This window comes from Gossypium arboreum, chromosome 12 (assembly GCF_025698485.1).
Source record: "Gossypium arboreum isolate Shixiya-1 chromosome 12, ASM2569848v2, whole genome shotgun sequence".
Taxonomy (NCBI): domain Eukaryota; kingdom Viridiplantae; phylum Streptophyta; class Magnoliopsida; order Malvales; family Malvaceae; genus Gossypium; species Gossypium arboreum.
In genome coordinates this window covers 52,665,935-52,738,023 of record NC_069081.1, presented here as the reverse complement: position 1 = coordinate 52,738,023, position 72,089 = coordinate 52,665,935, and the positions used below count along the sequence as shown (strand labels likewise).

General features: G+C 37.4%; 1 non-coding gene across 1 annotated transcript; it reads right to left on the bottom strand.

Annotated features, from left to right (window-relative positions):
- Positions 1-36,416: 36,416 nt before the first annotated feature.
- LOC128286189 (small nucleolar RNA R71) lies at positions 36,417-36,522 on the bottom strand. Its single transcript, XR_008276734.1, has one exon. It is a non-coding gene; the product is annotated as a small nucleolar RNA R71 (small nucleolar RNA).
- Positions 36,523-72,089: the final 35,567 nt, after the last annotated feature.

The following is a 72,089-nucleotide window of genomic DNA, read 5'->3' as shown; positions in this document are numbered from 1 at the left end:
ATGTTTCGATGCTTCGACGCTATAGATCCGATCCATCGCACGTGATTAGTCCATCGAAATTGAAATTCAAGCCAATATGAGTTATGAGGAAGAACCGATTCGTATCCTATCACGGAAGTGAAAGAGTTATAAACAAGCGGGTTCCGCTAGTGAAAGTGTTATGGCTCAAGCACGGATAGAAGAAGCTACTTGGGAGACCGAGAACTCTATGAAAGAGCGATATCCAAACCTATTTACCGGTAAGATTTTCGGGACGAAAATTTCTTAAGTGGGGAGAGTTGTGACAGCCCAAAATTGACCCTAGTCGGAATGTGGTTTCGGGACCATTGAAAACCGAGGCATAAAAATAATTAAAATTTATTTTGATGCCTATAATATGTGTGTGCTCATGTATGACATTTTATGATGATTGATTTAGTGTTATAAAGGTGAATTCCACTAGAAAGGACTTAGTAGTGAACTTTGAAAGTACGATAGGAAATGTGTGATGACTAATTAAAGCATGCATGCAAAATAATGGACTTGCATGTCAAATTCCCTTTTAGAAGTGATGGCCGGCCATGACAAAGAGATATGGGCTAAACATGTCATGAAACATGTTTTGTTGGGCATTAGGAGAAATAATAAACAAATAAGCATGGGTAAGAAAAGAATGAAAAAAATGTGTGTGAGAGAGTAGCATTCCCCCCATTGCCGTGCAACCAAGAAGAGAAAAAAAAATTTTGTTCATCCTTGTTCTCTCCTTTTGGCCGAAAATACTAAGAGGGAGAAGAGATTTTGCTTCATTTCCTTTGTTTAGAAGAGATCTAGAAGGATATTTGGCTAAACTTGCATCAAGATTGAGGTATGTATGAGGTTGTGTCATGAGATTCATGCATGTTTTAGTTGCCAACTTGATGTTCATGTTAGCCATGGTTCAAATCCTTGTTATGCCATGGAAGTGGTATTTGGTCAAGGTTGGTATTGTGATAAAGCCATTGCATGTTAAGTGTGAAGCTTGATGATGATGCATGCAATGATGGATTGTCTACTCTTGAAATTTCTTTGTAGCCATCTTGAGTAAGACTTTGAGTTTTCTTTTGTTTAACCATGATTGAAGATGAAAGGGCATGATTGTGATGTATTCGCCATGATGCATTCATGAGCATGGTTCATGCTTCTTGCATGTTAGATAAAATTTGTGTTTTGGATGGCTATATGGACACCTTGAAATTCGCCATGCTCATATATGTATATATATGTTTGCACATGATGTTTTGGTTATGAAGTAAGTGATGAATATGTTTGTTTAAAGAAGAAGATGTTGAAGAATGTTTGTGAAATTGCAAGCACATTCGCCTAGCACACATATGAGTGCTTGATGCTATATTATAAGTTTTGAGCTACAATATGCAAAGCATTAACTAGTAAAATGCATGCTGTTTTGTGTGGTATTATGCATAATTGGCCTCAACATGGACATGTATATTCGGCCTTAGGGAGCCTATTGATGGCCTTAGCTTTTCCTTGATGCTCGAATGAATTGTATTGAATTGCTTGATGTAGTATAAAATGTGCATGACCATTGTGTATTCAAGCTAAAGGGTGGCTATATGACCATTTAAACTCCTTGTCATATTCGCCATAAGCTAGCACAATGAGGTTTTAATAAATTGAATTTGTTTGAATTAGCTCAAGAGCTTAGAGGGCCACAATTGGACAAGGGAAGGAAAAGTGATCGAATAGCCGTAAAAGCCGCTCGACAATATCCGAGGTAAGTCCTCAAGAAGTGACCCTACTTGAATTATGTGAAATGAAATATGGATGTATATTGATTATTGATTTATGTGTATGAGTATTTGAATGATACCCGGCTAAGTCCCAAGGCGATTATGCTTGTGATTATATTTATGCTTGAGCCTTAGTAACGAAAATGAAATATGAATGTCTAATGATTATTGATGCATGTGTGCATGAGCAATTGAATGATATCCGGCTAAGTCCCAAGACATTTATGTTGAAATTATATCCGGTTAAGACCAAGGCAATTGTGCTAGTGGCTACATCCGGCTAAGACCAAGGCATTCGTATGAAGTCATTCTATCCGGCTAAGACCAAGGCATTCGTGCACGTGGTTATATCCGGTTGTATTCAAGAAGCTTGGGCTGGAGGTGAGTGTTGGTTGCTGTAATAAATTCAATTAGTACGCCCAAAGGCCCAAAGAATAAGGTATGTTTATATGTGCATTGGAAAGTCGACATGTTTGAGCAACATTCGCTCAATCGACTAACTAATTTCAGCTATTGAATAGGTTGATACCTTGTGAAAGTATATAATGATGAAGTGGGAAGTAAGAATGATTTTGTGAATGTGTATTAATGAAATGATGCATTTGGCTATGTGAATGTATTGCTTTAATTAAAGCTGATTTTATTCCTTGAGACTTACTAAGCATAAAAATGCTTACCCCGCTGCTTTTGGCTCTCTGTTTTATAGATTTTGCTCGATAGCAATCGGATTTGGGATCATTAAAGTCAAGTCATCCACACTATCAACGCCTCCATTTTGGTATAAATTTTTGTTGAACTTTGAAATGGCATGTATAGGACTACCCTTTGTTGGTTTAAATATGCTGTGATGTATATGTGTTCGCCATGCGAAAATGGCTCGTAAAAGTGAAGTACTAACTTAGACTATTTGCGGTTTGTGTATATATATATGGTGTCATGATGTGATTATGGATTGAAGTGGAATGTTGGTCACATGATGAGCCATTGGTATGGTTAAAATGATCATATGTGAACCTATGTATGGCAAGACTAGTTGGTTCATGGAGACTACAAAATAGGTAAGACCTACCTTCAAAACAGATGCTGCCAGCTGCAGTGACGTGAATGTGAAAAATCACCAAAATTTGTAGGGATGGTATTAAATAGTGAATAAGCTATGTAAATGAACCTTGATGAGTCTATTTTCATATGGAAGAAACGAAATGGTCATAGGAGTTACATGTTAAGAGATATTAAAGCTATTGTGAGACAGGGCCAGAATGGTTTCTGGGTCCCCTGTCACAACTTTAAAAATTTACTATAAATTATCCAGAAAGAATTAGGAGTCATACCTTATATGTACAGATTCCATTTTGAGTCTAGTTTCATTAGAAACAAACGGCACCAGTATTAAAGCCATGTACAGAGAGATATTCAAGTTGTAACGCGCGAAGGTCAAAGCAGTCAATCCCTGTAACATGGGTAACTTTAACTAATAAACTGTACCAATTGGCCCGACCAAAATTCTAGAAATAAATCCATGGATGGATATATGAGTCTAAATTCAGGAAAATTTACAAAACCAGTTTCCGAGTTTTGGAACTCGAGATATATTTTTAAGACGACGGTGACGCAGTTTTCCAGCCTGACTGGAAATGTCAAATTGGTGGGCAAAATATGTGGACTTGGCTTGTTAACCCTCGTGTCCGACAATCGCGATGGTCTCGGGTTCGGGTGTTACAATTTTATTGGTATCGAGCCACGGTTTAGTCGATTCTAGGACTACCGTGATGTGTTTGGGGTCTAGCTATACATGCCATTAAATGATGAATCGATAGTGTGGTGATTTCTGACAATTTGACTTTGTGTTTGTTTGTAGCAATGGATCCCGATCCCAACCGAGCGATAGCTGATGATGTGGAGAGTGTGGCGCTGCTCCGTGCAAGGGACAGCACCGGCGGACTCTCAACCTATGGCCAGCAATCCGAATGATGAGGCTAGGCAAGCCTTTTATAGTGTGATGAACGAATGGTTTAACCAATACATTCGAACTAACACTACTGTTCCACAACCTCCATTCCCGACAAATGCAACCCCGCACCTACAATACCTCCAAAGGATCGACCAAATAAGTTCAAGTAAGCCCCGAATGATAGGATTCAAAACATGGGGCCACTGAATTTAAAGCTACGGATGATGATGATGTTGAGCGAGCCGAATTTTGGTTGGATAACACGATCCGGGTGCTCGATGAGCTATCTTGTACACCCGATGAGTGCTTAAAGTGTACCATCTCCTTGCTACGTGAGTCCGCCTACTATTGGTGGAGTACTCGACTTGTGGTACCTAGAGAGCAAGTGACTTGGGAATTCTTTCAAACCGAGTTCAAAAAAGTATATCACCGAGATTCATCGACCAAAAGCGAAGGGAATTTCTTGATCTTAAGCAAGGTTCTATGTCGCCATCGACTATGAACGAAAATTTGTGAGGCTTAGCCGATACGCGAGAATGCATTTCGTCCGAGGCTATTATGTGTAAACGCTCGAGGATGGGCTGAATGATGATATAAGGATGTTCGCTTGGCATTCTTGAAATGCGAGAGTTCAGAGTACTTGTTGAGCGAGCTTGTAAAGCCGAAGAGCTTAGAAAGGAGAAACAAAAAGTTGATGTGGGAACCGGAGAATTCCGAAAGAGGTCCTTGGGAAAGTCTCTTCAACAGGCATCAAAGAGATTTCGAGAGGATGTGAGCCGGTCTAGAGGCGTTTCGGGCTTTTCTAAACGAGGACGCGATCGACCCCCTGTGACCACACGAGTCACTTCGATCGCCAGTGGTGGAAATGATCGCCGAAAGAGGGCGGAGTGTCTACATTGTGGCAAATGGCATTCGGGGAGCTGTTGGTTTCGTGATCGCTCCTGCTATAAGTGTGGATCGGCCGACCACTTTATGAAGGATTGCCCGAGGATGCTTGAATGAATGTAAGTCGAGTGGAAACCCGGTGCTACCATCGCCGAGGTAGGCCACCTAGAAATATGGGCAATGTTAGTGGCGGTCAGAGAGGATCTAGAGATGCTACCATCAGATTCGAGGCTCGGGCTCCTTCTAGGACTTATGCCATACGCACACGCGAGGATGCTACCTCTCCAGATGTCATTACCGGTACTTTCACTCTTTTCAATACTAATGTGATTGCTTTGATTGACCCTGGTTCTACTCATTCTTATATATGTGAAACCTTAGCATCCAAAGAAGACTTTGCCTATTGAGTCTCATCGAGTTTGTAATTCGGTGTCAAACCCCTTGGGTCATTACGTGCTTGTCAACAAAGTGTGCAAGAAAAGTCCCCTAGTGTTCCGAGGTTCTTGTTTTCCGGCGGACTTGATGCTTTTGCCGTTCGATGAATTCGACGTTATTCTTGGTTTGGATTGGTTGACCATGCACGATGCGGTTGTAAATTGCAAAAGCAAGACTATCAATTTGAGGTGCGAATAATGAGATAATTCAGTTGAGTCTACGGACTTAAAGGGGTGCCGGTTGTAATATCGCAATGTTGGCCCGAAAATATGTAAGAAAAGGGTGCGGCGCACCTTTGCGTGACGTGTTCGATGACAAAGAATCGTAAAAGAAACCTGAATCTGCGCCCGTGGTTTGTGAATACCGGATGTTTTCCTCAAGAATTGCTCGGGTTTACCACATGTTCGGAAATAGAATTTGGCATCGAATTGGTACCGTACCACTCCAATTTCGATAGCTCCGTATCGTATGGCACCAACGAATTAAAGGAGTTGAAAGCTCGGTTGCAAGAATTGGTGGATAGAGGTTTTGCTCGCCGAAGTTTTTCGCCTTTGGGTGCGCCGGTGTTGTTCGTGAAAAGAAGGATGGAACCATGCGGTTGTGATCGACTATCGCCGCCTTAATAAAGCGACGATAAAGAACAAATATCCGCTACCACGTATCGATGACTTGTTCGATCAACTCAAGGAGCCTCGTGTTCTCGAAACTAGATTTGAGATCGGGCTATTATCAATTGCGAATCCGAGATTCGGACGCACCCAAGACCGCCTTGAACGAGATATGGTCACTATGAGTTCCTAGTGATGCCGCTTGGGCTCACTAATGCCCTCGCGGTATTTATGGATTTAATGAATCGGATCTTCGCACCATATTTGGATCGATTCGTAGTCGTGTTCATTGATGACATATTGGTCTATTCAAGAAATGAGACCGAACATGCTGAACACCGCGGTTAGTGCCGCAAATTTTACGGATAAGCAATTATATGCTAAGTTCAAGAAGTGTGAGTTCGGTTAAGAGAGGTTAGCTTCTTGGGTCATGTGGTATTCAGATCGGGTATTCGAGTCGACTCGAATAAAATTTCAGCCATACTTAATTGGAAGCCTCGAGAAATATTACCGAGGTTCGAGCTTTTGGGGCTTGCCGTTATTACCGACGATTTGTAAAGGTTTTCAACGATAGCCACGCCGATGACGGTTACTCCAAAAGGATGTTAAGTTCGAATGGACGGAGAAATGTCGAAAAAGTTTCGATCAACTAAAAACTTATTTGATCGAAGCCCCAATTCTAGTGCAACCCGAATCGGCAAAGAGTTTGTCATCTATAGTGACGCCTCCTCCTTGGGTTAGGTTGCGATTGATGCAAGAAGGTCGAGTTGTGGCCTGCGCGTCGAGGCAATTAAAGCCACACGAGAAAAATTATCCCACCCATGATCTCGAATTAGCCGCCATCGATTCGCCTTAAAGATTTGGCGACATTACTTATTTGGTGAGAAGTGCCATGTGTACTTCGGATCAAAAAGTCTCAGATATTTGATGACCCAAAGAGACTTAAATCTGCGACAAAGACGTTGGCTCGAATCGTTAAAGGATTATGAGTTGGTCATTGACTATCACCCGGAAGGCGAATGTGGTTGCGGATGCCTTGAGTCGTAAATCATTATTCACTTTACGAGCGATGAATGTGCACTTGTCTGCTCGATCCGACAAGGTGTTAGTGGCTGAATTGAAAGCCAAACCATTATTGACACATCAAATTCAAGAAGCTCGAAAAGTCGACGACGAGTTGGTCGCAAAACGGGCCGAGTGTGTTCCGAACAAGGACTCGGAGTTTCAAATCGATGATGACGATTGTTTGAGGTTCAAAGTCGTCATGTGTTCCAAAGAATTGAACTCATTTCGATAATTCGAATGAAGCCCATTGTAGCCGAATGGCAATCCACCCGGGAGTATGAAGATGTACAACGATTTGAAACGCCGATTTTGGTGGCATGGTATGAAACGAGACATCTCCGACTTTGTTTCGAGATGTTTAATATGTCAACAAGTGAAAGCGAACATCAAGTGCCTTCGTGGATTACTTCACCAATCACGATACCCGAGTGGAAATGGGATCGAGTCACAATGGACTTTGTATCCGACCGCCATTGTCGACAAGTAAGAAGGATGCGGTTTGGGTCGTGGTAGATAGATTGACTAAGTCGGCTCACTTTGTCCCTCAGACGCACGGATTTTTCAATGGAAAAATTAGCCAAATTGTACGCTTTCTCATTGTGAGATTACACGGGTGCCTATTTCCATCGTGTTTGATAGAGATCCGAGATTTACCTCGCGATTTTGGAAAAAGTTGCAAGAAGCTTTGGGTACCAAGTTGCATTTCAGACCGCTTTTCACCTCCAAACCGATGGTCAATCCGAGCGGATAATTCAGATACTTGAGGATATGTTGAGATGTTGCGCCCTTGAGTTTAATGGTTCATGGGAAAAGATTTGCCGTTGATTGAATTCGCCACAACAACAAATTTTCAATCAAGTATTAAGATGGCACCCTACGAGGCTTTGTACGGTCGTAAATGCCGTACACCATTGTTTTGGACCGAGCTTGGTGAAAGCAAGATTTTCGGGTGGATTTGATTAGAGATGCTGAACGTAAAGTGAAAGTAATCCGTGAAAGTCTCAAGATAGCCTCCGATCGTCGTAAGTCGCACGCGGATCTGAAGCGTAAGGATATCGAGTATCGTGGGAGATAAAGTGTTTCTCAAGGTATCGCTTGGAAAAAGATACTCGATTTGGCCGTAAGGGCAAGTTGAGCCCGAGGTTCATTGGGCCATATGAGATATTCGAGCGAGTCGGTCCAAGGGCATATCGCTTGATTTTGCCCCCGAACTCGAAAAGGTTCACGATGTCTTTCATGTTTCGATGCTTCGACGCTATAGATCCGATCCATCGCACGTGATTAGTCCATCGAAATTGAAATTCAAGCCAATATGAGTTATGAGGAAGAACCGATTCGTATCCTATCACGGAAGTGAAAGAGTTATAAACAAGCGGGTTCCGCTAGTGAAAGTGTTATGGCTCAAGCACGGGATAGAAGAAGCTACTTGGGAGACCGAGAACTCTATGAAAGAGCGATATCCAAACCTATTTACGGTAAGATTTTGGGACGAAAATTTCTTAAGTGGGGAGAGTTGTGACAGCCCAAAATTGACCCTAGTCGGAATGTGGTTTCGGGACTGAAAACCGAGGCATAAAAATAATTAAAATTTATTTTGATGCCTATAATATGTGTGCTCATGTATGACATTTTATGATGATTGATTTAGTGTTATAAAGGTGAATTCCACTAGAAAGGACTTAGTAGTGAACTTTGAAAGTACGATAGGAAATGTGTGATGACTAATTAAAGCATGCATGCAAAATAATGGACTTGCATGTCAAATTCCCTTTTAGAAGTGATGGCCGGCCATGACAAAGAGATATGGGCTAAACATGTCATGAAACATGTTTTGTTGGGCATTAGGGAGAAATAATAAACAAATAAGCATGGGTAAGAAAAGAATGAAAAAAAATGTGTGAGAGAGTAGCATTCCCCCCATTGCCGTGCAACCAAGAAGAGAAAAAAAATTTGTTCATCCTTGTTCTCTCCTTTTGGCCGAAAATACTAAGAGGGAGAAGAGATTTTGCTTCATTTCCTTTGTTTAGAAGAGATCTAGAAGGATATTTGGCTAAACTTGCATCAAGATTGAGGTATGTATGAGGTTGTGTCATGAGATTCATGCATGTTTTAGTTGCCAACTTGATGTTCATGTTAGCCATGGTTCAAATCCTTGTTATGCCATGGAAGTGGTATTTGGTCAAGGTTGGTATTGTGATAAAGCCATTGCATGTTAAGTGTGAAGCTTGATGATGATGCATGCAATGATGGATTGTCTACTCTTGAAATTTCTTTGTAGCCATCTTGAGTAAGACTTTGAGTTTTCTTTTGTTTAACCATGATTGAAGATGAAAGGGGCATGATTGTGATGTATTCGCCATGATGCATTCATAAGCTTGGTTCATGCTTCTTGCATGTTAGATAAAATTTGTGTTTTGGATGGCTATATGGACACCTTGAAATTCGGCCATGCTCATATATGTATATATATGTTTGCACATGATGTTTTGGTTATGAAGTAAGTGATGAATATGTTTGTTTAAAGAAGAAGATGTTGAAGAATGTTTGTGAAATTGCAAGCACATTCGGCCTAGCACACATATGAGTGCTTGATGCTATATTATAAGTTTTGAGCTACAATATGCAAAGCATTAACTAGTAAAATGCATGCTGTTTTTGTGTGGTATTAAGTGCACAATTGGCCTCAACATGGACATGTATATTCGGCCTTAGGGAGCCTATTGATGGCCTTAGCTTTTCCTTGATGCTTGAATGAATTGTATTGAATTGCTTGATGTAGTATAAAATGTGCATGACCATTGTGTATTCAAGCTAAAGGGTGGCCATATGACCATTTAAACTCCTTGTCATATTCGGCCATAAGCTAGCACAATGAGGTTTTAATAAATTGAATTTGTTTGAATTAGCTCAAGAGCTTAGAGGGCCACAATTGGACAAGGGAAGGAAAAAGTGATCGAATAGCCGTAAAGCCGTTCGACAATATCCGAGGTAAGTCCTCAAGAAGTGACCCTACTTGAATTATGTGAAATGAAATATGGATGTATATTGATTATTGATTTATGTGTGTATGAGTATTTGAATGATACTCGGGCTAAGTCCCAAGGCGATTATGCTTGTGATTATATTTGCGTTTGAGCCTTAGTAACGAAAATGAAATATGAATGTCTAATGATTATTGATGCATGTGTGCATGAGAAATTGAATGATATCCGGCTAAGTCCCAAGACATTTATGCTGGAAATTATATCCGGTTAAGACCAAGGCAATTGTGCTAGTGGCTACATCCGGGCTAAGACCCGAAGGCATTCGTGCGAGTCATTCTATCCGGGCTAAGACCCGAAGGCATTCGTGCACGTGGTTATATCCGGTTGTATTCTGAAGAAGCTTGGGCTGGAGGTGAGTGTTGGTTGCTGTAATAAATTCAATTAGTACGCTCGAAAGGCCCAAAGAATAAGGTATGTTTATATGTGCATTGGAAAGTCGACATGTTTGAGCAACATTCGCTCAATCGACTAACGAATTTCAGCTATTGAATAGGTTGATACCTTGTGAAAGTATATAATGATGAAGTGGGAAGTAAGAATGATTTTGTGAATGTGTATTAATGAAATGATGCATTTGGCTATGTGAATGTATTGCTTTAATTAAAGCTGATTTTATTCCTTGAGACTTACTAAGCATAAAATGCTTACCCGCTGTTTTGGCTCTCTGTTTTATAGATTTTGCTCGATAGCAATCGGATTTGGGATCATTAAAGTCAAGTCATCCACACTATCAACGCCCATTTTGGTATAAATTTTTGGTTGAACTTTGAAATGGCATGTATAGGACTACCCCTTTGTTGGTTTAAATATGCTGTGATGTATATGTGTTCGCCATCCAAAATGGCTCGTAAAAGTGAAGTACTAACTTAGACTATTTGCGGTTTGTGTATATATATATGGTGTCATGATGTGATTATGGATTGGAAATGGGAATGTTGGTCACATGATCAGCCATTGGTATGGTTAAAATGATCATATGTGAACCTATGTATGGCAAGACTAGTTGGTTCATGGAGACTACAAAATAGGTAAGACCTACCTTCAAAATGATGCTGCCACCGCGGTGACGTGAATGTGAAAAATCACCAAAATTTGTATGGATGGTATTAAATAGTGAATAAGCTATGTAAATGAACCTTGATGAGTCTATAAGAAACGAAATGGTCATAGGAGTTACATGTTAAGAAATATTAAAGCTATTGTGAGACAGGGCCAGAATGGTTTCTGGGTCCCCTTTTGCAACTTTAAAAATTTACTATAAATTATCCAAAAAGAATTAGGAGTCATACCTTATATGTACAGATTCCATTTTGAGTCTAGTTTCATTAGAAACAAACGGCACCAGTATTAAAGCCCTGTACAGAGAGATATTCAAGTTGTAACGCGCGAAGGTCAAAGCAGTCGATCCCTGTAACATGGGTAACTTTAACTAATAAACTGTACCAATTGCCCCGACAAAAAATTCTAGAAATAAATACATGGATGGATATATGAGTCTAAATTCAGGGAAAATTTACGAAACCAGTTTCCGAGTTTTGGAACTCGAGATATGATTTTTAAGGCGACGGTGACGCAGTTTTCCAGCCTGACTGGAAATGTCAAATTGGTGGGCAAAATATGTGGACTTGGCTTGTTAACCCCTCGTGTCCGAAACCGGCGATGGTCTCGGGTTCGGGGTGTTACAGAATCTGACAAACTGGATGGACTACCTGATGTGATTTCAACTATATCAGCACAAAAATATGTCCAAAAGGGTTATGATGCTGACCTTGCATATGTATTGGATACAATGTATCCAAGTCAAAGATCCAGTCAATGCCGGTTGTATGTGAATTTCCTAATGTATACCTAGAAGAATTACCTGGATTACCACTAGATAGAGAAGTGGAATTCCCTATAAATCTTTTTTAGGGTACAACACCTATACCTATAGCACCTTACACAATGGCTCCTACTGAGTTGAAAGAGTTGAAATTACAGTTACAAGAGTTTATTGACAGAGGTTTTGCTCGACCTAGTTTCTCACCTTGGGGTGCGCAAGTTCTATTTTTGAAAAAGAAAGATGGATCGCTGAGGCTGTGCATTGATTTCAGATAGCTCAACAAAGTTACAATAAAGAACAAGTACCTATTGCCTCATATTGATGACTTGTTTGACCAGTTAAAATGTGCCACTGTATTTTCAAAGATTGATCTCTGTTCTGGTTACTATCAATTACGGGTAAAAGAATCGGATGTACCAAAGACAGCTTTTAGAACCAGGTATGGACACTATGAATTTCATGTGATGCCATTTAACTTGACCAATGCACCTACAGTGTTTATGGATTTGATGAACATAATTTTTAGCTCGTATTTGGATAGGTTTATAGTGGTATTTATAGATGACATTTTGGTTTACTCTTGGAATGAAAATGAGCATGCTGAGCATTTGAGAATATTGTTGCAAACCTTACGAGAGAAACAACTGTACGCCAAATTCAGTAAATGTGAATTTTGGCTATTGGAAGTTCGTTTCCTTGGGCATATAGTATCTGCTGAAGGGCTTAGAGTAAACCCAAATAAAATTACAGCCATTGTTAATTGGCAGCCACCGAAGAACATGTCTAAGGTCTGAAGTTTTCTGGAACTAGCTGGTTATTATCGGAGGTTTGTAAAAATTATTTCAATGATAGCTTCTCTGATGACTTGTTTACTATAGAAAGATGTAAAGATTGAGTGGACTGATAAATGCCAGCAAAGTTTTGATAGATTAAAGGCTTTATTGACAGAAGCACCTATGTTAGTCCAGCTAGAATCGGGTAAGGAATTTACAGTTTACAGTGATGTGTCATTGAATGGTTTAGGCTGTGTTTTGATGCAAGATGGTAAGGTAGCAGCCTATGCTTCACTACAGCTAAAGCCACATGAAAAGAACTGTAACACCCCGAACCCGAGACCATCGCCGGTGTCGGACACGAGGGGTTAACAAGCCAAGTTCACTTGTTTTGCCCATCCATTTGACATTTCCAATCAGGCTGGAAAACTGCGTCACTGTCGCCTTAAAAATCATATCTCGAGTTTCAAAACTCGGAAACTGGTTTCGTAAATTTTCCCTGAATTTAGACTCATATATCCATCCATGGATTTATTTCTAGAATTTTTGGTCGGGCCAATTGGTACAGTTTATTAGTTAAAGTCACCCATGTTACAGGGATCGACTGCTCTGCCTTTGCGCGGTATAACTTGAATATCTCTCTGTACAGGGCTTTAATACTGGTTCTGTTTGTTTCTAATGAAAATAGACTCAAAATGGAATCTGTACATATAAGGTATGTCGCCTAATTCTTTTTGGATAATTTATAGTAAATTTTTAAAGTTGCGACAGGGAACCCAGAAACCGTTCTGGCCCTGTCTCACAATAGCTTTAATATCTCTTAACATGTAACTCCTATGGCCATTTCGTTTCTTCCATATGAAAATAGACTCATCAAGGTTCATTTAAATAGCTTATTCACTATTTAATTCCATTCCTACGAATTTTGGTGATTTTTCACATTCACGTCACTGCAGCTGGCAGCATCTGTTTTTAAAGTAGGTCTTACCTATTTGGTAGTCTCCATGAACCAACTAGTCTTGCCATACATAGGTTCATATATGATCATTTTAACCATGCCAATGGCTGATCATATGACCAACATTCCCATTTCCAAGCCATAGCCACATCATGACACCAAATATATACATACAAACCACAATTAGTCTAAGTCGATATTTCACTTTTACGAGCCATTTTCGCATGGCCGTATATATATACATCACAACATATTCAACCAACAAGGGTAGTCCTATACATGCCATTTCAAAGTTCAACCAAAATTTATACCAAAATAGAGGCGTGGATAGTGTGGATGACTTCGACTTTATTGATCCCGAATCCGATTGCTATCGAGCGAAATCTATAAAACAGAGAGCCAAAGTAACGGGTAAGCATTTTTTATGCTTAGTAAGTCTCAAGGAATATAATCAGCTCTAATTACAGCAATACATTCACATAGCCAAATGCATCATTTCATTAATACACATTCTTACTTCACACTTCATCATTATATACTTTCACAAAGTATCAATCAATTCAATAACTGAAATTCATTAGTCGATTGAGCGAATGTTGCTCAAACATGTCGACTTTCCAATGCGCATATAACGCACCTTATCCTTTGGGCTTTTCGAGTGTACTAATTGAATTCATTACAGCAACCAACACTCACCTCCAGCCCAAGATTCTTCGAATATAACCGGATATAATCACGCACAAATGCCTTCGGTCTTAGCCCGGATAGAATAACTCGCATTTAATGCCTTCGGTCTTAGCCCGGATATAGCCACTAGCACAATTGCCTTCGGTCTTAACCCGGATATAATTTCCAGCATAATTGTCTTCGGGCTTAGCCCGATATCATTCAATTTCTCATGTACACATACATCAATAATCATTGGACATACATATTTCATTTTTGTTACTAAGGCTCAAACGCAAATATAATCACAAGCATATTCGCCGGACTTAGCCCGTAGAATTCAAATGCTCATACATACATAATCAATAATCAATACACATCCATACTTTATTTCACATAATTCAAGTAGGGTCACTTCTTGAGGACTTACCTCGGATGTTGTCGAATGGCTTTTTCGCTATTCGATCACCTTTTCCTTCCCCTTGTCCAATTGTGGCCCTCTTAGCTCTTGAGCTAATTCAAACAAATTCAATTTATTAAAACCTCATTGTGCTTGCTTATGGCCGAATATGACAAGGAGTTTAAATGGTCATATGGCCACTCTTTAGCTTGAATACACAATGGTCATGCACATTTTATACTACATCAAGCAATTCAATACAATTTATTTGAGCATCAAGGAAAAGCTAAGGCCTTCAATAGGCTACCCAAGGCCAATATTCATGTACATGTTGAGGTCAATTTTGCACTTAATACCTCACAAAAACAGCATGCATTTTACTAGTTAATGCTTTGCACATTGTGGCCCAAAACTTATAATATAGCATCAAGCACTTATATGTGTGTTAGGTCAATTGTGCTTGCAATTTCACAAGCATTCTTCCACATCTTCTTCTTTAAACCAATATATTCATCACTTACTTCATAGCCAAAACATCATGTGCAAACATATATATACAATATGAGCATGGTCAATTTCAAGGTGTCCATAGCCATCCAAAATACAAATTTTAACTAACATGCAAGAAGCATGAACCATGCTCATGAATGCATCATGGCCGAATATGACAATCATGCTCCATTCAACTTCAATCATGGTTAAACACAAAAAGAAAACTCAAAATCTAACTCAAGAGTAGACAATCCATCATTTCATGCATCATCATCAAGCTTCACACTTAGCATGCAATGGCTTTATCACCATAACAACTTTGGCCAAATACCATTTCCATGGCATAACAAGGATTTGAGCCATGGCTAACATGCACATCAAATTAGCAACCAAACCATGCATGAAACTCCCAACACAACCTCATACATACCTTAATCTTGATGCAAACTTAGCCAAATCTCCTTCTAGATCTCTTCTAAACAAAGGAAATGAAGCAAAAATCCCTTCTTCCTCTTAGTATTTTCGCCAAAAGGGAGAGAGCAAGCATGAACAAATTTTTTGTTTTCTTCTTGGTTGCACGGCAATGGGGGATGCTACTCTCACACACACATTTTTTTTCTTTCTCACCCATGCTTAGTTGTTTATTATTTCTAACATCATCCATTAGTAAAACATGTTGGGAACATGTTCCTTGCCCATAACCTTGTCATGGCCGCCACTCCTCCTTAGGAAGGGATTATTTGACATGCAACTCCACCTTTTGTTAACATGTACTAACAAGCCATTTAAAATTAGCCTATCATATTTCACCATGTTTCACTTTGATCCCTATTTAATACTTTCTCATACAAATGGGTAAAATTAGAGAATGAAATTTTCCACATATGCATGCACACACATAGTAAGCATAGAATATAACAATTAATTATTTTTATGACTCGGTTTAGTGGTCCCAAACCACATTCCGCTAGGGTCTATTTTGGGTGTCACAACTCTCCCCACTTAAGAAATTTTCGTCCCCAAAATCTTACCGGTAAATAGGTTTGGATATCGCTTTTCATAGAATTCTCGGTCTCCCAAGTAGCTTCTTCTATCCCGTGCTTGAGCCATAACACTTTCACTAGCGGAACCCGCTTGTTTCGCAACTCTTTCACTTCTCGTGATAGGATACTAATCGGTTCTTCCTCATAACTCATATTAGCTTGAATTTCAATTTCGATGGACTAATCACGCGCGATGGATCGGATCTATAGCGTCAAGCATCGAAACGTGAAAGACATCGTGAACCTTTTGAGTTCGGGGGCAAAATCAAGCGATATGCCATCGACCGACTCGCTCGATATCTCATATGGCCCAATGAACCTCGGGCTCAACTTGCCCTTACTACCAACTCGAGTATCTTTTTCCAAGGCGATACCTTGAGAAACACTTTATCACCCACCGATACTCGATATCCTTACGCTCAGATCCGCTGCATTTACTTCTCGACGATCGGAGGCTATCTTCGACTTTCACGGATTACTTTCACTTTCTGCTCAGCATCCCTAATCAAATCCACCCAAAATCTTGCTTTCACCGAGCTCAATCCAAAACAATGGTGTACGGCATTTACGAATCGCATAAGGCCTCGAGGGTGCCATCTTAATACTTGATTGAAAGTCGTTGTTGTGTTTAATTCAATCAACGGCAAATACCGCTCCCATGAACCACTAAACTCGAGGACGCAACATCTTAACATATCCTCAAGTATCTCAATTATCCGCCGGATTGACCATCGGTTTGGGGGTGAAAGGCGGTGCTGAAATGCAACTTGGTACCCAAAGCTTCTTGCAACTTTTTCCAAAATCGCGAGGTAAATCTCGGATCTCTATCCGACACGATGGAAATAGGCACCCCGTGTAATCTCACAACTGAGAAACGCATAATTCCGCTTAATTTGTCCATTGAAAATCCGACGACGGGGACAAAGTGGGCCGACTTAGTCAATCGATCTACCACGACCCAAACCGCATCCTTCTTACTTGCTGACAATGGCAGTCCGGATACAAAGTCCATTGTGACTCGATCCCATTTCCACTCGGTATCGTGATTGGCTAAAGTAATCTCAAGGCACCGATGTTCCGCTTTCACTTGTTGACATATTAAACATCTCAAACAAAGTCGGAGATGTCTCGCTTCATACCATGCCACCAAAACCGACGCTTCAAATCATTGTACATCTTCGTATTCCGGGTGGATCGCCATTCGCTACAATGGGCTTCATTCTGAATTATCGAAATGAGTTCAATTCTTTGGGACACACAGACGACTTTTGAACCTCAAACAATCGCCATCGCCGATTTGAAACTCCGAGTCCTTGTTTGGAACACACGCAGCCGCTTTTGCAACCAACTCGTCAGTCGACTTTCTCGAGCTTCTCGAATTTGGTGTGTTAATAATGGTTTGGCTTTCAATTCAGCCACTAACACACCGTCGGATCGGATAGACAAGTGCACATTCATCGTCAGAAGTGAATAACGATTTACGACTCAAGGCATCCGCAACCACATTCGCCTTTCCGTGATAGTCAATTATCACTCATAATCCTTTAACACCGAGCCAACGCCTTTGTCGCAGATTTAAGTCTCTTTGGGTCATCAAATATTTGAGACTTTTGTGATCCGAGTATACATGGCACCTTTCACCAAATAAGTAATGTCGCCAAATCTTTAAGGCGAATACGATGGCGGCAATTCGAGATCATGAGTTGGATAATTTTTCTCATGTGGCTTTACTTGCCTCGACGATAGGCCACAACTCGACCTTCTTGCATTAATACGCAACCTAACCCAAGTAGAGAGGCGTCGCTATAGATGACAAACTCCTTGCTTGGACTCGGGTTGCACTAGAATTGGGGCTTCACCAAATAAGTTTTCATTGATCGAAACTTTTTGGCATTTCTCCATCCATTCAACTTAACATCCTTTTGGAGTAGCCACATCGGCGTGGCTATCGTTGAGAAGCCTTTACAAATCGTTTGTAATAACCTAAGAAGCCCCAAAAAGTCTCAACCTCAAGAATATTTCTGAGGCTTCCAATTAAGTATGGCTGCAATTTTATTCGGCCGACTCGAATACCCGATGCAGATACCACATGACCCAAGAAGCTAACCTCTTAACCGTAACTCACACTTGTTGAACTTAGCATATAATTGCTTATCCCATAAAATTTGCAAGACTAACCGCAGTGTTCAAAGATGTTCGGTCTCATTTCTTGAATAGACCAAGATGTCATCAATGAACACGACTACTTAATCGATCCAAATATGGTCTAAAGATCCGATTCATTAAATCCATAAATACCGTAGGGCATTAGTGAGCCCAAACGGCATCACTAGGAACTCATAGTGACCATATCTCGCTCAAGGCGCCTTGGGTACGTCCAATCTCGGATTCGCAATTGATAATAGCCCGATCTCAAATCTATTTTCGAGAACACCGAGGCTCCTTCAGCTTGATCGAACAAGTCATCAATACGCGGCAACGGATATTTGTTCTTTATCGCCGCTTTATTGTCGACGATAGTCGATGCACACCCGCATGGTTCCATCCTTCTTCTTCACGAACAATATCGGCGCACCCTAAGGCGAAAAACTCAAGCGAGCAAAACCTCTATCCACCAATTCTTGCAACCGAGCTTAACTCCTTTAATTCCGTTGGTGCCATACGATACGGAGCTATCGAAATTGAGTGGTACCAGTACCAATTTGATGCCAAATTCTATTTCCGAACAGTGGTAAACCCGACAATTCTTCGGGAAAACATCCGGTATTCACAAACCACGCACAGATTCGGGTTTCTTTTCTCGATTCCTTGTCATCGAAAGCACGACGCAAGGTACGCTTCGCACCCTTTTCTTACATATTTCGGGCCAACATCGCGATATTACTACCGGCAACCCTTTAAGTCCAGAGACTCAACCCGAATTATTTCATTATTCGCGACCTCAAATCGATAGTCTTGCTCTTGCAATTTACAACCGCATCGTGCATGGTCAACCAATCCAAACCAAGAATAACGTCGAACTCATCGAACGGCAAAAGCATCAAGTCCGCCGAAAACAAGAACCTCTAACACTAGGGGACTTTTCTTGCACACTTTGTTGACAAGCACGTAATGACCCAAGGGTTTGACACCGAATTACAAACTCAAGAGACTCAATGGGCAAAGTCTTATCGGATGCTAAGGTTTCACATATATATGAATGAGTAGAACCAGGTCAATCAAAGCAATCACATTTGTATTGAAAAGAGTGAAAGTACCGGTAATAACATCCGAGAGGCAGATCCTCAAGGCGCTGTATGGCATAAGTCCTAGCAGAGCACGAGCCTCGATCCGATGGTAGCATCTCTAGATCCTCTCGACCGCCAATCGACATTGCCCATATTTCTAGGTGGCCTACCTCGAGCAAAGGTAGCACCCGGTTTCCACTCGACTCACATTCTGCTCAAGCATCCTCGCAATCCTTCATAAAGTGGTCGGCCGATCCACACTTATAGCAGGAGCGATCACGAAACCAACAACTCCCCGAATGCCATTTGCCACAATGTGGACACTCCGCTCTCTCGCGATCATTTCCACCATCGGCGATCAAGTGACTCGTGGTCACAGGGGTCGATCGCGTCCTCGCCTAGAAAAGCCCAAACGCTCTAGACCGGCTCGCATCATCTCGAAATCTCTTCGATGCTTGTTGAAGAGACTTTCCGAGGACCTCTTTCGAATTCTCCAGCCCCACATCCGCTTTTTGTTTCTCCTTTCTAAGCTCTTCTGGCTTTACAAGCTCGCTCAACAAGTACTACGAACTCTCAGATCTCGAGGATGCCAACAAACATCCTTATATCATCATTCAGCCCATCCTCGGTGTTTACACATAATAGCTTCGGACGAAATGCATTCTCGCTGCATCGGCTAAGCCTCACAAATTTTCGTCAGTAGTCAGTAATCGACATCGAACCTTGCTTAAGATCAAGGAATTCCTCCGCTTTTGGTTGATGAATCTCTCGATCGATATACTTTTTTCTAACTCGGTTTGAAAGAATTCCCAAGTCACTTGCTCTCTAGGCACCACGTAAGTCGAGTACTCCACCAATAGTAGGCGGACTCAGTAGCAAGGAGATGGTACACTTTAAGCACTCATCGGTGTACAGATAGCTCATCAAGCACCCGGATAGTGTTATCTAACCAAAATTCAGCTCGCTTCGCATCATCATCATCCGTAGCCTTAAATTCAGGGCCCCATGTTTTCAATCCTATCGATCGGGGCTTACTTGACCTTATTTGGTCACCACCGGAGGTATTGTAGGTGCGGGGTTGCATTTGTCGGGAATGGAGGTTGTGGAACAGTACCGTGTTGGTTCGAATGTATTGATTAAACCATTCGCTCATCACACTATAAAAGGCTTGCCTAGCCTCGCCATTAGGATTGCTGGCCATAGGTTGAGAGTCCGGCGGCGCTGTCCCTTGCGCGGAGCAGCGCCACACTCTCCACATCATCAGCTATCACTCGCTTGGGATCGGATCCATTGCTATAAACAAACACAAAGTCAAATTGTCGAAATCACCACACTATCGATTCATCATTTAATGGCATGTATAGCTAGACCCCAAACACATCACGGTAGTCCTAGAATCGACTAAACCTAGCTCTGATACCAATAAAATTGTAACACCCCGAACCCGAGACCTTCGCCGATGTCGGACACGAGGGGTTAACAAGCCAAGTTCACTTGTTTTGCCCATCCATTTGACATTTCCAGTCAGGCTGGAAAACTGCGTCACTGTCGCCTTAAAAATCATATCTCGAGTTTCAAAACTCAGAAACTGGTTTCGTAAATTTTCCCTGAATTTAGACTCATATATCCATCAATGGATTTATTTCTAGAATTTTTGGTCTGGCCAATTGGTACAGTTTATTAGTTAAAGTCACCCATGTTACAGGGATTGACTGCCCTGACCTTCGCGCGGTATAACTTGAATATCTCTCTGTAAAGGGCTTTAATGCTGGTGCCGTTTGTTTCTAATGAAACTAGACTCAAAATTGAATCTGTACATATAAATTATGTCTCCTAATTATTTTTGGATAATTTATAGTAAATTTTTAAAGTTGCGACAGGGAACCCAGAAACCGTTCTGGCCCTGTCTCACAATAGCTTTAATATCTCTTAACGTGTAACTCCTATGGCCATTTCGTTTCTTCCATATGAAAATAGACTCATCAAGGTTCATTTACATAGCTTATTCACTATTTAATTCCATTCCTACGAATTTTGGTGATTTTTCACATTCACATCACTGCAGCTGGCAGCATCTGTTTTAAGGTAGGTCTTACCTATTTGGTAGTCTCCATGAACCAACTAGTCTTGCCATACATAGGTTCATATATGATCATTTTAACCATGCCAATGGCTGATCATATGACCAACATTCCCATTTCCAAGCCATAGCCACATCATGACACCAAATATATACATACAAACCACAATTAGTCTAAGTCGATACTTCACTTTTACGAGCCATTTTCGCATGGCCGCATATATATACATCACAACATATTCAACCAACAAGGGTAGTCCTATACATGCCATTTCAAAGTTCAACCAAAATTTATACCAAAATAGAGGCGTGGATAGTGTGGATGACTTCGACTTTATTGATCCCGAATCCGATTGCTATCGAGCGAAATCTATAAAACAGAGAGCCAAAGTAACGGGTAAGCATTTTTTATGCTTAGTAAGTCTCAAAGAATATAATCAGCTCTAATTACAGCAATACATTCACATAGCCAAATGCATCATTTCATTAATACACATTCTTACTTCACACTTCATCATTATATACTTTCACAAAGTATCAATCAATTCAATAACTGAAATTCATTAGTCGATTGAGCGAATGTTGCTCAAACATGTCGACTTTCCAATGCACATATAACGCACCTTATCCTTTGGGCTTTTCGAGTGTACTAATTGAATTCATTACAGCAACCAACACTCACCTCCAGCCCAAGATTCTTCGAATATAACCGGATATAATCACGCACAAATGCCTTCGGTCTTAGCCCGGATAGAATGACTCGCACGAATGCCTTCGGGTCTTAGCCCGGATATAGCCACTTGCACAATTGCCTTCGGGTCTTAACCCGGATATAATTTCCAGCATAATTGTCTTCGGGCTTAGCCCGATATCATTCAATTTCTCATGTACACATACATCAATAATCATTGGACATACATATTTCATTTTCGCTACTAAGGCTCAAACGCAAATATAATCACAAGCATATTCGCCTTCGGACTTAGCCCGTAGAATTCAAATGCTCATACATACATAATCAATAATCAATACACATCCATACTTTATTTCACATAATTCAAGTAGGGTCACTTCTTGAGGACTTACCTCGGATGTTGTCGAACAGCTTTTTCGCTATTCGATCACCTTTTCCTTCCCTTGTCCAATTGTGGCCCTCTTAGCTCTTGAGCTAATTCAAACAAATTCAATTTATTAAAACCTCATTGTGCTTGCTTATGGCCGAATATGACAAGGAATTTAAATGGTCATATGGCCACTCTTTAGCTTGAATACACAATGGTCATGCACATTTTATACTACATCAAGCAATTCAATACAATTTATTTGAGCATCAAGGAAAAGCTAAGGCCTTCAATAGGCTACCCAAGGCCTAATATTCATGTACATGTTGAGGTCAATTTTGCACTTAATACCTCACAAAAACAGCATGCATTTTACTAGTTAATGCTTTGCACATTGTGGCCCAAAACTTATAATATAGCATCAAGCACTTATATGTGTGCTAGGTCAATTGTGCTTGCAATTTCACAAGCATTCTTCCACATCTTCTTCTTTAAACCAATATATTCATCACTTACTTCATAGCCAAAACATCATGTGCAAACATATATATACAATATGAGCATGGTCAATTTCAAGGTGTCCATAGCCATCCAAAATACAAATTTTAACTAACATGCAAGAAGCATGAACCATGCTCATGAATGCATCATGGCCGAATATGACAATCATGCTCCATTCAACTTCAATCATGGTTAAACACAAAAAGAAAACTCAAAATCTAACTCAAGAGTAGACAATCCATCATTGCATGCATCATCATCAAGCTTCACACTTAGCATGCAATGGCTTTATCACCATAACAACTTTGGCCAAATACCATTTCCATGGCATAACAAGGATTTGAGCCATGGCTAACATGCACATCAAATTAGCAACCAAACCATGCATGAAACTCCCAACACAACCTCATACATACCTTAATCTTGATGCAAACTTAGCCAAATCTCCTTCTAGATCTCTTCTAAACAAAGGAAATGAAGCAAAAATCCCTTCTTCCTCTTAGTATTTTCGCCAAAAGGAGAGAGCAAGCATGAACAATTTTTTTGTTTTCTTCTTGGTTGCACGGCAATGGGGGGGGATGCTACTCTCACACACACATTTTTTTTTCTTTTCTCACCCATGCTTAGTTGTTTATTATTTCTAACATCATCCATTAGTAAAACATGTTGGGAACATGTTCCCTTGCCCATAACCTTGTCATGGCCGCCACTCCTCCTTAGGAAGGGATTATTTGACATGCAACTCCACCTTTTGTTAACATGTACTAACAAGCCATTTAAAATTAGCCTATCATATTTCACCATGTTTCACTTTGATCCCTATTTAATACTTTCTCATACAAATGGGTAAAATTAGAGAATGAAATTTTCCACATATGCATGCACACACATAGTAAGCATAGAATATAACAATTAATTATTTTTATGACTCGGTTTAGTGGTCCCGAAACCACATTCCGGCTAGGGTCTATTTTGGGCTGTCACAAGAACTACCCGACACACAATCTCGAATTGGCAGCCATAGCATTTACATTGAAAATTTGGCGGCAATACTTGTTTGGAGAAAAATGTCACATATTTATCGATCATAAAAGTCTGAAATACTTGATGTCACAGAAAGATTTGAATTTGAGACAGCGCAGATGGCTTGAGTGATTGAAAGATTATGATCTTGTTATTGACTACCATCCAGGAAAAGCCAACGTAGTAGCGGATGCTTTAAGCAAAAAATCCTTGTTTACTTCGCGAACAATGAATACCTGATTATCTTTGTCTAATGATGGTTCAATCTTAGCTGAGTTAAAAGCTAGACCAACATTTTTGCGACAGATTTTTGAAGTTCATAAAGATGATAGTAAGTTGCAAGCAAAACTGGTACAAAGTGAATTGACTCTTGACTCAGAATTTCAGATCGAGACTAATGGTTGTTTATTATTCAAGGGTAGAGTATGTGTACTGAAAAGTTCAGAACTAGTACAGAAAATTGTGAATGAAGCTCACAGTGGTAACATGTCTATTCATCCTAGTAGTAATAAAATGTATAATGATTTGAAAAAGATGTACTGGTGGCCGAGAATGAAACGGGATATTTTCGAGTTCTATCTAAATGTTTGATATGTCAGCAAGTAAAAGCTGAACATCAGTTGCCTTCTGGACTATTATAGCCAATTATGATACCAGAATAGAAATGGGAAAGAATTACTATGGACTTTGTAATGGGATTACCTCTGTTTCCAAGAAAGAAAGATGCCATTTGGGTAATTGTTGATCAATTGACAAATTTTACATACTTTATTCTTGTACCTATGGTTTATTCCTTGGGAAGATTAGCTGAATTGTACATTTCTGAGATTATCAGATTACATGGAGTACCTGTCTCTATTATTTTAGATAGAGATCCTCGATTTACATCTTGATTCTGGAGTAAATTGCAAGAAGCTCTGGGTACTCAGTTACATTTTAGCACTGCATTTCATCCCTAGATAGATGGTAAATTTGAACGGGAAATACAAATATTGGAAGATATGCTTCGGTGTTGTATACTTGAGTTTGATTGTAATGCTCAGGATTTTAGGCCTAGAAGTTTAGAGATTTGAGCATATGGGCAGTAAGGAGGTTTCACATAAGTGATAAGTTGTGCACTTTAGTGACAGGAATGGGCCTGCTAGTTTGGTGGTGAAGTGAGTGTTAGTTAAGTTCAAGGTTCTAGGTTCGAGTCCTTTGGAATACATTTTGGGAGAATCTTATTAGTTGGTTTTGCTTTTGGTTAATAATAATAAAATCTTATTATTTATTAAACTATTATATTTTTGTTTTTGAAAAAAAAGAAGTTTTAATTTATTTTTGAGTTACACGTTTTCCCTCTCCCTCTCTTGTTCTTTTTGCTTTTTGCTCTTTTTTTTCTTATGAAAATGAGTTATTTGTGGGTTTGGGAATCTTGCGCCTCTGTTGTATTCTCCGATCGCAAACAGGTGTGGGATTCGAACTATAACTACGCTATTTCTATTTGTCTATTTAATTTGTAAACTCTCTGTTCGCCTTTTCTTGGCTGTAGGCTAACCCGTTGGTTTTGGGTTTTTAGTCGATGAAGGAGATATGAAACATCGCTTTTTGATATGTATTGATAGGGCAAAGGTTAGGGACAGTTTTGGTGGCTGAAACGGTAGATCTGGAGTTGTTTTAAGGTGGTTTCGTGATCACCCGACACCACATTTAGTGTGGCGTAACTCGACACGGCCGGGCTATCCCACCGATCGGGGCATGCAGGTGCAGGGCCCTATCACGCCAAATATTATTTTTAGGTCAAACTTACTTGTAACTACTACTCTATATGATCCAACCTTTGGTTAAGCTCTAGTGAGGGTAGTTATGACTCTGATCTGAGTTTGGATAATGTTTTAATTGTGATTGGTTATATGACATGTTTGATTCTAAACCCGGTTAGCTGGGTGAGTGTGTGTTCAACTAGTTTGTGTACATGTCATTGATATGCGATCTGATTTTGCATTTGCTACTAAATTCGGGTTACGAGTGTACTTCAAATTGATTCTGTAACTGATTGATTGGATGTGAGTGTCTACTTCTGATTAATTATCTGAGACTGGTATTCTGATTGTCTACATTTGACTACATACATACATATGCATAAACTATTTTGGGTTGGATTTCCAAGAGAAGGAAGATTGACTGAACTGAACTGGCAGCTGATCTGTTGGTTATTAGCCCTTAATACCAAGAGGGTCATGGGCGGTCCTAATACCCTAATGGTTATAGACAATTTGGCTGTACTGCAGACTACTGTACCGCACTATACAGAACATACGTCAGCATCGCTACGTATCATTGACTGAATTGGCAATTTTACTGCAACCTATCGGTATAGCGGATTACCACATTGCACTGTACCGCATGTATGTTAGCTACGCTACGAACCAATATCTGATCTGGCCGTTTATACTACATATTTGTACCGCGGTTTACCACATCGCACAGTACAGCTTATACGCTAGCTTTGCTGTGTAATATACATGACTGGCAGTTTTTCTGCATAATGTTAACCCCAATACCCAAAGGGTCGTGGGCAGTCCCAATTCCCTGAGGGTCGAGGATAATGCTGATGTCTATCATTGTCGGGCAACTCGGGATGACATCATATGGACTGTAGGGTTGGATGGGCTTTTCAAGGCCTTATATGGAGTGACTGGTTGGGTGAGCTTAATAGCTCTATCGAGGAGTTATGGGGGACAGAGAGGTGTGTTGGCTAGATAGGTGGGTTTTCTTTAACTCAACTCCAATCATATGCATCTGATTTACTGTTTTGTGAGTGCAGCTATCTATTGCATGGTTTGACTGAAAAGCATTTATGACATTGTAAAATTGTAAAACTCTGATTGTATCTAACTGACTATATTAAAACTTGTGACTGGATGAGAGTTATGGATATTGTGACTAAATGGCACTTGCACCTGTGAGACTGAGTGTGTTTTTACTATGCTTTGAATTCTGCTGTCTGCCGGTACATCCATTTCAAATGTACCAACTGTTCTATATAGCTCTGTAAGTATGTTTTGCTTCTAAACTACTTTCTGGCATTTTGTATCTGATTCGGTAGTTAGATGGTTGGCTCTCACACTGAGCTCGAGTAGCTCTCCCCCTCCTCTGTTTCCCCTTTCAGGTACAGTCCTGGATTCTATTAATCGACTAGGTACGCGGAGGTCTCAGACAGTCTCGATGGAAATGGATTATCAATTTGTTATTTCCAATTTTTATATTTGGTTTTCGTACTGTAAGACATTATAAAACTGTGGTACAAATTCTAATTTAAGTTTTATTCGTTTTAATTCCAAATTTATATACTAAACTTAACTGAAATTTTACTGTTCAAATTTTTTATGATTAAACGTTTTGATACGATGTAATAATTTATTTTTGTAAAAATTTACCTACGATCACCTTAGTGATCAATATAGTATTCCAGATTCAGTCGAGACTTCTAAGCCGGGTTTGGGGTGTTATATTGATGGTAACTGGGAAAGGTATTTGTCTTTGGTTGAATTTGCTTATAATAATAGTTACTAGTCTAGTATCAAAATGTTACCGTATGAAGCCTTATATGGACGCAAATGTAGAACTCCATTGTACTAGACAAAACTCAGTGAGAAAAAGTTACACGGAGTTGACTTGGTCCAAGAGACTGAGGAAAAAGTGAAAGTAATTCGAGACAACTTGAAAGTAGCATCTGATCGTTAAAAGTCTTATGCTGATTTGAAGCGAAAATAAATAGAATTTCATGTCGGTGATAAAGTATGCTTGAAAGTGTCGCCTAGGAAGAAAGTTCTTTGGTCTGGACGGAAAGGAGAACTGAGTTCACGGTTCATTGGACCATATGAGATTATGGGAAGAATTGGACCAGTTACATATCGGTTAGCTTTACTACCAGAGCTTGATCGGATTCATATGTTTTTCATGTGTCTATACTACAGCAATATCTGTCCAATCCTTCACATGTTATCTCTCTAACAGAGGTAGAGATCTAGCCTAATATGATATATAGTGAAGAACCAATCAAAATCTTAGCTTGGGAAACAAAAGAGTTAAGAAATAAAAAGGTAACTTTAGTAAAATTTCTTTGGCAACGACACGGTATAGAAGAGGCTACCTGGGAGCTGGAGGATACTTTGAAGAAGTAATACCTGAATCTTTTTACTGGTAAGATTTTCGAGGACAAAAATCCCTAAAGGGGGAGAGTTGTAATAGCCCATTTTTTAGTGAGATCAAAAAAGTGGTTTCGAGACTACAACTTCGACCCAAAAATAAGGTTTATTTTTATTCATTATATGATCCGTATTATAATAGGCATGTCGTGTGAAAATTTTGAAATGAAAATTTTATCAATTAAGCGTTTAAGGACTAAATAGCATAAAATGCGAAAGTTGAATTCTAGTAGCTATAAGGATCAAATAGGTATGGAAATCAAAACTAGATGTCCTTATATGGTAATTAGACATTAAGAAAAGTATGTAGATTTTTCTTGATGACTCATCCATGGAAATATAGAAAAAGGACAAAGACTAGATTGGAAACAGCAAAATACTTAATTAATTAAAAAGATCGTAAAAGAAATCATCTTATTTTATGTCATCTTCAACCTAAACCACATGGAAACCCTAGGAGAGAGAAAAGAAACTTTCAAGCCCTAATTGGGTAAGTTCTCTTGTATTGTTTTTAGTAATTTTGGTATTTTTGAAACTGAGATAGCTTAATCTCTATATCTGAGGGATTAATTTGAAAAGTTATCAAGGTATGAAAAATGGGTCATGGATTTATATGCTAGAAATTAGAAATTTATGGTAGAAAATTAAATATTATTGAAAGGTAAATAACTTTTACAAAGTGATTTTTGATGAAAACATGATTTAGGGACTAAAATGAAAAGTTGTAAAATTTGATGAAAAATTTATAAAATTTTATGAATACATGTGCTGGAAAATTTGTAATAGGGCTTTGGTTAGGCTTCGAATAGGGGGTAAATTGCACAAGTTTTATTTTCTGAGCCTAGGGACAAAATCGAAATTTATAGAAAAGTTAGGGGCAAAATGGTAATTTTTCCTAGGACGTAAATTAAGTCCATTTGAATATGAAATGTGTGAAATTAATGGTTAAATTCATTTATATAAATTTAGACAACACTAATTTGAGGTTAGATCGAGGAAAAGAAAAGGTTTCGGATTAGTAGACTTTATACGCGAACAAGTGTTGAGGTAAGTCTGTGTACCTAATCGAGCATTTAAATATGCTTATTTGAATGTTGTGTATGTATGGAATGTGATATACGTTGATGTACATTATTTTAATGTTATAATAAAATTTCATACATGCTTTAGATGGTGAAAAAGGGATTGAGTCCTGATTGAATATTGAATTCCGATGGTTATATGCGCTTTTCCGAAACTAATATGGTCTTTCATTTGTTACGGATGGGATTTAGCTCAGACGAGTAATCCTATTGACCTTGTTATAGAAAGGATTTAGCTCAGATGGGTAATCCCGATATAATACCTCTCAAGCATACGTTATGATTAGGGTTTAGCCTGGACTAGTAATCCTAATCGAGCTCCTCTAAACTTACGTTATATAAAGGATTTAGCCTGGACTGGTAATCCTAATATATGATAAATGGCTCGAGAGATTGCTTCTTTGTTAAGTGCCCTAAGGGGTACCCTTGAATAAGGAATTGACAGATTATTGAATCGTACACTTCGAGTGTACTACTTAAGCATCCATTAGAATTCAATGATTCAACGGACATAAAACTCTTGACATGGCTTGTGAACTTTGAGTGATAATGTCTTGAAAGAGTAATGTAACATCCTAAATTAGGGTCTAGTCGGAACAGTGGTTTCGAGGCCATGAATCCAAAGTAGAAATAATTATTTTGTGATTTTTATGTGGTCTATGATATGATTACATGCTTGTGTGAAACTTTCATGAAGAAATTTTATGTGTAAAGTGTCCAATTTAACTTTAGGGACTAAATTGAAAAAGTTTCAAAATTAAAGATTCTAGAAGCTTTAAGTATGAAATGGCTTTAGATTAGTAATTAGAGGTCCTCAAACAGTAATTTGCCCAATTTCTATTTTTATGGACAAAAATGGGCATGCATGGGAAAAATTTTAAAGGAATGCCTTAAGGGTATTTTTGTCTTTAGATAAATAAAAGAATAAAAAGGGAAAATAAAGCCAAAATCTCATCATCTTTCTCATGCTTGTGCCAAATTTGAAGAGTCACCATAGCTAGAGTTTGTTCAACCTTTCAAGTTTGATAGTAAGTACATCCCAAACCCCTTTTTTTTATGTTCAGTATGTTTTTGAGATCTTTGAAACATGAACTAGCTATTTCTACCCTTGTTTTAAGCTAGGGTTCATGTTCAAAAATTTACCCATGTGTGTCATGCATGTATTTTGATGATTTATGAAGGAATTTGAAAGTTTAGTGTTAGATAAACATATAATCCTAGGTGATTTTTCTTGAAAACACCAAAAAGGACTTATTTGTAAAACATGCAAAAATAAGTGTCAAAAATGTGATTTGATGAAAAATGTGGGTTTTTATAAGAAGGAATATGAATCAGCTAGGCTTGGGTAACAAAGAAATTGGACACATTTCATTTTATGAGCTTAGGGACAAAAGTGTAAATACGTCAAAGTGTAAGAGCAAAAGTGTAATTTTTCCATAGTATGCTTTTTGGACTAAATTGAATAATGTAGATATTAAACAAGTGAAATTTGCTACTATAGATCAAGAAAAATGGAGTCCGGGCATAGACCGAGGAAAGAGCAAGATCTTGGACTAAATCGAAGTAATTGTCCATATTTTGTTCCAAGGTAAGTTTGTGTGTAATTAATATAACATTTTATTTTGTGCTTAATATTTGATGTTATACGAATGGTTTAATTAACTTGATGAATATCATTAATCTCGTCTGTCAAAGAATTGTGGTGACTTAAGTTGATTGATCCTCAGGAATACTTAGGGTAACATCGTTTTAACATTTGAGTGGATGAACTCCCGTATAAGACCATATCTCGGATATGGCTTCGACAGTGACATGTGATCCCATGTAAGACCATGTCTGGGACATGGCTTTGGCATTGTTATGTGATCTCATGTATGACCATGTTTGGGACATGGCATTGGCATCATAATGAGATGTCGTGTAAGGCCATAGCTGGGTTATCGGCTTCGATATGTGTGATCCCATGTAAGACCATGTCTGGGACATGACATTGGCATCATCATGTGGTCCCCTGTAAGACCATGTCTAGGACACGACATTGGCATCATCATGTGGTCCCATGTAAGACCATATCTGGGATATGGCATTAGCACCCTATCTTGTGTAGATGGTATCCTGAGTAACCCTTAGTATTCCAAGCGGTTCAACGGTTAGTCCCAGGATGTGAAAAAAGAATGACGAGGTATAGCTATCTTGAATGGGTACAGGTAAGTACGCGAAACTCGTAGTTATTGAGAAAATGATATGATAAAATTTTAGTATGGTGAAAATGGAGGAATCATGATCTTAAGTTCTATAAGGCATCGTGAGATTTGAGCGAGATAGGATATGATTGTAGTGGTTACGGAGAATGTGATGAATTAGGTAGTGTTATGTGTGTGTTGAAATTTCATATTTTCATTGCTTATTATTTACATATAAGCTTACAAAGCTTTATGCTTACTCCCTCTATTTTCCTTTTTCTTATAGTTTCGCTAAGCTAGTTCGAGGATCAAAGTGTGTCGGAGACTCGATCACACTATCAATCAGATCTTTTGGGTATAGTTAGTCTCTTTATTTTGAGTATGGCATGTATAGGAACTTGGTTGCTTTGTTATATGTCAAATTAGTTTAGCCAATGTGTTGGCTTATAAGTGTGTTATGGTTAATTTTGTATAAGGCCATGAGATATGGCTTACAATGACTATTGGGTTGTAAACCTATTCACTTATGCATGTGTGAGCCAATTCCATTATGGTATGGATCTTGGTGGATGATGGCCTAATGATGATGATCTCTATGTGTGTGCATAAGTTGTAATGAAAATGCATACATGCAAATTTAATAATTATTACTCATGGATACATGTGTGTTTGGGTACAATAGAGTTGTTATGATTTGAAGCTTTGATCTAGTTTAAAGTGCTGAGAAATTGAATACACAAACTAGATTCGTAAGAGATTTTAAGTACATTTGGAACCATGAATGTGTTGTGTAAATAAAGGTGGCAAATGGATTGAAATATAGCCTTAAATTTGTCCACAAGGGTAGACACACAGGCGTGTGTCTAGACCGTGTGTGACACACGGCTCAGGTATGTGCTCTGGCTGTGTGTCCCCTACATCCTAATTAATACAAACAGAATGCCCAATAGTAAACACACGGGTTGAGACACGGCCGTGTGTCTCGGTCGTGTGAGAGACACAGCCATAGGACATGGGCATGTGCCCTGGCCGTGTGAAGTCTGCACCTATTTATGGAAAAAATTTGAAATTTAATTGTCCACACGGCCTAGGCACACGGGCATGTGCCTTGGCCGTGTGACTACATTTTGTTTATGACGTCATAAATAGAGAGTTACACGAGCTAAGGACACGGGCTTGTCCCAAACCACACGGGTGTGTAGGATTACACGACCCACACACATGAGCGTGTGACTCTGTTTAGTGGAAAATTTTCTCAGTTCTCAGTTTGGTCCTGAACCGTTCCCGATGTATGTTTTGGGCCTCGTAGACCCATAAAAGGGACAATGAGCAAGTGAGTGAAAAGTTTTAAATTTGGATGAAAATTTATGTCCCAGTTTTGTATGATTTTGTGAGCTCATGTCCGGTAACGCCTCATACCTTGTTCTGGCGTCAATTATGGGTATGGGGTGTTACATTTAGTAGTATCAGAGCTACGGTTTAGTCAATTCTCAAACTAATGTAGCATGTGTACGAATTTAGCTATACATGCCATACAAATATTGTAATAGTGTGACGACTCATGACAATTTTTAATTGTGTTCTCATATAGTAAATTGATCCCGATTGGGCTGTGACAGATGATGTAGAAAGTAACGCACCAGCTCCCACTAAAGGGATAGTGCCAACTGATACCTGAGCTCCCATGGTTAGTCAGGGAGGAGGAGAAGGGGCTCAGGAAGCCTATCTCTACATGATGGATACTTGGTACACGAAGTTTGTTCCAGCGAACACGAATGCTCAACCCCCTCCACCCCTGCCTATTCCTCAGCCTATTCTAGTGGCACCCCAAGGTATGGATTTTATAAGATTGAGCAGACCATCAGTGGATAAAATTTGAAAGCAAGGAGCTGAAGAGTTCCGAGCTAGTATTAATGATGATCCAGAATGGGCAAAGTTTTGGCTCGAAAACACCATCCGGGATTTTGAAGAATTTTCATGCACATTGGAAGAATGCATGAAATGTGTGGTATCAGTGCTTAGAGATTTGGCTTACCATTGGTGGAAGACACTTGTCTCGGTAGTACCGAGGGAAAGGTGATAAACCGTAATTTATACATATTTTTATCCCATGCTTAGCACATTTATGGATGATTTCTCCTTAGATTTGGTGAATTCGATGCTCCTCATTCTTTAATTTCATGTTTTATACTTAGGTGAGCATAGGAAAGTAAAAAAAGCGAGAAACGGGCTGAAAACGAAGAAAATGGACCCACATGGGAAATCAACACGTTTAAAAACTTTTTATTTATTATTTTTATTTTCATTTTATCTTTATTTATCTTATTTAAGTAGTTTTTATTTCATTTTCCTTTAATATTAGTTTAATTTTAGTTTTTATAATTTTTATTTTCGGCTATTTCATTACGAGTAATTATGCTTCCTTATATTTCCTACAGAGTTCCTGATTTTATCATAATCATAAAGAGCTCTAAAGCTCATCATCAAATAGGAACTAAAAACTCCACTGGCAAAGGTTCTCCACGACTGCCATGTCCTGCTCAACCACGACCATAGCTACTACCAGATATAATATTCTTTTGGCGCAGGACTTATGGACTAATGAACCTCTACCACCACCGAAGTGTCCTCCTCCACTCTCATCATTGCGTTGGCCGATTATTCTCCATAACTCCAATTCAAGGAGTTCATTCATCATTCAGGAAGTTTTACCTCTCTCCCTATCTTATGATTATATATCTATATTTTTTAATATATCCATCTTTGTACATTAACGGCAATGTACATCTTAAGTATGGAGGGTCTTTTATATCATCATTAGAAATCCTTGAATTTTGTCTTATTCTTACGTGAATCACTCATATCACTATTAGAAAGAATTTTAATTAATTTATTATTTTTATTGATATGTCTTGAATTAAAACATACGCATTTATGCATTGATTGTTTAAACTTTAAGACATTAGGGAATCAAGCATGATAAGTTGATTTTTGACAAATTAAAAAGCTTTTAGGTTGCTTCCCTAAGTTTAGGTATTATCTTGAGTTGAAATTTGATAAACGCCAAATTATACATATCTATACCCCAAATACTTAGCATATTTATGGATGTTCATTACTAGATTTCCGGATTTTGGTGCTCTTAATCCAGTTATTTCATGTTTTGTACTCAGGAGAGCACCAAGAGTCGAAAGGAGCCAAAAACGAGCTAAAAAGGGACAAAACGGACCAAATCGAGAAGATGACAAGGCCTAAGCCTTGCCACACGGGCATCTCACACGCCCATGGCCTTCGAAGGTGTCGACCAGGGCTCTCACGATTCACACGGCCTGGCCATTGAGCCTACACGGTCGTGTGTAATTCAACGGATCAAACACGGCCTGGTAGTCACGTCACACGGTCATGGTACACGGGCGTGTCCCTTTTTCAAAGAGTTGTATTTTACACCGAAAAGGGTACTTAGGGAGGAAGAAAGCCAATCCGAAGCCTATATAAACACCTTAAGTGTGACCTAGAAGGGGGCCGCTCTTTCCAGAACTTTTCTGGAATACAGAACCACATGCCAGGAATTACTTGAAGGAAGCCAGACGATCCATCTCAAAAGCTGGAGCTACTCCAAACTGAAGATCTCTCTCAGAATTCCTTCAAGGGTTTTAGAGTTTTCTTTATTATGAACTAAACCCCTTAGATACCTAAGGGGGATAAAACCTATGATGGATCTTGTTATGATTATCTGAACTGTATGATAAATACTTGATTTGTTCTTAATTATGTGTTCTTAATTCTTGAGTTAATATTCCGGGTATTGATTCATGATTGGATGTGCTTATGCAGAGGAGGAATAGACCCTACCTAAGAGAAGATTTGGCATAATTAAGTGGAGTTGATCGAGCGCCTAGAAATAGGGTTACGATATTTTGCCGGATTAGGGTGAAACCTAATAAGGGGATCCATAGATCGAGTTAATGCAACCCTAGGTGTTAATTAGAGAAAAGTCTCGGTTATTCAATCTAGGGATTAGATGTTATTAGTCTTGAATAGGGATAATAACTTAACTTAGGGATCTCTACGGAACAAGTCAAGTGAATAAATCGTCTAGTTCAGAGTCAGATAACAAGTGAAATCTAGGTGGATTCCTCCTTGGGTGTCGTTTTTATCAATTGCTTCTTTTCAAGTCTTTTCCAAATTTTCTCTTTGCTTTAATTAAATTAGTAAATTAGTTTAAATAATTAGTTAATTAAAACAAACCCTTTTATTCTTAGGCTAAATAATAAAAGATAGTTATTACTAGTACTTTTGGTTCCTTGGGTATGATATCCCAGTCTTGCCGTTACTATACTATTATTCGATAGGTGCGCTTGCCTTTTCATCGTGATAATAGTTAGTCTAGGTCTGTTCTTCACTATAAATATTTATTACTGGTTACGAATCACGCGATCAGGTTTTTGGCGCCACTGCTGGGGAACTGAAATATTAGGAACACTAAATTTTTATTACTTTAGCCATTTAATTTTCTTGCAATTTTATTTTATTTTATTATTTATTAATTTACTTTTTCTATCTCTTGACAGGTTTTTATAGTTTATGACTAGAAGAAACCCATCAAGACCACTACTTTTTGATGAAAAAATCGATAGTACAGTTCGTAGAAATCAAAGAGAAATAAGGCGTAGTTTACAATACACGGAGAATGAGCGAGAAGACGATACTCAACCCCCAACTGAAGAGATGGCCGAAAATCTAGGCGATCAGCTACCTCCTGCAATTGCAGCTAATCCAAATCCTGCTCCACGTACTATGTATGACTATGCTAAACCTTCTTTAACAGGAACTGAGTCTAGTATAGTTAGACCTACTATTGCTACAAATAATTTCGAACTAAAACCTAACACAATTCAGATGATACAGCAGTTTGTTCAGTTTGATGGTTTGCGGGATGAGGATCCCAACACGCACTTGGCGAATTTTCTTGAATTTTGCGATACATTCAAAATCAATGGTGTTTCTGATGATGCCATTCGTCTTCGTTTATTTCCCTTTTCACTGAGAAACAAAACTAAACAGTGGTTGAACACGTTACCATGAGGGTCTATCACTACTTAGGAACAAATAACCGAGAAATATTTACTAAAATATTTTCCGTCGCCTAAAACGGCTAAATTGCATAATGATATCTCTTCTTTTGTGCAGATGGATTTAGAAACACTTTACAATGCATGGGAGAGATACAAGGACTTACTGAGAAGGTGCCCTCACCATGGGTTACCACTTTGGGTGCAAGTTCAAACGTTCTACAATGGTGTGAATCCCTCGACAAGACAAATGATTGACGCAGCTGCTGCCAGAACCATCAACAATAAAACACCAGAAGATGCCTATGAATTTATAGAGGAGATGTCACTGAATAACTATTAGTGGCAAGTTATGAGGACAAAGCCAACGAAAACAGCCGGCGTTTATAACGTCGACTCAGTTACTATGTTGTCAAATCAGGTAGAACTTCTTAATAAAAAGATTGATAGTTTTCTTGGTTCTATACAGGTACATCCAGTAATGAGGTGTGACTCAAGCGGAGGAGGTGTGCATACAGAATACCAATCCTTCAATCCCACAACTGAAGAGGAACAAGTCAACTATATGGGTAACAATAACTTTAGATCTTAAAGTAACCCATACAGTAATACTTATAATGAAGGTTGGAGAAACCACCCAAATTTCTCCTGAGGTGGTCAAGGGAATCAAAAGCCACAAAATCCTCAAGGTTTTCAACAGCCACCTTATCAACAAGAGAAGAAACCAAACCTTGAAGAGATGCTTTCTAAATTCATCTCGGTGTCAGAAACCCGTTTTCAAAATACTGAGACGGCACTTAAGAATCAACAAGCATCGATTCAAGGACTCGAAACTTAGATAGGCCAGCTGTCCAAATTAATCTCCGAACAACCACAAGGTAGCCTACCAAGTAATACTGAACCTAATCTGAGGGAACACCTCAATGCAATTAGCACTAAAAATAAGGAAGGATTCGTTGCACCTAAGCCAGAATTACAACAAGACGACGTGATGAACAAAGGTCGAGAAGAGGTAAACAATGATGATCCTAAACAGGTAAGTACGAATCATGAACCTCGTGTGCCATATCCTAAAGTAATGACGAAAGACAGAATAGAAGAACAATTCGGTAAGTTTGTTAAACTCTTAAATTACATATTAACTTACCCTTTATTGAAGTTCTTTCGCAGAAGCCCAACTCAGGAAAATTCTTAAAGGAACTTCTGAGCAAAAAAAGGAAATTAGACACTACATCGCATGTGGAGCTCAATGCAGTCTACTCAACTATTCTAAAGAATGAGCTACCTAACAAATTGAAAGATCCAAGGAGTTTTACAATTCCTTGCTTAATTGGTAGTTTATCTGTGAATAATGCTTTAGCTGATCTAGGGGCAAGTATAAATGTTATGCCGTATAAAATGTTTAAATGACTAGGTCTCGGTAAACCCAAACAGACTAGGATGAGCATACAGTTGGCTGACAAAATAGTTAGATTTCCTAAGGGTATTATTGAAGACGTGATAGTTAAGATCGATAAATTTATTTACCCAATAGGCTTTGTTGTCTTAGACATGGATGAGGATAACGAGGTACCTTTAATTTTAGGACGACCCTTTTTAGCAACTGCCAGAACCATTATTAATGTAGGCACAGTAGAGCTAACACTTCGTGCAGGAGTCGACGCAGTAACACTCCAAGCACGTGATTTAGTCAAAACTTCTAAGACTCAAGATAACGCTATGAAACTTGTCGATGATAAAACTCATATTCAATCGTTCTTGCAGGAACCTCCTCGGACCAAGACAACAGAGGCAGTGCACTGTTATCAAGTAGAGAACAAAAATTTCCATGAAAAACGAAGACTACAGATAGAGGAGCTAGATGAATGGCGAGAACACAAACCGAGAACATATGATAAACCGAAACTGCGCAAAAACAATCCTGATACCTCTCCTAATCAACTTAAGGTTGGTGATACAGTCTTACTAGATGTCGTCGATCCTCACATTGTCACTACCACACCAAATGAGGAAATCCCTCTTACGTTACTCAGTATTTTCCCATTCGGTACGGTTGAGGTGAGTCATCCCAAGTTCAGCACTTTTAAGGTAAACAACACCCGATTAAAACCTTATTTTAAAATTGACAATAGGAATAAGGAGTATGAACTCCTCGAACCACCATGATCATTCAACGGAGAGGTAAGTCGAGCTTAGACTATAAATAAGCACTTCTCGGGAGGCAACCCGAGCACTAACATTATTAATTTCTTTAAATTCTGATATTTAACTCCTACCCTACTAATAGAAATTTTGAATACAGGTGTTTCCACAGAGACACAGCCAATCACACGGGCGTGCTTAAGGCCGTGTGAAAACAGGGTAAATAATTTCCCCAACACAGGCTAGGATAAAACGCCACGGTCATGTGACATAGCCGTGGTCGAGCCTGCCAAAACAACACGGGCGTGCGACACACCCTTGTGGAGGAACCGTGGATGAACCTGTTAAAACAGCACGGGCATTCAACATGCCCCTGTCTAACACCCGTGGTTGAACCGGTCAAAATTCCACGGGAGTGGAACCATAAAACACGGGCATGGGAGAAGGAATAAAGCTAGGCACGGCCATGCGACATGGCCGTGTGCCACACATGCCCAAGACACACGGGAGTGGGACAGTAGCCGGGCATGACCTAAATTGAAAAATTCAAAAAACACGAGCTCACCCTCATAGTACACGGGCGTGGCCCTAGGCCGTGTGGCCTCCCCAATATAAACAAACCACTGTTCATCTTTGTAACGCCCCGTACCCAAGACCGCCGCCGGAGTCGAACACGAGGTGTTAACAGACTTAATTCATTACTTAAACAGCTCAAACAATTTATTTTTAAAATTTTCAGTCAAGCTAGCAATCTACATCACAGTCGCTTAAAAATTCATATCTCGAGTTCCAAAACTCTAAATCCAATTCTGTAAATTTTCCCTGAAACTAGACTCATATATCTATTTACTAATTTGTTTCTAGAATTTTTGGTCGAGCAAATTAGTACAGTTTATTAGTTAAAGTCTCCCCTGTTTCAAGGTTCGACTGGTCTGACCTCTGTGTATTACGAATCAGATATCTCCCTGTACAGAGTTTTAACAACTATTCCATTTTCTTCTAATAAAACTAGACTCAATAAGGAATCTGTACATATAAACCAGGACTTCTAATTATCTTTTAACAATTTATGGTGAATTTCGAAAGTCAGAACAGGGGATCCAGAAATCGCTCTGGCCCTGTTTTACAAAAATTTAAACATCTCATAAAATATAACTCATATACCTGTTTTGTTCCATCCATATGAAAATAGACTCATAATTCTTAAATTCCATATTTTATTCACCATCTAATTGTATCTCTACTATTTTTAATGATTTTTCAAACTCCCACATCGCTTGTTGTCTGAATCTATTTTATGGTAAATTTTACCTATTTCATGGTTTCCATGAATTAGCTAGCAATTTAGCATACATAACACCAAATATGATCATGATTAGCCATTCCAATGGCTAATAATTACCAAGCATTTCAATACCACTCAATAACCATATCATAAGACCATATATACAAAATGATTATAATGCTATACATGCCATACTCAAAATATGCAAGCCATTATGCCAGGATGGTATACGGCTATAGTGTGAGCATGCCTCCGACCGTTCCCGATTTCTGAGCTGGCTTGTCAACACTACAAGGAATGAAAAGGAGGAAGTAAGCATAAATGGATAGTAAGCTCACATGCAAATAGCAAGTAACACAACTATATAAGCAAACATAAAACATCATTTGCATAATCGTCTCCGAGACATTCATATCACATTTTCATTTATCATCTTATCATATTGTTGTTATATCGAGTTTTCAACCCGAGGGTTAAGTACATACTTGTTCAAAGTATTCATTTCACAACACTTACCAATACGTCCCTTTCATCTCGAGTATTCCTCCATTTGAGTAGAATTTTACCCGTTGAACACATCGGAATATAATTCGGATACATGGAAAGTTTGCACATAAGTGCCACATATGTAGCCAAGCTACTATGTAACCCGCCCATAAGCGAACTCGGACTCAACTCAACGAGCTCGGGCGTTCGCATCCATAAGTGAACTCGGACTCAGCTCAATGAGTTCGGATGCCTAGTTACATCTCACGAACTCGGACTCAACTCAACGAGTTCGGACATTTGCATCCATAAGTGAACTCGGACTCAACTCAATGAGTTCGGATGCCCAAATATCCTAGTGACATGTCACTTGTATCCTAATCTATTCCTAAGGTTCAAATGGGATTTTCCTCGAACACATCTCCATGCCATCTTCCGTAAAATACCAAAACCAATACTCAGTAGCACTTTATATTTAACAAATAATTCACATAATTTGCATTTTATTCGAAAATAACCACAAAGTATATATATCATGATAAAAATCAGCATATCATATAATTAACATCAATAACTTGAAATAACAATTATACTACATTATTTACACATGAACTTACCTCGTATGCGAAAATGGCTACTTTTACCATTTCGTCCACAACTTGGTATTTTCCCCATTTTAGCCCGAATTTTAGTTTTCCTTGCTAATCGAGCTTGGAAGCTTGAAAAACCCTAGCCATGGTTTCTCCTTGCTACATTCGCCATGGGGTTGAAGATGAGGAAAATTGGCTTTTAATTTTGTATTTTAATTCATTTTACCCTAAATGACCAAAATGCCCTTACTACTAAACTTTCCAAAATTCCATCCATGTCCAATTTTTGTCCATAGACCTAGAAATTGGTAAAATTGCTATTTAAGACCCCCTAATTAATATTTCAAAACAATTTCATACTAGAAAATTCTAGAATGCAAGTTTTGCAAATTATTCGATTTAGTCCCTAATTTCAATTTAAGCACTTTATGCATAAAATTTCTTCACGAAATTTTCACACAATCATGCAATCATATCATAGACCTCAAAATAATCATAAAATTTTCACACAACTCTCCCCCCTTTAGGGATTTTCGCCCCCGAAAATCTTACCAGAAAAGTGGTCTTCACTTTTAATCTCATATTCGGTGCCGAAGAACTTTCACTTAGGCTGTACCTCCAATACATCTCTTTAATTTCTCATATGATCTGAAAGTCGATCCTCAACTCTCAACTGTTCTTAAATTTTCAACCCTTCTCAGTTTCCCATGATATCATGACATAAAACCCGGATCTTAACTTGGTTAATGGAGATCGGAATTCCAAGAAATCCAACAATCAAAGAGACCTGAAATTCCATGAATCTGATAAGTAGGAATTCATTCAATATAGATATGATTTATAGATCTCGCCAAACATTTAACAATAGGATACATCACATTTTCCTCTTTCCGCTATGGAAATAATTCTAGTATGGCCTCAAGAATAATCCTTCTCATTTCCATCCCAATATCAACACTGACAAGGATAATTTTGATAGATCCCAATGCTCGGCTTTAACCCCTTTAACAACTCCGATTTTATGTAACATCGAATGCTCTAAACTATCACATTACCTCACTATCTTGAAACACATCACAATTCATACAACAATACATTACTGAAAATCAGGAAGTCTTTACTCAATGTAGACTAGTCCAGTTCAAACGCTTCGGTTACCAATATTCACATCTATCCAAACTTTGTCAACATGTAATAAACTTTTCAGCTTTCACAAGACGAAAACCTTATCATTCGTAGTGACTTTAACTGATATCCAACACTTTCTAATAAATATACACTTCTCGTTCAAACTATTTACTCTTTTATCAAGACAAAATGAAATTATATTATCGACTTGAGAAAATAATCCCGCATAATTGTCACACGAAATCTTTCAAATAAATAATTCACCATACGGATTTGAAACTCGCGCTTTTATCACCTATGCCTTTACTCGATGTCAAATCCTTACGTAAATTAGAAAAATCCCAATACTAAAATCACCACATTACCAAGATCAAATTAGAAGTATAGTCATATTTGACATGATTATCACGAGCTAAAGAACGTACTTCGAACATGAGTCATAATTGACAAATTATGGAATAAAGATAATAAGAAAACCGAAGAAAGAAATCCAAGATAGAGAAACCCAGAATAAAGAGATCCAGAATAAAGAGATCCAGGATAAAGAAACCCAAGATACGATATTATGCTAGAAAATCGAAAACCAAACTCATAAAGAAAATACAGAATTCCCCGATAATTCTTCAAAGAAAGAAAGTCTAAAAGAAAACATCATTTAATCCCACTGAAATCAAATATAACAAGATCAATATATCTTCCCATACATATATATCAGATGAAGCATCAAGTAGAAGAAACAGAATCATAATATCATATGTATTCTCTCATCAATTCTTATCAGACGAAATGAAATAGAATACCCGATGAAATAGAGCAATATAAATTATAAACCAGTCAGACTACCAATGCTTTCATCCAACATCAGAATTAGAAGACATTCTCATATAACAAGAATTTCTTCAGAAGATCAATAGCAATAGAAATATTTTTGAGAACGGTAAACACATAGAACATCTCAAAAGAGATCGCTAAATCATCCAAATATAATCACACACTCGGATAGTTCACATTTCAAATATCATTTCCCCAACTAGTTCGCCATCACAAATTTCATATTAAACCATTCACTAAAGAAGGCCGCCTGAATAAATTTTGATTTACACTTTTTCCGACCTTGCACCGAGTAATTCGATTTACCAAAGAGAATTCCTTCTCTAATCGGGACAAGGTATAATTCCAATAATCTTTATATCAATCCGATACTTTACTGACTCTGACTTTACTTATCAGCTCATTTTCAATCTCTGATCATACATAATTATTCTATCACTGAACTCTTTGGGTTCTCAACCGGAAACTCATTCAATACAAATCTCATGAAATTTCATTATAAGTACCATTTCGGTAAGGGGGAGGGGTTGTAGGACCTCTGACTCGACTTTCTTATACATACACATATGACACAACTTCGATCATCATAGCAACATCATCAAAATCATGTCATTCATTGAGGCAATGCAACATTCATGTTGGCTTACACAAATTTTCCTATTGTCCCATTTAGACAATATACTTATGCATACATTCTATGTTTTCTAGATAGCTTTACTTATCCATTCATTTAATTAAATTAATACATGCTCATGACATCATATAAGGCCAAACAAACATAGATATTTGCATCACAATCACAACTTTCATTTTATGCATCATCATGTACATATCATTACAATCATATAATTCAATCCAACAATTTAATTAACATAAATAAGTTCATTTCATTATAATCCTTTATCTCATAAAAATTATATATCATTAGCATTCATCAACATTAGACGTCCAAATCAAGACAAGGACATTTTCATTCGTATCATAATATTATGACTTTTATTCATACCTCTACTACTTTCTATTTATTCCGTTCATCTTATCAAGTAAGCCACATACACTACATCATATGAGCATTAAGCAAATATGAATATTTATCACATATGTATCACAAACTTTTATTCATACTTTTCTGAACCGAGACTTACCATAATCATAATTTTACTCAAATACCTTCTCATAACATTGAACATGGTCGGCGCAGCTCGGTTGGAGAGTACCCTGTCTAAATAAGACGGTACTTATACGCGTCAGAAGACATCACAGTATCACAAATCAGTGGCATGTATAGCTAAACTTTTACACATGCTAGGTTAGTCCGAGAATCGACTAAACCTGCTCTGATACCACCAAATGTAATGCCCCGTACCCGAGACCATCGCCGGAGTCGAACACGAGGTGTTAACAGACTTAATTCATTACTTAAACAGCTTAAACAATTTATTTTTAAAATTTTCAATCAAGCTAGCAATCTGCATCACAGTCGCTTAAAAATTCATATCTCAAGTTCCAAAACTCTAAATCCAATTCTGTAAATTTTCCCTGAAACTAGACTCATTTATCTATTTACTAATTTGTTTCTAGAACTTTTGGTTGAGCAAATTAGTACAGTTTATTAGTTAAACTCTCCCCTGTTTCAGGGTTCGACTGGTCTGACCTCTGTGTATTACGAATCAGATATCTCCCTGTACAGAGTTTCAATGACTATTCCCTTTGTTTCTAATAAAACTAGACTCAATAAGGAATCTGTACATATAAATCATGACTTCGAATTATCTTTTAATAATTTATGGTGAATTTCCAAAGTCAGAATAGGGGATCCAGAAATCTCTCTGGCCCTGTTTCACAAAAATTTAAACATCTCATAAAATATAACTCATATACCTGTTTTGTTCCATCCATATGAAAATAGACTCATAATTCTTAAATTCCATATTTTATTCACCATCAAATTGTATCTATACTATTTTTAATGATTTTTCAAACTCACGTCACTGCTGCTGTCTGAATCTATTTTATGGTAAATTTTACCTATTTCATGGTTTCCATGAATTAGCTAGCAATTTAGCATACATAACACCAAATATGATCATGATTAGCCATTCCAATGGCTAATAATTACCAAGCATTTCCATACCACTCAATAACCATATCATAAGACCATATATACAAAACGATTATAATGCTATACATGCCATACTCAAAATATGCAAGCCATTATGCCAAGATGGTATACGGATATAGTGTGAGCATGCCTCCGACCGTTCCCGATTTCCGAGCTGGCTTGTCAACACTACAAGGAATGAAAAGGAGGAAGTAAGCATAAATGGTTAGTAAGCTCACATGCAAATAGCAAGTAACACAACTATATAAGCAAACATAAAACATCATTTGCATAATCGTCACCGAGACGTCATATCACATTTTCATTTATCATCTTACCATATTGTTGTTATATCGAGTTTTCAACCCGAGGGTTAAGTACATACCTGTTCAAAGTATTCATTTCACAACACTTACCAATACGTCCCTTTCATCTCGAGTATTCCTCCATTTGAGTAGAATTTTACCCGTTGAACACATCGGAATATAATTCGGATACATGGAAAGTTTGCACATAAGTGCCACATATGCAGCCAAGCTACTATGTAACCCGCCCATAAGCGAACTCGGACTCAACTCAACAAGCTCGGGCGTTCGCATCCATAAGTGAACTCGGACTCAACTCAATGAGTTCGGATGCCTAGTTACATCTCACGAACTCGGACCTAGTTACATCTCACGAACTCGGACTCAACTCAACGAGTTCGGACATTTGAATCCATAAGTGAACTCGGACTCAACTCAACGAGTTCGGATGCCCAAATATCCTAGGGACATGTCACTTGTATCCTAATCTATTCCTAAGGTTCAAACGGGATTTTCCTCGAACACATCTCCATGCCATCTTCCGTAAAATACCAAAACCAATACTCGTGAGCACTTTATATTTAACAAATAATTCACATAATTTGCATTTTATTCAAAATAACCACAAAGTATATATTTCATGATAAAATCAGCATATCATATAATTAACATCAATAACTTAAAAATAACAATTATACTACATTATTTACACATGAACTTACCTCGTATGCGAAAATGGCTACTTTTACTCCACAACTTGCTATGTTCCCCATTTTAGCCCGAATTTTAGTTTTCCTTGCTAATCGAGCTTGGAAGCTTGAAAAACCCTAGCCATGGTTTCTCCTTGCTACATTCGGCCATGGGGTTGAAGATGAGGAAAATTGGCTTTTAATTTTGTATTTTAATTCATTTTACCCCTAAATGACCAAAATGCCCTTACTACTAAACTTTCCAAAAATTCCATCCATGTCCAATTTTTGTCCATAGACCTAGAAATTGGTAAAATTGCTATTTAAGACCTCCTAATTAATATTTCAAAACAATTTCATACTAGAAAATTCTAGAATGCAAGTTTTGCAAATTATTCGATTTAGTCCCTAATTTCAATTTAAGCACTTTATGCATAAAATTTCTTCACGAAATTTTCACACAATCATGCAATCATATCATAGACCTCAAAATAATCATAAAATTTTCACACAACTCTCCCCTTTAGGATTTTCGCCTAAAAATCTTACCGTAAAAGTGGTCTTCACTTTTAATCTCATATTCGTGTCAAGAACTTTCACTTAGGTCAGCACTCCAATACATCTCTTTAATTTCTCATATGATCCGAAAGCTTACGCCTCAACTCTCAACTGTTCTTAAATTTTCAACCCTTCTCGCTTCCCATGATATCATGACGAAAACCGGATCTTAACTTGATTAATGGAGACCTAATTCCAAGAAATCCAACAATCAAAGAGACCTGAAATTCCATGAATCTGATAAGTAGGAATTCATTCAATATAGATCTGATTTATACATCTCGCCAAACATTTAACAATAGGATACATCACATTTTGCTTTTTCCGCTATGGAAATAATTCTGATATGGCCTCAAGAATAATCCTTCTCATTTCCATCCCAATATCAACACTGACAAGGATAATTTTGATAGATCCCAATGCTCGGCTTTAACCCCTTTAACAACTCCGATTTTATGTAACATCGAATGCTCTAAACTATCACATTACCTCACTATCTTGAAACACATCACAATTCATACAACAATACATTACTGAAAGTCAGGAAGTCGTTACTCAATGTAGACTAGTCCAGTTCAAACGCTTCGGTTACCAATATTCACATCTATCCAAACTTTGTCAACATGTAATAAACTTTTCAGCTTTCACAAGACGAAAACCTTATCATTCGTAGTGACTTTAACTAATATCCAACACTTTCTAATAAATATACACTTCTTGTTAAGACTATTTACTCTTTTATCAGTACAAAAATGAAATTATATTATCAGACTTGAGAAAAATAATCCTGGCATAATTGTCACACGAAATCTTTCAAATAAATAATTCACAATACGGACTGAAACTCACGCTTTTATCACCTATGCCTTTACTGATGTCAAATCCTTACACAGAAATTAGAAAAAATCCCAATACTAAAATCACCACATTACCAAGATCAAATTAGAAGTATAGTCATATTTGACATGATTATCACGAGCTAAAGAACGTACTTCGAACATGAGTCATAATTGACAAATTATGGAACAAAGATAATAAGAAAACCGAATAAAGAAATCCAAGATAGAGAAACCCAGAATAAAGAGATCCAGAATAAAGAGATCCAGGATAAAGAAACCCAAGATACGATATTATGCTAGAAAATCAAAAACCAAACTCATAGAGAAAATACAGAATACCCCGATAATTCTTCAAAGAAAGAAAGTCTAAAAGAAAACATCATTTAATCCCACTGAAATCAAATATAACAAGATCAATATATCTTCCCATACATATATATCAGATGAAGCATCAAGTAGAAGAAACAGAATCATAATATCATATGTATTCTCTCATCAATTCTTATCGATTTAAATGAAATAGAATACCCGATGAAATAGAGCAATATAAATTATAAACCAATCAGACTACCAATGCTTTCATCCAACACTGAATTAGAAGACATTCTCATATAACAAGAATTTCTTCAAGATCAATAGCAATAGAAATATTTTTGAGAACGGGTAAACACATAGAACATCTCAAAAGAGATCGCTAAATCTGTCCAGTCCATAATCTGTCACACTCGGATAGTTCACATTTCAAATATCATTTCCCCAACTAGTTCTCGCCATCACAAATTTCATATTAAACCATTCACTAAAGAAGGCCGCTTCAATAAATTTTGATTTACACTTTTCTCGACCTTGCACCGAGTAATTCGATTTACCAAAGAGAATTCCTTCTCTAACGACAAAGGTATAATTCCAATAATCTTTATATCAATCCGATACTTTATCGACTCGACTTTACTTATCAGCTCATTTTCAATCTCTGATCATACATAATTATTCTATCACTGAACTCTTGGGGTTCTCAACCAGAAACTTATTCAATACAAATCTCATGAAATTTCATTATCAGTACCATTTCGGTAAGGGGGAGGGGTTGTAGGACCTCTGACTCGACTTTCTTATACATACACATATGACACAACTTCCATCATCATAGCCACATCATCAAAATCATGTCATTCATTCAGGCAATGCAACATTCATGTTAGCTTACACAAATTTTCCTATTGTCCCATTTAGACAATATACTTATGCATACATTCTATGTTTTCTAGATAGCTTTACATATCCATTCATTTAATTAAATTAATTCATGCTCATGACATCATATAAGGCCAAACAAACATAGATATTTGCATCACAATCACAACTATCATTTCGTGCATCATCGTGTACATATCATTACAATCATATAATTCAATCCAACAATTTAATTAACATAGATAAGTTCATTTCATTATAATCCTTTATCTCATAAAAATTATATATCATTAGCATTCATCAACATTAGACGTCCAAAACAAGACAAGGACATTTTCATTCGTATCATAGTATTATGACTTTTATTCATACCTCTACTACTTTCTATTTATTCCGTTCATCTTATCAAGTAAGCCACATACACTACATCATATGAGCATTAAGCAAATATGAATATTTATCACATATGTATCACAAACATTTATTCATACTTTTCTGAACCGAGACTTACCATAATCATAATTTTACTCAAATACCTTCACATAACATTGAACATGGTCGGCGCAGCTCGGTTGGAGAGTACCCTGTCTAAATAAGACGGTACTTATACGCGTCGGAAGACATCACACTATCACAAATCAGTGGCATGTATAGCTAAACTTTTACACATGCTAGGTTAGTCCGAGAATTGACTAACCCTGCTCTGGTACCACCAAATGTAAAGCCCCGTACCCGATACCGTCGTCGAAGTCGAATACGAGGTGTTAACAGACTTAATTCATTACTTAAACAGCTCAAAAAATTTATTTTTAAAATTTTCAGTCAAGATAGCAATCTGCATCACAGTCGATTAAAAATTCATATCTCGAGTTCCAAAACTCTAAATCCAATTCTGTAAATTTTCCCTGAAACTAGACTCATTAATCTATCTACTAATTTGTTTCTAGAATTTTTGGTTGAGCAAATTAGTACAGTTTATTAGTTAAAGTCTCCCCTGTTTTAGGGTTTGACTAGTCTGACCTCTATGTATTACGAATCAGATATCTCCCTGTACAGAGTTTCAATGACTATTCCGTTTGTTTCTAATAAAACTAGACTCAATAAGGAATCCGTACATATAAATCATGACTTCTAATTATCTTTTAACAATTTATGGTGAATTTCCAAAGTCAGAAAAGGGGATCCAGAAATCGCTCTGGGCCTGCTTTACAAAAATTGAAACATCTCATAAAATATAACTCATATACCTGTTTTGTTCCATCCATATGAAAATAGACTCATAATTCTTAAATTCAATATTTTATTCACCATCTAATTGTATCTCTACTATTTTTAATGATTTTTCAAACTCACGTCACTGCTGCTGTCTGAATCTATTTTATGGTAAATTTTACCTATTTCATGGTTTCCATGAATTAGCTAGCAATTTAGCATACATAACACCAAATATGATCATGATTAGCCATTCCAATGGCTAATAATTGCCACGCATTTCCATATCACTCAATAACCATATCATAAGACCATATATACAAAATGATTATAATGCTATACATGCCATACTCAAAATATGCAAGCCATTACGCCAAGATGGTATACGGATATAGTGTGAGCATGCCTCCGACCGTTCCCGATTTCCGAGCTGGCTTGTCAACACTACAAGGAATGAAAAGGAGGAAGTAAGCATAAATGGTTAGTAAGCTCACATGCAAATACCAAGTAACACAACTATATAAGCAAACATAAAACATCATTTGCATAATCGTCACCGAGACATTCATATCACATTTTCATTTATCATCTTACCATATTGTTGTTATATCGAGTTTTCAACCCGAGGGTTAAGTACATACCTATTCAAAGTATTCATTTCACAACACTTACCAATACGTCCCTTTCATCTCGAGTATTCCTCCATTTGAGTAGAATTTTACCCGTTGAACACATCGGAATATAATTCGGATACATGGAAAGTTTCACATAAGTGCCACATATGTAGCCAACCTACTATGTAACCCGCCCATAAGCGAACTCGGACTCAACTCAACGAGCTCGGGCGTGCGCATCCATAAGTGAACTCAGACTCAACTCAACGAGTTCGGATGCCTAGTTACATCTCACGAACTCGGACTCAACTCAACGAGTTCGGATGCCCAAATATCCTAGTGACATGTCACTTGTATCCTAATCTATTCCTAAGGTTCAAACGGGATTTTCCTCGAACACATCTCCATGCCATCTTCCGTAAAATACCAAAACCAATACTCAGTAGCACTTTATATTTAACAAATAATTCACATAATTTGCATTTTATTCGAAAATAACCACAAAGCATATATTTCATGATAAAAATCAGCATATCATATAATTAACATCAATAACTTAAAAATAACAATTATACTACATTATTTACACATGAACTTACCTCGTATGCGAAAATGGCTACTTTTACCATTTCGTCCACAACTTGGTATTTTCCCCATTTTAGCCCAAATTTTAGTTTTCCTTGCTAATCGAGCTTGGAAGCTTGAAAAACCCTAGCCATGGTTTCTCCTTGCTACATTCGGCCATGGGGTTGAAGATGAGGAAAATTGGCTTTTAATTTTGTATTTTAATTCATTTTACCCCTAAATGACCAAAATGCCCTTACTACTAAACTTTCCAAAAATTCCATCCATGTCCAATTTTTGTCCATAGACCTAGAAATTGGTAAAATTGCTATTTAAGACCTCCTAATTAATATTTCAAAACAATTTCATACTAGAAAATTCTAGAATGCAAGTTTTGCAAATTATTCGATTTAGTCCCTAATTTCAATTTAAGCACTTTATGCATAAAATTTCTTCACGAAATTTTCACACAATCATGCAATCATATCATAGACCTCAAAATAATCATAAAATAATTTTTTCTATCTCGAATTTTGTGGTCACGAAACCACTATTCCGACCAGGCCTAAAATCAGGATATTACAACTCTCCCCCCTTTAGGGATTTTCACCCCCGAAAATCTTACCAGAAAAGTGGTCTTCACTTTTAATCTCATATTCGGTGCCGAAGAACTTTCACTTAGGCTGTACCTCCAATACATCTCTTTAATTTCTCATATGATCTGAAAGCTTATAGTCTCAACTCTCAACTGTTCTTAAATTTTCAACCCTTCTCAGTTTCCCATGATATCATGACATAAAACCCAGATCTTAACTTGATTAATGGAGACCAGAATTCCAAGAAATCTATCAATCAAAGAGACCTGAAATTCCATGAATCTGATAAGTAGGAATTCATTCAATATAGATATGATTTATAGATCTCGCCAAACATTTAACAATAGGATACATCACATTTTCCTCTTTCCGCTATGGAAATAATTCTGATATGGCCTCAAGAATAATCCTTCTCATTTCCATCCCAATATCAACACTGACAAGGATAATTTTGATAGATCCCAATGCTCGGCTTTAACCCCTTTAACAACTCCAATTTTATGTAACATCGAATGCTCTAAACTATCACATTACCTCACTATCTTGAAACACATCACAATTCATACAACAATACATTACTGAAAGTCAGGAAGTCTTTACTCAGTGTAGACTAGTCTAGTTCAGATGCTTCGGTTACCAATATTCTCATCTATCCAAACTTTGTCAACATGTAATAAACTTTTCAGCTTTCACAATACGAAAACCTTATCATTCGTAGTGACTTTAACTAATATCCGACACTTTCTAATAAATATACACTTCTCGTTCAGACTATTTACTCTTTTATCAGTACAAAAATGAAATTATTTATCAGACTTGAGAAAAATAATCCTGGCATAATTGTCACATGAAATCTTTCAAATAAAGAATTCACCATACGGACTGAAACTCGCGCTTTTATCACCTATGCCTTTACTGATGTCAAATCCTTACCCAGAAATTAGAAAAAATCCCAATACTAAAATCACCACATTACCAAGATCAAATTAGAAGTATAGTCATATTTGACATGATTATCACGAGCTAAAGAACGTACTTCGAACATGAGTCATAATTGACAAATTATGGAACAAAGATAATAAGAAAACCGAATAAAGAAATCCAAGATAGAGAAACCCAGAATAAAGAGATCCAGAATAAAGAGATCCAGGATAAAGAAACCCAAGATACGATATTATGCTAGAATATCGAAAACCAAACTCATAGAGAAAATACAGAATACCCCGATAATTCCTCAAAGAAAGAAAGTCTAAAAGAAACATCATTTAATCCCACTGAAATCAAATATAACAAGACCAATATATCTTCCCATACATATATATCAGATGAAGCATCAAGTAGAAGAAACAGAATCATAATATCATATGTATTCTCTCATCAATTCTTATCAGACGAAATGAAATAGAATACCCAATGAAATAGAGCAATATAAATTATAAACCAATCAGACTACCAATGCTTTCATCCAACACCGAATTAGAAGACATTCCCATATAACAAGAATTTCTTCAAAGATCAATAGCAATAGAAGTATTTTTGAGAACGGTAAACACATAGAACATCTCAAAAAGATGGTAACTGTCCATCATAATCATCACACTCGGATAGTTCACATTTCAAATATCATTTCCCCAACTAGTTCCGCCATCACAAATTTCATATTAAACCATTCACTAAAGAAGGCCGATTCTGAATAAATTTTGATTTACACTTTTCTCGACCTTGCACTCGAGTAATTCGATTTACCAAAGAGAATTCCTTCTCTAACTCGAGACGAGGCATAATTCCAATAATCTTTATATCAATCCGATACTTTATCGACTCGACTTTACTTATCAGCTCATTTTCAATCTCTGATCATACATAATTATTCTATCACTGAACTCTTTGGGTTCTCAACCGGAAACTTATTCAATACAAATCTCATGAAATTTCGTTATAAGTACCATTTCGGTAAGGGGGAGGGGTTGTAGGACCTCTGACTCGACTTTCTTATACATACACATATGACAAAACTTCCATCATCATAGCAACATCATCAAAATCATGTCATTCATTCAGGCAATGCAACATTCATGTTGGCTTACACAAATTTTCCTATTATCCCATTTAGACAATATACTTATGCATACATTCTATGTTTTCTAGATAGCTTTACTTATCCATTCATTTAATTAAATTAATTCATGCTCATGACATCATATAAGGCCAAACAAACATAGATATTTGCATCACAATCACAACTTTCATTTCGTGCATCATCATGTACATATCATTACAATCATATAATTCAATCCAACAATTTAATTAACATAGATAAGTTCATTTCATTATAATCCTTTATCTCATAAAAATTATATATCATTAGCATTCATCAATATTAGACGTCCAAATCAAGACAAGGAAATTTTCATTCGTATCATAATATTATGACTTTTATTCATACCTCTACTACTTTCTATTTATTCCGTTCATCTTATCAAGTAAGCCACATACACTACATCATATGAGCATTAAGCAAATATGAATATTTATCACATATGTATCACAAACTTTTATTCATACTTTTCTGAACTGAGACTTACCATAATCATAATTTTACTCAAATAACTTCACATAACATTGAACATGGTCGGCGCAGCTCGGTTGGAGAGTACCCTGTCTAAATAAGACAGTACTTATACGCGTCGGAAGACATCACACTATCACAAATCAGTGGCATGTATAGCTAAACTTTTACACATGCTAGGTTAGTCCGAGAATCGACTAAACCTGCTCTGATACCACCAAATGTAACGCCCCGTACCCGAGACAGTCGCCAGAGTCGAACACGAGGTGTTAACAGACTTAATTCATTACTTAAACAGCTCAAACAATTTATTTTTAAAATTTTCAGTCAAGCTAGCAATCTGCATCACAGTCGCTTAAAAATTTATATCTCGAGTTCCAAAACTCTAAATCCAATTCTGTAAATTTTACCTGAAACTAGACTCATATATATATTTACTAATTTTTTTCTAGAATTTTTGGTTGAGCAAATTAGTACAGTTTATTAGTTAAAATCTCCCCTGTTTTAGGCTTCGAATGGTCTGACCTCTGTGTATTACGAATCAGATATCTCCCTGTACAGAGTTTCAATGACTATTCCATTTGTTTCTAATAAAACTAGACTCAATAAGGAATCTGTACACATAAATCATGACTTATAATTATCTTTTAACAATTTATCGTGAATTTACAAAGTCAAAACAGGGGATCCAGAAATCACTCTGGCCCTGTTTCACAAAAATTTAAACATCTCATAAAATATAACTCATATACCTAATTTGTTCCATCCATATGAAAATAGACTCATAATTCTTAAATTCCATATTTTATTCACCATCCAATTGTATCTCTACTATTTTTAATGATTTTTCAAACTCACGTCACTGCTGCTGTCTGAATCTATTTTATGGTAAATTTTACCTATTTCATGGTTTCCATGAATTAGCTAGCAATTTAGCATACATAACACCAAATATGATCATGATTAGCCATTCCAATGGCTAATAATTACCAAGCATTTCCATACCACTCAATAACCATATCGTAAGACCATATATACAAAATGATTATAATGCTATACATGCCATACTCAAAATATGCAAGCCATTATGCCAAGATGGTATACGGATATAGTGTGAGCATGCCTCCGACCGTTCCCGATTTCCGACCTGGCTTGTCAACACTACAAGGAATGAAAAGGAGGAAGTAAGCATAAATGGTTAGTAAGCTCACATGCAAATAAAAAGTAACACAACTATATAAGCAAACATAAAACATTATTTGCATAATCGTCACCGAGACATTCATATCACATTTTCATTTATCATCTTACCATATTGTTGTTATATCGAGTTTTCAACCCGAGGGTTAAGTACATACCTGTTCAAAGTATTCATTTCACAACACTTACCAATACGTCCCTTTCATCTCGAGTATTCCTCCATTTGAGTAGAATTTTACCCGTTGAACACATCGGAATATAATTCGGATACATGGAAAGTTTGCACATAAGTGCCACATATGTAGCCAAGCTACTATGTAACCCGCCCATAAGCGAACTCGGACTCAACTCAACGAGCTCGAGCGTTCGCATCCATAAGTGAACTCGGACTCAACTCAACGAGTTCGGATGCCTAGTTACATCTCACGAACTCGGACTCAACTCAACGAGTTCGGACATTTGCATCCATAAGTGAACTCGGACTCAACTCAACGAGTTCGGATGCCCAAATATCCTAGTGACATGTCACTTGTATCCTAATCTATTCCTAAGGTTCAAACGGGATTTTCCTCGAACACATCTCCATGCCATCTTCCGTAAAATACCAAAACTAATACTCAGTTGCACTTTATATTTAACAAATAATTCACATAATTTGCATTTTATTCGAAAATAACCACAAAGCATATATTTCATGATAAAAATCAGCATATCATATAATTAACATCAATAACTTAAAAATAACAATTATACTACATTATTTACACATGAACTTACCTCGTATGCGAAAATGGCTACTTTTACCATTTCGTCCACAACTTGGTATTTTCCCCATTTTAGCCCGAATTTTAGTTTTCCTTGCTAATCGAGCTTGGAAGCTTGAAAAACCCTAGCCATGGTTTCTCCTTGCTACATTCGGCCATGGGGTTGAAGATGAACAAAATTGGCTTTTAATTTTGTATTTTAATTCATTTTACCCCTAAATGACCAAAATGCCCTTACTACTAAACTTTCCAAAAATTCCATCCATGTCCAATTTTTGTCCATAGACTTAGAAATTGGTAAAATTGCTATTTAAGACCACCTAATTAATATTTCAAAACAATTTCATACTAGAAAATTCTAGAATGCAAGTTTTACAAATTATTCGATTTAGTCCCTAATTTCAATTTAAGCACTTTATGCATAAAATTTCTTCACGAAATTTTCACACAATCATGCAATCATATCATAGACCTCAAAATAATCATAAAATAATTATTTCTATCTCGGATTTTGTGGTCACGAAACCACTATTCCGGCTAGGCCCAAAATCAGGATATTACAATCTTCTTCCCCATTTCAAAACCCTAGCCAAAAACTGCTCCTCCCTACTCCCTAATCCTTATTCCGACCACCATTCCCAAGATTCCCACTTCCCCAACCTTCAACCCACCCTGAAACTCGTTCCCCTTGCATTAATCCCTACTTTCCCCCTCTCTATACCCTCTATTTTTCCTTCACACGGCTATATCCCCGCATCATATGCCCGTGCTCGCCACCACACACCCGTGCGCCTCCATACAGTAGCCCTTACTTCACCTTCTCAACTTTATTTTTTCCAATTTGTATTGCTACATTAGTTTTCTACATGCTTAACATAGACATTGTATTATTTTGCTTTAGATAAGTTAGGAATTTGATTTAGAATTTTCTATATTTGAATTATTTAAGCCACTAAATAGCATATACTAGTTTTGGGCCTCTTGCTTAACGATTGATGTATCTTGGATTCTACCAATGTTTATATATTTTTAGGTACATTATGTTGTCATCGATAGGAAAGAAGGCAGCGATCCCATCCTCAAATAGACGTAAGGGATCGGGTTCTTCTTCGATATAAGCTACAGCCAAAGTCCGGCACCCGTTCCTTGAATTTCCACAAGTTTCGCAGGAGCTATTTAAGATATTACGCGCACGACCCATAACCACAGGCCGCTGCATCAACTGGGCTGCCGTAGAGAAAGTCTAGGTCACTGATGCCATCCACGCCCTGCTGTCTATAGACCTATGGGAATAGTTCTTCGCTACTACCGAGCTCACTTATTTAGAGCTAACTTTAGAATTATGCTCTACTTTTCATTTACAGGTGGTGATGACAAACAATGACGACCCAGGCACCATTCACTTTAGATTAGGCGGTCTAGTTCGCGCGATGAGTGTCCCAGAATTTAGAGTTGCTCTGGGACTTTACACCGATGAATTTATAGAGGAGGAGGACATAAATGCACTCCCACGCAATATCCACATCTCTCCCTTCTTGTGCTGGAAGGCTTTGGTACCACTCTCCTCCACCTATGACCCTAGCCGCTCGAAGGCCTCAGTTCTTCCCCCTTCCCTACGATATCTTCATGCCATATTGGCACATACCTTGATTGGAAGGAGAGAGAGCATCAGCGTCGTCACCACCCATGATACTACTATTTATGGTGCATGGCAAATGCACAGGTGACCGACTTAGCATACTTCATTGCTTTTGCCATTCGCCATCAGACCGAGCGGCATAAGAAGGGAGTGATCTCCATCGGCCCCTACGTGATGCGCCTTGCCAGACACTTCGACCTCCTCAACACTGCGGCCCAGTCCTCAGCGCTTACCCTGATAGGTCAGATGTCCCCATAGGGCATCACGACTATGTTACACATGAGGATGATCGAGCGCCGACGTGGGACCGATCCTCCTCAGTACCATCTCTCGTATGCCATAGACAAGGAGGATCTTGAGGACATCCCTGATGATGTTCTCCCATAGCATAAGGAGCCTTCTACCGCACCACCTAGGGAACGACCAGTTCATGCGGCTGCTTCTTTGGCACATTTTTTCGACCGACTCGTCCACTTCGAACAGTATTGCACTACGCAGTTCGAGATGATCTACGAGCGAGATCGGCGATGGGATCGACAGATAGAAGACATGTAGGCCATGATGCAGCAGCTGTGCCACCACTTCCACATCACCACTCCAGCACCACCACCTGAGGGCCCCACCGACGAGGATCATTGAATCCTCCTATTTATTTTTTTATTTATTCTTATTTTTATTTTTCTTTTGATTTTTATTTTCATTTCAATTTTATTATTTTATTTTGAAAGACATATCTATATTTGTAAATTTTACTTTTTCCATTTTATGGTATTTGTAACAAGTAATTCCAATACGCTCTCTTCCACACCAACTCTTAATAAGCTCTTCATGATTCTACAAACTTCCAAGCAAAGTTGCTAGGAATATTTTATGGAATGAGGAAACAAAAGGGAAACACTACCTCACGAGTGCCATGTTTAACGACCCAATTTCTTCATCTAGCCAAGAACAATGGTAGCCACAACTTTCCCTGAACACTTCAACCTCAGAATTAAGCTCCACATCCATATAACAGGGAGTTTCACCTCCTTTCCTCTTATGATTTTCTTTATTTTGAATAATCTATCCTTGTACATTGAAGGCAATGTACATATTAAGTGTGGGGGGTGAATATGAAACCTAAATTTTTGCATTATTCTCAAATCCCTGAATTTGGTCTTGTGCTTAAGTGATTTTCTCATAATATTGATAGAATGAATTCTGATTGATCTATAATTATTGTTGATATGTCATGAATTAGACCAAGGGAATTATGCATGAGTATTTGATTATAGGACATTAGAGAATCGGGCATGATAAGTTGATATTTTAAGAACTAAAATTTTTTAGATTATTTTCCTAAATTGAGGTATTATCTTGAAATCTTAAGCATACAGGAATGACATCAAAAACCTAAATTTTTGGTGAGATTTTTGAGCCTTTTGAGCATATAACTTTCTTTCTTGCTCACTTATTTTGTGGTTTGAGTGTGTCAACAATGAACTGTTATTCTAGAACTTGCTTCAATTATACATATCGAGATCACATGTATGATTTGATATACTGAGATGATAAAGGCAGTTAGGATTTAACCCATTTACTCCATAAAAAGCCTTCCCACATAATTAACCCCTAGTGAAACCCCTTGAGCCTACTAACCCTTTCTCATTGATTAACCCTCATCATTAACCCATTAACCCATTATTGTTGAAATCCTCCTACTTAATTTGATCCTTTTTTATCCTTTTTATCGAGATTGAATTTAATATTGTTACCTCGCTATGCTCACCATTTTTTGTTACTGAATCATGAAGTATGATCTCTATATTGTATCGACTTGAGTTAAAAAAAATTATATTGTAATTCTCAGCAAGCTAAAGTTGTCATGAGATGTAAGATAGTTTTAGATATTTGTTTGTGGTTCAGTAATTAAGTTTTTGATAGTGGGGTAATATATTGAAATTATCTCGATTCTAACCTTTGTCTCTTTGGCTTGTACCCATACCGGTAACCTAAACCCCGTTACAACCATGTAAAGACCTTTTGATTAATGTATCATATCATTTACAAGTGGTGGAGATTTGATTTTCATACAAGCCTATGGTAATAACTTTTCATGTTAGACAATCGAGTGCTTAATCTTGAACCTTAAACACTTTGAGTGATTTGAGTAAATCTTTAGTAAGGATGTCATCTCTTGTATATTTAGGACTAAAGTTAATTACTTAGAGGAAGGAGATTACTTATGATTTTATTATCAAAATATCCAATTTAGATTGTTTGAGGCTTTTAATGCCCCTATAGTTGAATTCTCACTGTATGATTTTCTATGGGATAACTTGTAACATTATCAGTAATAATTATGTGCTTAAGAAGGATGAATTCTAGCAGTAAATGAGAATTTTGCTTGAGGACAAGCAAATGCTTAAGTGTGGGGGTATTTGATAAACGCCAACTTATACATATCTATACCCTAAATACTTAGCATATTTATGGATGTTTATTACTAGATTTGTGGATTTTGGTGCTCTTAATCTGGTTATTTCATGTTTTGTACTCAGAAGAGCACCAAGAGTCGAAAGAAGCCAAAGACAACCTAAAAAGGAACAAAACAGACTAAATCGAGAAGATGACACGGCCTAAGCCTTGCCACACGGGCATTTCACACACCCATGGCCTTCGAGGGTGTCGACCAAGGCTTTCACGATTCACATGGCCTTGCCATTGAGCCCACATGGCCGTGTGTAATTCAACAGATCGAACCCGGCCTGGTAGTCACGTCACACGGCCATGGTACACGGGCGTGTCCCTTTTTCAAAGAGATGTATTTTACACGGAAAAGGGTACTTAAGGAGGAAGAAAGCCAATCCGAAGCCTATATAAACACCCTAAGTGTGACCTAGAAGGGGGCCGCTCTTTCTAGAACTTTTCTGGAATACAGAACCACACGCTAGGAATTACTTGAAGGAAGCCAGACAATCCATCTCAAAAGCCGGAGCTACTCCAGGACTGAAGATCTCTCTCAGAATTTCTTTTGGGGTTTTAGAGTTTTCTTTATGTTTTTTTATTTTCATACTTTTGAGATGTGCTCTTATTTTATTATGAACTAAACCCCTTAGATACCTATGGGGGATAAAAATTATGATGGATCTTGTTATTATTATCTGAACTGTATGATAAATACTTGATTTTTTTCTTAATTATGTGTTCTTAATGCTTGAGTTAATATTCCAGGTATTAATTCATGATTGGATGTGCTTATGCAGAGGAGGAATAGACCCTACCTAAGAGTAGATTTGGCATAATTAAGTGGAGTTGATCGAGTACCTAGAAATAGGGTTACAAGATTTTGCCAGATTAGGGTGAAACCTAATAAGAGGATCGATAGATTGAGTTAATGCAACCCTAGAGTGTTAATTAGAGAAAAGTCTCAGTTATTCAATCTAGGGATTAGATGTTATTAGTCTTGAATAGGGATAATAACTTAACTTAGGGATCTCTACGGAACAAGTCAAGTGAATAAATCGTTCGGTTCAGAGTTAGATAACAAGTGAAATCTAGGTGGATTCCTCCTTGGGTGTCATCTTTATCAATTACTTCTTTTCAAGTCTTTTTCCAAATTTTCCTTTTGCTTTAGTTAAATTAGTTAATTATTTTAAATAATTAGTTAATTAAAACAAACCATTTTATTCTTAGGCTAGATAGTAAAAAGTTAGTTATTACTAGCACTTTTGGTTCCCTTGGGTACGATATCCTGGTCTTGTCGTTACTATACTATTATTCGATAGGTGCGCTTTCCTTTTTGTCGTGATAATAGTTAGTCTAGGTTTGATCTTCATTATAAATATTTATTACTTTTTATGAATCACGTGATCAAATTTCACAAGTTTAAACATCAAAAAGTCATAATTTTTGTGAGATTTTGAGCCTTTAGAGCATATTTTATTTCTTTCATGCTCACTTTTATTATGAGTGCGTCAGTATTGATTTGTTATTCTAGAACATCTTGATTATGCATGTCAAGACCACACCATTTGATTTGATATGTCAAGATGATAAAGGCACTTAGGTTTAACCCACTCACTCCACAAAAGCCTACCTTCATAATTAACCCTTAGTGATCCCCTTTGAGCCTAACAAGCTATTAATTGATTTACCCTCAATATTAACCCATAACCCATTATTTTTGAAATCCCCTAATTTGATCCCTATTTTTGTCGAGATTTGATTTGAACTAATTGCTTAGCTATGTTTTATTCTTCATTGCAATAATTAAGTTCTATGTTATTTGATTTGTTCTTAAAAAAAAAACAATCAATCTTTACATACATATTAGTAGTAATTCGTCGTTTTTAAGCTTGAGTGTTAATTTCATATTCTGAGAAAAAGCTGACTTGTATTCAACTGATAATTAGTTATTTTTCTAGTTAGGTGATTTCTTCAATTCAATCTCGATTCTAACCTTTTCTTTTAGCTTGTGACAATACCCCCTAACCAAAGCCACGTTACAACCCTCTAAAGACCTTTTTGATTGATGTATCATCTCAATATATAGTGGTGGAGATTTGATTTTCATGCAAGCCTATAGTAATAACTTTTCATATTGACTAATGAGTGCTTTATTTGATGTCCTTAAACACCTCAAGTGATTTGAGTGAATCTTTAGTGAGGATGTTAAACTCTGTGATATTTTGATCAAAGATGATTACTTAGACGAGGGGAGACACCTATGTTTTCGTGATAAAATGCTCAACTTGGAATGTTTGAAACTTTGATGTAGTTTTAGTTGCATTTTCAATGTATGAATACTTATGGATTATTTTGAGATATTATTGATAAGGATTATAAATTGAGAAGAATTTATTTTGATTGTGAGTTGAGGATTTTGCTTGAGGACAAGCAAATACTTAAGTGTGGGGGTATTTGATAAACTATAATTTATACATATTTTTATCCCATGCTTAGCACATTTATGGATGATTTCTCCTTAGATTTGGTGAATTCGATGCTTTTAATTCCTTAATTTCATGTTTTATACTGAGGTAAGCATAGGAGAGTAAAAAGAGTGAGAAACGGGCTGAAAACGGAGAAAATGGACCCACATGGGAAATCAACACGGCCTAGACTTCCTCACACGGGCGTGTCACACGGCCATGTTCATTTGGCAGTATCGAAGCACGACATACACCCATGCCTATTTAACAGCCTTGACCACGGGCTAGAGCAATCGGACACGGGCGTGTCCCTGCCGAGCCCAAGTATAGTCCTTTTCAGAAAAGGCCACTTTTGAGGACTCTTAGGCATTCTAAACCTATTTAAACACCTGAGGAGGCACTTAGAACAGACATACGAAGTAGGAGGTAAGGAATTACTCAAGGGAACCCTATTGATCCATCTTAGAAGCCGGATTCATCGTCAAGACTGAAGATCTCCCTTCAATTTTCATTCAGGGTTTTTGGGTTTTCTTTATGTTCTATTATCTTTATTCTTTTGAGATGTTTTCTGTGACAACCCGAATTAGGGCCTAATCGGAATAGTGGTTTTGTGACCACAAATCCGAGATAGAAATAATTGTTTTATAATTATTTTGGGGTTTATGATATGATTGCATGATTGTGTGAAAATTTCGTGATGAAATTCTACGCCTAAAGTGCTTAAATTGAAAGTAGGGACTAAATCGAATAAGTTGTAAAATTTGCATCCCGAAGTTTTAGTATGAAATTGTTTTGGAATATTAATTAGGAGGTCTTAAATAGCAATTTGACCAATTTTAAGTTCATGGACAAAATTAGGACATGGAAGGAATTTTGAAAGTTTAGTAAGGAGGGCATTTTGGTCATTTGGATATTAAATGAAATAAAATGGGAAAAATAACACAAAATTGATCATCATCCTCCTTAGTTGCTGCCAATTCTCCCTCTCTCCATAGCTAGGGTTTCTTCAATTTTCAAGCTCCATAATCAAGAAAGACGCGAATTAATCTCGAACGGGGAAGGAAAAGTTTTGGACTAAATTGCAAAATTTCCACATTTTGCACCAAGGTAAGTTTGTATGTAAATATTACAATAATTTCATGTACATTCTTATATTTCAGCCTATTATATAAATATACTAGCTGATGTTAAAATATAAATCGACTATTGGAAGAATGGAAATAAATATAGAGAGAGATCCGGTTGAACATTCGGAGAGATCGAATGAAATAGAGGAGCGTAGCTAGGTCACATGTATGATGCTGAGTGCACATCATGTGTACAAGAAAGCTACGAGACACCTGTAGTAGCTAGGTCACATGTGTGATACGAGATGTATCCCATGTAGACAAGAGAGCTACGTGAAAGATAAATGTAGCTAGGTCGCATGCGTGATTCCAAGTGAAGGACACCATGTAGACAAGAGAGCTACGAGACAAATCGGTTGGGTCGCATGAGTGGTACTAAGTGTTCACCATGTGTACAAGAGAGCCGAACTAAACGAAGTATGATGGTGGGGTGTGTCTTTGAAACTATTAAATATCGAGGATTGATCCGAATTGTTCAACGGGATGGTTTTGTGGTGATATTGTGGTTTGGACCTACACTTATGGTGAATGAAATGTGGTGAAAATGATTTGTGGTATATACATATATAAGATAAAATGAGGTTAGCATAAAGAATGTGTGAAAGAGTGAAATTAGCATTAAAACTGTTTTTAGATGGTAGCAGTGACGTGATTTTGAAAAATCACCAAAATAGGAGGAATATAATTAGAGGTTGAATGAGATGTGAAATTAAATTTTAATGAGTCTACTTTCATATAAAAGAAACAGAGCAAGCAAAGGAATTCTATATTTTGAGATATTTACAATTGTATGTGACTTGCTCAGGATGAATACGTGATCCCCTGTTCCAACTTTGAAAAATCATTAAAAATTGTACAAAGCAAATTAAGAAATATAGTTTACATGCCTAAATTCCTTATTGAGACTAGTTTTAAATGAAACAGACTTCAGGGTTGTTTGAATTGTGTACTGAGAGAAATTCAATTTGTAGTGAACAGAGGTCAGATCAGTCGAGCTGTGTAACAGGGGAAACTTTAACTAATAAACTGTACTAATCGGCTGAACCAAAATTATAGAAAAAATTAGCAAAAATCTTTATGAGTCTAGATTCAGGAAATTTTACGGATTTGAATTTCGAGTTTTGTAACTCGAGTTATGATTTATTTAGTGAATATGACGCAGCAAAGACAGCTTAATCAAAGTGGAATGAATAGTGAAGTTAAAGTAGATATACTTGAATTGTTGTGTAAACATGTTAGATTTTTTTTATTTAGTATTTACATACTTACTTACTAAGCTATAAGCTTACTTTGTTTCTCTCTTTTGTCTTATAGTGTTCTTGACTTGCTCGGAGTTAAGGATCGTGAAGATCTACCCGCACTATCATACTTTAGGGTATTTGAACTAAACGTTTTGAATTATGGCATGTATAGTAGGCTTAATTATTTTGTTACGTGTCATATTTGTCTAGGTTTAAAATATTAGTTACTGATTTTCGACCAGCTAATTTGTACAAGCCATTAAAGTTGGCTAATATTGTTCAAGACATATATTATACGATGCACTATCAAATTGGATGACATATTTATATTTCGGTTATGTTTAATGGTATGTGTTATGTTCTGGTAATACCTTGTATCCTGTTCCGGCGACGGTAACGGGTAAGGGGTGTTACATTTAGTGGTATCAGAGCTATGGTTTAGTCGGTTCTCGGACTAATAAAGTGTGTGTAAAAGTCTAGCTATACATGCCATAAAAATATTGTGATAGTGTGGTGACTCCTGATTATTCTAAACTGTGTTTTGTTTTAATATAGTAATGGATCCTGAAGGAACTGCAACTGATGATGTTTGCTAATGTAATGCGCCGCTCCGCACAAGGGACCGCGCCTGTGGAAAATAGACTGAGACATTGAAACAAGGAGATGAGGCTCGGATGCCTTTCTCCAAATGATGAACAATTGGTATCTTGAATTTATTCGAGCAAATCCAAATGCTCAACCTCCTCCACCCCTCCTATACCTCGGACGATTCTCTCAGTCGCTCAAGGTATAGATTTGGTAAGAATGAACAAGCCTCCGGTTGACAAGATTCAAAACAAGGGGCCAAGAGTTTAGAGCAAAGGTCGATGATGATCCCGAGAAAGCGGAATTCGGCTTGAAAATTCTACCCGTGTATTTGATGAGCTCTCATGTACACCGAGGAATGCTTAAAGTGTCTTTGTATCACTTTTGAGAGATTCGACTTACCACGGTGGAAGACTTTGGTTGCATGGTGCCAAAAGAAAAAGTTACTTGGGATTTCTTCCAGAAGAATTTAGAAAGAAATACATAAGTCGTGATTTATTGATCAAAACGGAAGGAGTTCCTTGAATTGAAGCGGGGAAAATGTCTCAGAGCGAGTATGAACGCGAATTTGTAAGACTCAGCAAGTATGCCCAGAATGTGTGTCCACCGAGGCCATTATGTGTAGAAGATTTGAAGATGGGCTGAATAAGGACATTAAAGTGCTTGTAGGAATTTTGGAGTTGAAAGAATTTGTAGTATTGGTTGATCGAGCTCTTAAAGTCAAGAATTGAACAAAGAAAGAAGAAAAGCTGCTATTGAGGCCGAGATGTCGAAAAAGACAGATAAGCAAGCCATTTCAATCTCAACCAAAGAGGTCCAAAGAGACAAACCCTCGAATGACGGTTTCAATTGGGGATTCACAGAGATCGTGGTAGAGCATATTCGGGTCTAAAGCTCAAGCTACTTGGTGGCAAGTGTGGGTAATGTGCGACCTAGAAAGCCCGAGTGTCGAGCAATGTGGCGAGCAACATTATGGTGAGTGTTGGGGACCGAGCGAGCTTGTTTCAAAGTCTTGTTCTCGCAAGCATTTTATTAGAGATTGTCCGGAGAAAGTTAAAGAAGAAAGATTTGAGTGCTAGATGAATACCACCGCTAGTAGAGGTAGACCACCGAGAAATCTGGAGGTGGGACTAGTAGTAAAAGCGTGATGAAAGATTTAACGGCAAGATCGGAAGCTAGAGCACTGCTAGAGCTTATGCTATCGTGCCGAGAAGATGCATCATCTCCGATGTTATTATTGGTACATTTTCTCTCTATGATACTATTGTTATTGCATTGATTGATCCGGTCCACTCATTCCTATATTTGCATGAATTTAGTATCCAATAAAAAGTTGCTGTTGAATTCTTGAGTTTACGATTAAAGTGTCGAACCCTTAGGCCAATATGTGCTAGTTGACAAGGTTTGCAAGAATTGCCCATTAATGATTCAAGGTCACTTTTTTTCCGCCAACTTGATGTCATTACCATTTGGTGAGTTTGACGTTATCTTGGGAATGGACCGGTTAACATTGTATGATGCTAAGGTAGATTGTAAACAAAAGACACTAGAGTTGAAATGTGAAAATGGAGAAATTCGTGGGTTGAAACAGATGAATCAAATAAATTGCCTATGGTGATTTCGCACATGTCTGCACGTAAATACATGAGAAAAGGGTGTGAAGCTTATCCGCTTATGTAATGAATGTTGAGTTGCCTCAACGAAATTTGAATCGATCTGATAGTCTGTGAGTTTCGGATGTATTTCCGAGGAATTGCAGGTTGCCTCCGAACAGAGATAGATTTTGCCATTGATTTGTTGCCGGCATCTTGCACCGATCTCGATTGCTCCATATAGAATGGCTCATTGAATTAAAAGAATTGAAGGCTCGATTCAGGAGTTAACAGACAAGGGATTTGTGAGACCGAGTTTCTCTCCTGGGTGCTCTGTATTATTCAGAAAGAAGAAGGATGGTTCAATGAGACTTTGCATTGATTACCGTCGACAATAAGGTGACTATAAAGAACAAGTACCGTTGTTGAGGATTGATGATTTATTCGATCGGTTAAAGGGGCCATAGTGTTTTCAAAGATTGATTTGAGGTCCGGTTACTACCAAATGAGAGTTAAGGAGTCGACATGTCGAAAACCGCCTTTAGGACAAGGTATGGACATTATGAGTTTCTTGTGATGCCTTTCGACAACAAATGCTCCACTATATTTATGGACTTAATGAATCGGATCTTCCGGCCATATTTGGATAAGTTTGTAGTAGTGTTTATAGATGACATTTTAATTTATTCTCGAGATGAGTCCGAACATGCCGAACACTTGAGAACTATATTGCGATCTTGAGAGAAAAGAAACTGTTTGCCAAGTTTAGTAAAAGTGAGTTCGCCGTGAAGTCGGATTTTGGGGCATATAGTCTCGGTGATGGTATTCGGTGGATCCAAGCAAGATTTCTGCGATCGTTGATTGAAACCGCCAAGAATGTATCCGAGGTTAGAAGCTTTTAGGCTTAGCCGGGTATTATAGACGTTTTGTTGAAGGATTTTCGATGATTGCCTCTCCTATGACTAAGTTGTTGCAAAAGAATGTTAAGTTTGAATGGACTGATAAATGTCAACAAAGTTGTGAAAAATTGAAAGCACGATTGACTGAAGCACCAATTTTAGTACAGCCCGAGTCAGGAAAGGAGTTCGTAATTTATAGTGATGCATCATTGACAGGCCTTGGATGTGTGTTGATGCAAGAGGGTAAAGTGGTAGCTTATGCTTGAGACAGTTAAAACCGCATAAGAAGAACTATCCTACACATGATTTGGGCGGCATTGTTGTTTTTGCCTTGAAGATTTGGCGACATTATTTATACGGTGAAAAATGCCGAATTTTTACCGATCACAAAAGTTTGAAGTACTTGATGAATCAAAAGGATCTGAATCTGCGACAATAAGATGGCTTGAATTATTAAAGGATTATGATTTAGTGATTGATTATCATCCGGAAAAGCAAATGTAGTTCTTGGCGCCTTGAGCGAAAATTTCTTTTTACTTTAAGAGCCATGAACACGGGTTAGCATTGTCGATGATGGGTCAATCTTAGCGAGATGAGAGCTAAACCGTTATTTCTCCAGTTGATTTGTGATGCTCAAAAGAATGATAGTGAGTTGCGGATCAAGAGAACTCAATGCGAATCGAGTTACGACTCGATTTTCGAGTTGGACCAGATGATGCTTGATGTTTCGAGACAGGATATGTGTCTTGAAAAACGATAAATTGATTGAAAATATTACATGAGGCGCACAATGGTCATTTATCGTTCATCTGGTAGCACAAAATGTATAATGATTTAAAGAAGTCAGTATTGGTGGCGGTATGAAAAGGACATTTCGAATTTGTAACCAAGTGTTTGATCTATCAACAAGTAAAAGTTGAACATCAAGTGCCTTGAGATTACTTCAACCGGTAATGGTGCCCGAGTGGAAATGGGACAAGATTACCATGGATTTTGTAACCGGTTTGCCTTTAACTCCTAAAAGAAGGATCTTTGTTTGGGTAGTGGTTGATAGATTAACAAAGTCAGCCCACTTTATACCAAGACGCGTACCGATTACTCACTTGATAAATTAGCCAAATTATATATTGCTGAAATTGTGAAGTTGCACGGAGTACCTATGTCTATAATATCAGATAGAGATCCAAGATTTACCTCGAGATTTTGGAAAAAGTTACAAGAAGCTTTGGGTACAAAATTGAACTTTAGTACCGCATTTCATCCACAAGCAGATGGTCAAACGGAAAGAGTAATCCGTACTCGAAGATATGCTTAGATGTTGTGTTTTAGAATTTGGAGGTAGTTGGGAGAAATATCTATCTTTGATTGAGTTTGCCTACAATAACAGTTATCAATCAAGTATACAAATGGCACCGTCTGAAGCCTTGTATGGTCGTAAGTGTCGAACTCCTTTATATTGGATCGAGCTTAGTGAGAAATGATTCATGGAGTTGATCTAGTTAAAGAAACCAAGAGAAAATAAAAGTAATTCGGGATTGCTTGAAAGTCGCTTGAGATCGACAAAAGTCATATGCGATTTAAAAGAAAAGAGATTGAATTTCGGTGGGTGATAAAGTGTTCTTGAAGGTGTCACCATGGAAAAAGATTCGAGATTTAGTCGAAAAGGCAAGTTGAGTCCGCGTTTTATTGGGCGTCATGAGATTCTTGAGAGAATTGGACCATGGCATATCGGTTGGCCTTACCGGCAGAGTTAGAAAGAATTCATAACGTCTTTCATGTATCAATGTTGCGACGTTATCGTTCGATCCTTCACATGTGATTTCCCAACGAAATTGAGATTCGATCGGATATGACCTATGAGGAGAAACCAATAAAGATTTTGGCTCGAGAGGTTAAACAGTTAAGAAATAAAAGTATAGCTTTAGTGAAAGTATTGTGGCACAGACATGGGATAGAAGAGGCTACGTGGGAACTGAGGAAGCTATGAGGAAGCAGACCCAAACCTCTTTACGGTAAGATTTTCGGGACGAAAATCTCAAAAGGGGGAGAATTGTGACAACCCGAATTAGGGCCTAATCGGAATAGTGGTTTCGTGACCACAAATCCGAGATAGAAATAATTGTTTTATAATTATTTTGGGGTTTATGATATGATTGCATGATTGTGTGAAAATTTCGTGATGAAATTCTATGCCTAAAGTGCTTAAATTGAAAGTAGGGACTAAATCGAATAAGTTGCAAAATTTGCATCCCGTAAGTTTTAGTATGAAATTGTTTTGGAATATTAATTAGGAGGCCTTAAATAGCAATTTGACCAATTTTAAGTTCATGGACAAAATTAGGACATGGAAGGAATTTTGAAAGTTTAGTAAGGAGGGCATTTTGGTCATTTGGATATTAAATGAAATAAAATGGGAAAAATAACACAAAATTGATCATCATCCTCCTTAGTTGCTGCGAATTCTCCCTCTCTCCATAGCTAGGGTTTCTTCAATTTTCAAGCTCCATAATCAAGAAAGACGCGAAATTAATCTCGAACGGGGGAAGGAAAAAGTTTTGGACTAAATTGCAAAATTTCCACATTTTGCACCAAGGTAAGTTTGTATGTAAATATTACAATAATTTCATGTACATTCTTATATTTCAGCTGTTATATAAATATACTAGCTGATGTTAAAATATAAATCGACTATTGGAAGAATGGAAATAAATATAGAGAGAGAGATCCGGTTGAACATTCTGGAGAGATCGAATGAAATAGAGGGAGCGTAGCTAGGTCACATGTATGATGCTGAGTGCACATCATGTGTACAAGAAAGCTACGAGACACCACAGAGTAGCTAGGTCACATGTGTGATACGAGATGTATCCCATGTAGACAAGAGAGCTACGTGAAAGATAAATGTAGCTAGGTCGCATGCGTGATTCCAAGTGAAGGACACCATGTAGACAAGAGAGCTACGTGAAAGATAAATGTAGCTAGGTCGCATGCGTGATTCCAAGTGAAGGACACCATGTAGACAAGAGAGCTACGAGACAAATCGGTTGGGTCGCATGAGTGGTACTAAGTGTTCACCATGTGTACAAGAGAGCCGAACTAAACGAAGTATGATGGTGGGGTCGTGTCTTTGAAACCATTAAATATCGAGGATTGATCCGAATTGTTCAACGGGATGGTTTTGTGGTGATATTGTGGTTTGGACCTACACTTATGGTGAATGAAATGTGGTGAAAATGATTTGTGGTATATACATATATAAGATAAAATGAGGTTAGCATAAAGAATGTGTGAAAGAGTGAAATTAGCATTAAAACTGTTTTTAGATGGTAGCAGTGACGTGATTTTGAAAAATCACCAAAAATAGGAGGAATATAATTAGAGGTTGAAGGAGATGTGAAATTAAAGTTTAATGAGTCTACTTTCATATAAAATAAACAGAGCAAGTAAAGGAATTCTATATTTTGAGATATTTACAATTGTATGTGACTTGCTCAGGATGAATACGTGATCCCCTGTTCCAACTTTGAAAAATCATTAAAAATTGTACAAAGCAAATTAAGAAATATAGTTTACATGCCTAAATTCCTTATTGAGACTAGTTTTAAATGAAACAGACTTCAGGGTTGTTTGAATTGTGTACTGAGAGAAATTCAATTTGTAGTGAACAGAGGTCAGATCAGTCGAGCTGTGTAACAGGGGAAACTTTAACTAATAAACTGTACTAATCGGCTGAACCAAAATTATAGAAAAAATTAGAAAAATCTTTATGAGTCTAGATTCAGGAAATTTTACGGATTTGAATTTCGAGTTTTGTAACTCGAGTTATGATTTATTTAGTGAATATGACGCAGCAGAGACAGCTTAATCAAAGTGGAATGAATAGTGAAGTTAAAGTAGATATACTTGAATTGTTGTGTAAACATGTTAGATTTTTTTTATTTAGTATTTACATACTTACTTACTAAGCTATAAGCTTACTTTGTTTCTCTCTTTTGTCTTATAGTGTTCTTCGCTTGCTCAGAGTTAAGGATCGTGAAGATCTACCCGCACTATCATACTTTAGGGTATTTGAACTAAACGTTTTGAATTATGGCAT